This window comes from Malus domestica, chromosome 03 (assembly GCF_042453785.1).
Source record: "Malus domestica chromosome 03, GDT2T_hap1".
Classification (NCBI taxonomy): Eukaryota; Viridiplantae; Streptophyta; class Magnoliopsida; order Rosales; family Rosaceae; genus Malus; species Malus domestica.
In genome coordinates, this window is record NC_091663.1 from 3,413,739 (window position 1) to 3,485,235 (window position 71,497).

The window sequence follows — 71,497 nt, forward strand, 5'->3', positions numbered from 1 at the left end:
ACTTCTATCGACACCGGCTAGAAATTAATACAAAAGATTAACAAAAAAATTCCTTTGAAGATTCAACACCTTTCCACCACTATGGTAAATGACCACTTGCGAATTTCCTTTGATCATTTGTTAGTATGAAATAAAGATGTTAATTACAGTTGAGCATCCTTAAATATTAAGGAAAAGGGCATGGAGAGTTTATTGCAGCCACCAGTCACTTTGTAAGCATTATCCTCCGAGGTTAAGCATCACCGTCGGCGTCGGCGTCGGCGTCGTATGCCTTTCATGCATGCTTTGCATGGCTTCACCCTATTTTGTTCGACGTGGGGGCACGTGACCATGGAAATGTGATATTTGAAGAAGATATGAAGAGTATTGCAGCAAGAGAGCACAATGTGGCTTGTCCCTTGTTACCATCTGAAGCTGAAAAAAATTGTTGGAAATAAGTCCTAAAAATTATTTTATGAATATTTTATATATCAAACTTTATTTAGTTTACTAATATTATATTAGAAAAAACAGCATGACAAATAAAAAATTTCATGGAAGCACTTCAAGGACTTAATTGAATTAGGTTAATTGTTATCATGGTGTTTGTTTTTACCTTTGTGTTTAGCATGCGGAAAAGAATTCATGAGAAATAATTTTCTATGGTTTTTCCTAGGGTATGGGAAATGCATTTTTCCATTCCCAAGTTTGGTGAAGTTGGGAAATAAAATAGGAAGAGAGGGACAATTTTGGTATTTTAGTTTAATGATGAAGATAAAGTGGGAAAATAAAATTTGATATGAAGAGTTATTATGAGTATAATTGAGTTTTCAATATTAAATAAGGGTATTATTGTCCTAAAATTTTACAATTAACATTAAATGGTTGCAAAAAGAATGGGAAAGAGAAAACACGTTGTGCGGAAGTTTTGCTTTTCCTCTCTAAAGGAGGACATAAAAAGTCCACATGAGCAATAACAATAAAATTTTGCAATTAACATGAACTTATCAAACATGGGAAAGGAAGTGATTTTCCATCCCCAAATCTCTTTTGTTGCTAACCAAACGCGCTTTTTTTAGTGAAAGAAATTCCATTAAAAATAGTAAAAAAAACATTCATACGACATACATATTAAGGCCATCTCCAACTGAAGAATGGCTAAAGGGCTATGTTTAGCCCTATAACCCAGCAAGAAATTATATTTTAATAAACAATGTCATACCATATTTTATATCATCTTCAACCGAGGGGACCAAAGGGCCATAGGCCAAACATAGCCCTTTGACAAAAAATCATCTTCAATAGAGAATGCCAAAGGGCCATAGGCCAAACATAATTTATTATTTTAATTAAATTAATATGGTTAATTAAATTAAACTATCATATTAAAATAATATTTTTGGACATATTGGAAGATTATTAAAAGAGGTGGCCATTTGAAAATTATTGAAAAAAATTAAAGGAAAGATTATTGGAAGGGAATAGAATGTGAAAAATGCAAATAAAATGAGGTAAGATAATATGCAATGGTGAAAAGTATGTGAGAAATTGTGTGGAAAAAAAATTAGAATTTTTAAAAATAAAAAAAATTGTCCAAAAAAAAAGGTTGGGCTTATCGGGCTGGTTGGCTGGTTGGAAATGGCTAGTATGTTGGCCTGATCCGATGGTTTTGGCCTGGTGGGGTCCATAACCCTTTGGCCTAACCCTCGGTTGGAGAAGGTTTTTGTGTCATTTCAAGCTATTTTTAGCCCTATGGCCCTTTGGCCGGGTAGGTTGGAGATGGCCTAAACATGCCTTTTAAAAGTTAGAACAACTCAAGAGACTACACATGTCAAAAGAACATCACAACCTTACAATTACAAACACATAAATATACAATATGATTCGTCAACCATGGAGAACCCTTAGTCCTACGCCCTAAACCTAGTCACGCGAACTAGAACATTACGAGCCCAAGAACTATTGTAGAGGCTCTAGGATGAAATGACTATACCAATTTCTAATGATTTTGCAATCATTGGGAAAGAAGCTTCGCTATGAGCCCCCCTCCAATAAGCGTTGAGTTCTCTTATGTTAGTCTTTTGCTAAGTGCAAAAACTACAAAGTGAAAACTAAAGGACAATTTTGAAAACTCAAGAAAGAAAGTCGTTTTTCAGTTTTCATTATTTTTTTTAATTACCAATAGGATTAGATAGGGTTGGAGGCATTTGCATCCAACTAATAAATCATGCATGTCCGTGATCTATCAACTACAAATACCTATTGATGTCTGAATTAGAATCTTTTAATATTTGTATGTGGTCTAATATTCTAGTGAATAGGCTTGGTTGTTTCGATTCATGCATCTCGAGTTCAAAATTGTAACATCCCACATTGACCAACAGAGAGGAGGTGATGTGCCTTATATGTACATGCCCACCCCCATAGCATGAGGTATTTTGGGGACTCACTAGCTTCGGATTCTATTGGAACTCCGAAGTTAAGCGAGTTCGAGCGAGAGCATTCCCAGGATGATAGACCTATTGGCAAGTTCTCGTGTGAGTTCCTAGAAACAAAACCACTGTGAGGGCATGATCGGAGCCCAAAGCGGACAATATCGTGCTACGGTGGAGTCGAGCCTGGGATGTGACAAAATGGTATCAGAGCCACTCTGTCATGTGGTGCGAGTGTGCCGACGATGACGTCGGGCCCCTAAGGGGGGTGGATTGTAACATCCCACATTGACCAACGTAGAGGAGGTGATGTGCCTTATATATACATGCCCACCCCCTATAGCATGAGGCATTTTGGAGACTCACTAACTTCGGATTCCATTGGAACTCTGAAGTTAAGCGAGTTCGGACGAGAACATTCCCAGGATGGGTGATCTACTGGGAAGTTCTTGTGTGAGTTTCCAGAAACAAAACCGTGAGGGAATAGTCGGGGCTCAAAGCGGACAATATCGTGCTACGGCGGAACTGGGACTAGGATGTGTCAAAAACTCTCTAATCTACATTATTGTAATAGTTTCGAACTCTCCCTCTCTTCTTAATAATAATAAATTTTTTAAAAGACTCTTTTAATATTCACTAAGAAGAAATATTAAAATTAGATACTACTCAAACAATGTGTAAAAAAAAAAAAAAAAAGTTGGCACTATACACACTCATTTTTACCTTTCACACACCATTTTTAATTTATGTCATTTAGTCATCTTCAATTCATTCGATTCAACAACCGAAAATTAAGAAGGGTATATATAGAAGGTAAAAATGATTGCGTGAATTGCACTGCTACAAAAAACAAGAAGACTTCATATGAACAAACACATCAAAAACTTATAAAAACTCTATTTACTTGACCCCCAACTCGTCCTTGTATTCCAATTAATCTGGGGGTGTGCTATCCACAATCTTTTTATTTCTCACTCACCTCTTATTAATTTATGTCATTTGATCTTCTTCAATTCACCCGATCTAACATCCAAAAATTAAAAAACTGTGTAAAAAATAAAAATGAGTGTGTAGATATCACACCCCTTAATCTCTGTACCCACCGGACAACCCCCCCTCTCTCTCTCTCCCCGAGATTAATTAAATATCTTCCATTTGCATCAAATTAGGTGGAAGAGCAATTGCAACTAACTAGGACCAAATTAAAGACCAACTCATTTAATTACTTTGTTTAGTTACTTGTACTTTTCACTACTTGGCCTTATTTCGGTGACTTCACCCAGTCTTTGTGAAATAGAGTAATCTTGTTGGCTTGAAAAAAACAGATAATTGGAAACCATCTATATATGTAGCTAAAGCTATGGAGCTCATCCTATCCGATTGCTCGAATGCTTTTTCCTCAACAGGTAAAGCAATTACTAGAAAAAGGAATAGACTATATCAATTGTCATCTTTATTTAAGGCTAAGGTAAGGGATAAGCTTGTTTGTATAGATCAAGGGGGTGAGTCATTGATCATAAAGCCTAGCTGAGTGGTTTTTAAGGCTGAGCCAAATATTAGGTCAGATGGTTACTAAGCTTTGTCTTGATTTGAGGGGTTTGCTTTTAGTTTCAATTCAAAAGAAAAAGTTCTTATCAATGCCTTTTTTTTTTACACATCAAGCTGGGGCAGAAATATCGGGAAAAAAAAACTTACATGCACTCGTTGTGTGCAACATGTATGCTAAATGTAACATCATATGAGTTAGACTTGACTTAAATGTGCGACACAAGTTGCTAACAATCCATGCATACAAGTTTTTCTCTTCATTTTCACAATTACCTTCTTCTTATTCCTTTAAAATAGATGGTTAATCAAAATTAGTTGAATCTAGCTTCTTATGTATTATTCCCTGTATTCAAACACAAAGCAGCAAAATGAAAGTAGGTGGCTTTGTGATGGAGGAAGTCGAGTTGCAGCAGGGACGCATGTAGGTCAAGGAAGTTCAGCCGAAAGGAGAGAGAATGCAAATGTGAAAGCTAGTTTTCATACATGACAAAACCCTAAAAACGAGTACACTCCAATCTAGGTTGAAGGTAAACATTTTCTCACTGATTCACTGTAGATATATATGTTGTCCTATATAATTCAAGCCATTGTTAAATTTCATCAGCTTTGTACCTAAAAACTTGGTACAATTGTTACATATACACTTATAGCTAAGCTATAGGTTGGCACTTGTTGTCGACATTAACCAGATTTAGTTTCTAATTTTCTTTTACAAGCACTCACTGTCACAGTTAGGTCAGCCAGCACGCCCCATAATCCGTTTCGGTGATGTCGGCAAAGTAATCCTCCGGCAAGAATGTAAGATGTAAAAGTTTAGAAGAAAATAAATTGACAAGAACTAATTTTAACGCACCATTTTTTCACATGCACACGCCTTATAATTACTTTTAACCGTTTAAATCAAATGGTGAGTATAAAAAATCAATACAACAACAACAACAAAGTCTTTTCCCACTAAGTGGGGTCGGCTATATGAATCCTAGAACGTCATTGCGCTCGATCATGTGTCATGTCCTCCGTTAAATTCAAGTATTCTAAGTTTTTTCTTAGAGTCTCTTCCAAAGTTTTCCTAGGTCTTCCTCTACCCCTTCGGTCCTGAACCTCTGTCCTGTAGTCGCATCTTCTAACCGGAGCATCAGTAGGCCTTCTTTGCACATGCCCAAACCACCGTAACCGATTTTCTCTCAGCTTTCCTTCAATTTCGGTTACTCTTACTTTACCTCGGATATTCTCATTCCTAATCTTATCATTTCTCGTGTGCCTACACATCTAACGAAGCATCCTCATCTCCGCTACACCCATTTTATGTATGTGTTGATGCTTCACCGCCCAACATTCTGTGTCATACAGCATCGTCGGCCTTATTGTCGTCCTATAAAAAATCAATGAACAAAAATAAACAAAATGTATAGAAATCATTTCCGATCAATTAAAGGCAATATTATTTCAATATTATTTCAAACCCTCCCACATGACGATTGTTTATAAGCTGTATCACAAGAAGGAAATCATGATAGAAAGGAATAAGACACCTGTTTAATATGATTTTAGGCCTGCCCAATTAAACATTTCTGATTAATTTATAAAAATCTTTAACGAAAAAGTTTATAGTACTGTTCAATTTAACGAAAAATTTTATTTTTACACTAAAAGTCAATCTTGTTATTATTCATTTTACCCTTTATTTTATCTTTATCGTTAAAACTCAAAGTTTTCAAATTATTTTTATTAATTTTTCTTAATTTATACCTATTAAGTTATTTAAAAGAAGAGACAAACAATATTTACTGTTTTACGGTAAAACAAGAACAACAAATGACTAAGAAGTAAAATCACGAAATCAAAAAGAAACCGCGAAAGCGATGGAACGGTTTAGATGTCTGGTGTTAATTCCAATCCAGTGGGTCCCACAGCAACGTAACACACACACCGAAGAGATCTAATTATATTTTTTTTATAATTTTTTTAACGTTATAAAATAGGGCCACGTGGACTTTGTTTAACGCTGCCTCTCCGTCGGACGACTCTTGCAACCTCTCTCACACGATCCAGTGTAACCCCCAACGACGTCGTATCTCCTCTGCTTCTTCTATTCCTTTTGCTTTGAAAGTAAAATGCTATTGCCATGATATGGTCCAGTCCATATGGACCAGCTTTAATATCTAGAACCAAAGTCAGCTAACTGATAATTAATAAACAAATAATTGAGCAAAGGGAAAGACAAATTATTCTAAATTATGTAATTTATGGGGTGGGGGTTTGAAATAGAGTATAAATGTGCGTTTGTTGCATCGAACAAATTCGGACTGGACTAGCTTCAGAAGTTAAGCTGAACTGACTTAAAATAGACTAACATAGACTTATTTAATGAAGTGTTTGATGCGTTTGAGATATGATCTAGGTTATGTAATTTGTTGCGTGGTGGATTTGAACTAGTGTAAATGGATTAACAATCAACTAACCTAGCTAAGTCACATTGATTATAAGACCCATCTCCTAAGGAGATGTCAAATGCAAAAGGCTAAATCAAATTAATGGTCCCCGTGTCTTTGTCTGTGTAATTGAATCTCCTCTCAGATCTCTATCAAGGCTTTCACACATTTATTATCTTTGTTCGCCTTCTCACGTATTTGGAGGCTAGGCGTCAATTTTACATAAGAATTGAAAGTTGGGCAGAACTACAGGACTATCTTTTGAATACCCTATCAATACGGGGACCATTAATCCGATTTGGAAATGCCAAATAAGCATTTGGAGGTTGGACATCAAATTCACGTAAGAAATGAAGCATCGGTGGAGAAAGTTTTGTTGTTTCTTTTTACCGTTGCCTGTCTCCAACACTACTTTGAATCAAACGAGAGATTCAAACTAAAATACAAAATAACGAACACATAGTCTTTTCGACAAATTTTCGTTTATCAAACATTAAATAATAATAATGTCATTATCAAAAGTTGTGTTTTTACGTAATCATGCAAAATTTTCTCCTCTTCATGACAAGAAACAGTTGAAACCACGCCTGGCATTGCAAAGTTTGACAAGGACATGCAACATTATGCCCTCTTTATGATTTTATCCATCTCCAACACCACAAAATATTAACCCTATTTTTTCTCCCCCTCTCTTAATAATTCGGATAATTCTAAATTGAATTATGAGAGAGTGCCAACAAATTTACAACATATAAAACGTCACCACATATCAATATTCGTACTCTGGTTTTTAGTTCATGCCGAGGATGTATGAATCGAGAGACACGCAGTTTCAACAAGTCTTTCTACTAGATATTATTGGGAGAGGTCCTGCTTGACTGATATGAGCTCAAAGTTTTCTTCGTAACTCTCAGAATTTCTTTGTAGTGGCTTCGCTTTATGCAACGTTTCATAGGGTACCTCAAAACAGTTCCATTTCATTATATTCCTTTTTTTACGTCCCCACGTCGCCAGCATGTCCAACAACCGGATTAACTATATTACGCGAATATTTTGACCCGAAATTTATAAACTCAATGCTATAACAAACCTACTAATATCTAGGTTCATGTACAATTTTTATTTGTGCTTGTTTTTTACTAAGAAGGCACAAAATAATGCAGTCACATATAAGTGATAAGTTCACTATATAATCGTTTACACTGGTGAACAGTCGTTCAACAAATTTGCCGAGAAGGTTAGTATAAAGCAAAATCCTTTTGGGTGTAAGCAGGTCATGTTTTAAATATACAAGGTTAGTAAAAGTGGCTAATATTTGTAGGATAACGTTCGAAATTAGATGCAAAAAACTTACGACTGAAGGTTTAATATTGTTGTTAAAATATAAAGGGATGTTGAAAAATTAATTTGGAATGGAACAAAAAATGAAACTAAAGATGAAAAGTTCTTTTATATGTAAGAAAAAAGGGTTAACTACGTTGTTTTCACTTTCATATTTTCAAATTTTATTTAACACATTCATATTCATTTCTCTCTTCTCTTTCAAATTATAACCCTAGCACAAAAAATAAAGGTTAAAAACTAATAATATAAAAGTTATCAGGCGGTGTTTAATTTTGCTAATTTTATATCGAATTTTCTAAGCCGGGTACTAAAATTACCTAACTACTTACATATGTTAACTTATTCTTGTTACATACAAATTACAGTTGAAAACACATAAATAAACTGTACTTTTCTTCGCAAGGAGCAATGACTCCTTAGCTACCTATAAATATGATAGATATTTTGTTAAATTTTCCTAAGCTATTGCGTTCATTTATTGTAATCCAAAGCCAATGCCATACATATTGCTGGAACCAAGTATTATACATCAACTACGATGATCAAAGGATATGGAGGGTGCATACTTGGAGAGATTTTTTAATGTACCGAGAACATATAGCGGTACCCTATATATTATTATACAAAGAAATTTATTTTTCAAGTATTCCTTCACTTGTATAATATTACATGACATATGTACATGTGGCCGAACACAAAAATTTCTCGCGTCTTTTGCTACACCACATTCTCTTGAGTTCTAATCTTCTGCATTCAAAAACCTTTTGTGGTCTCTACTGCATATCTACTTGAGTGACATCCGTCTCCTATCTAATTCTAGTTATTGTATTTTTTATTTTTCAGATGCAAGTGACGAGCTAAAATATATATATATATATATATATATATAATTAATTAATTAATTAGTATGACAAGTGACAAACCATAAAACGAAACATTGTCAATTTTTTGTCCAGTTGCAAGTTAGTTTTTGAATATTCAATAGAGATTTTTTTTTTTTTTTGGGTCAAATTTCAATAGAGTTGATTATTATTAAAAGTAAAAATCACAAATTGAAATCCAAGTGTTCCATATCAAGATGACAGAGAGAGCTGTTTTTCCAAAGAAGTTGTGGGAAACCGTCCACTCAAGGACAAGACACAACATGTTCGGTTGAACAGGTCTGAGGTTTGCAACTTCTCTAGAGAACAAAATGAAATCGGTGGAAATATGCGTAATCAGAACTGGTGACAAACTTTTGATACAAAAATAAAACTGAACGGTGACGAAACAGGCTAGAGAACAAAGGTTCCCTAAACCATGATTCGTATACGACTTATTGTCTGTTTGCTGCCCCCAGTTCTGCTTTTCATTAGAAGTTTGTAAGTGGTTCGCTTTCTGCATGTTTTTTTCTATGAAATTTGGGTTCTTGGAACAACCAGAGGAAATGAAAGCATAACACTTTTCCTTACTGCTACCGCAAGCCAAAATGTTGTGCAAAACAGTTGAATGACAAAGGGTCAAAATCCATGCTACAATATGTTCATAATCATAGCTATAGGGTTTATCAAACACCGATACGATACCAGAGGCCATTCCATCGGAGCTCAAAACAAGTCGTGCAATGTATTAAAACACGAACATATATCATTGGAATAGCTATATCATCACAACCATAGATCATTCATCTTCAATATATAATACATTATTACTGCGTATTAATACCTAATACATAACTTGTTAAGAGTCGATAGATGATTAGTCAGCAAGAAAATTGGCGGATGGTTCTTCTACCATGTTTGACAATCAACACTATTAACACTTTCCATGTAAGAACAAGGTGTAACATCCATCTGTTAAGCCAATGGGGAATAACAAATGGGGTCTTCAACCATTACCGCCAAATGCGAATCAACATGGTTAAAATGTTTCATGTTAAAAGCAAGGTTTAACAGAAAATCAAAAGTATTCAACGTCCTTAAACTTCCTACTAGAGGAAGAGATTTACTTGCACCCTTAACAAACTAAAAAAAAAAAAAAAGTAAACATCAATCAAAGCAAGGATTGTCACTTATATAGAGCTAATTGTGGGACAAAAGAACTCCAAATGATCTAAGCATACCGAATTATACATCCGAGCAATATTATGAATGGCGGGATCAAAAGGGCTTTTCGTATTCCTGCGGGGTTGGCTGCTCCCAGGGTCTCAAAAAGGCTGCATAGGTAATTTAAGAAGTATTAGATATGAAAATTAAACGAATGGAGAAGTATTTTTAAATGAGGAACAAAGTTTTGACATATAAAATAAAAAACTGCTGGCGCGTTCTTGTCACAAGACTCATAACAATACAATTAAAGGTAAATGCATAACAAAACAAAAATGAAATAAGCTGCACTTCCTAGATTTCGGAGGAAACTGAAAACCCACAAGTTAGTATTTGTTCCAGTCCTAGTTGCAAAATATGCTGATCAACCCAAGACTTTAACACTTCCATTAACAACCCTCACCTCTCAGTTATTATATAATCAGAACATATTATCCATTTTTCTCTTCTCTCCTATCTTATAACATAATAACCCTTCAGGTCGTAATTCCCAAACCATATAATGATTCTTAGGTCTCTGAATTTTTTACAGGAAATTAATGAACATGTGTTTTCTTAACTTAGTTATCGGTATTACTTTTAAATTTCAAACGGCTTTTAAATGGAACTCAAATAACTTTTTCAAGGTTTATATGTCACACCTGCACCGCCCATCCCTATCTCATATTCAAATGTACATGCAACACATTCAAACGGATAAGCAGTTAAAAGGAAAGGAAAAATCTCCCTCAAGACTTTCAACCACCATCACCGTAGTGAAACAGTTTTAAAAGCCTGAGAAAGAAAACTACTTATTCCACTCATTGTAAGATTCTGCAGACAAATGCTGTCAGAATTGATTAAATATCGGGACATTTGTGTACCAACTTGTAGGTAGGTGGTACAAGGCATGTAACCTTATACATGTTCTAACACACACACACAATATCCAACACCATCCTTGCAGAACTTGACAGGTATTTGAGATTCATTAGAAAACAAACCAGTGAATTAAAAAGGTGGCATACTTAATGGTATTTCTCCCAGTGCCATGTATATCGAATCATCGTCAGCAAGAGCTTCCTGAAACAATCAGTAAAAAAAAAAACACAGAAATATCAGCTGTGTACTGTATGCTAAATTACATAGCACTGCATTTCCATTAAGCAGCCAAGGACAAAAGACCACATGGGAACAATTATGCAATACAAGCATGTGTGCAGTTGTATAAGTTCAAGTAATCCATGCATATGCTTTTGAGACCAAATAACCGCCAGTACAATGGATTCATGCATAAGTTTCATATCTGCTGAACTAACAACTTTATCGAGCAACAAATGTCAGTACCTCTCCGTTATGAAGGCCAATTTCGTTATGCAATGGATTAAGATCCCCTGGTACCGTTGAACAACTTGGGAAATCAGTTCCCAGCAACTCCGAAATCATAAGCCCATAACCATCTTGAGCATCGGGGATATCATTAGGATTCTGCGCATGGTTGGAAAAGCCCTCCAGAGGAGTAAATTCAGTCTCTGTCCTGTATATTTGAACAACATGAAATCAGAAACATAAATATATGTCAAAGAAATTAAGAAAGATGTATAAAAGTACAAACTACTATCAGCTTTACTTGACACACTCAGAAAGAACTTCAACTAAATGGAGACCTAAATCAATACTCACGCAGCGGAATGCAACTAGGAAAAACTTACTTTCTTTCGGCATTGTTGAAGGTCTTATCTTCTTGGATGGAGTCACTTTCTAAATCTATGATTTCAATCTCTTTAACATCGGTAGTGCATCTACTGTTTTCACCAGACACGTTGGAGTTACTCATTGACAAATCAATATCAACAGGTTCAGCTTCTCTCTTTATTCCAGAAACAGCCGGATAATCTATTGCATGATCACTGTCACGATTCTCATGTGCATCCATGAGATTAAGGTCGCAAATCTTGAATGAATTTGGAAAAAGCTGCTTTTCTTGCACATACTCGATACAGGCTTCACGTCTATCTTTTTGGAAATGGGAATCATTCATTACCGAGCTTTCATGATCAAAAGCTATAATTACCTGCTCACCAGGAGAACCGTTTTCTTCCTGTGAACTTTCTTTCTTTTCACTCAAGTTAGAAAGTTCGAAACACTCATCTGTGTCCGCAACCATGTAAGGAAGCCATTTTCTCGGTGTTTTTGCTCCCTCCAGCTTATCGTGTTCTTCTAAAGCCCTTTTGTCACCTCTTTCCTTAGCTACAAAGCTGGAACTCCTAAACCCTACTGGTCCCTGACTTGATTCCTGCTCATTTTCACAAGCAAAATCTCTACCTGGCAAAGACTGGGATCTTCCATATTTATTTTGCTCCATACTGTATGCAGGATCTAATTCTACCAAAATTTCAGCAGTCTGACTGGACTGAGGTTTACAAGTTTCAGGGTTGAGACCATTATCCTGAGGAGTTTTGTGTGATAGAGTGGCACCCACGGAAACATCAACGGAACAACTTTCAACTAAAACTTGAGACTCTGCCGGTTGGACAGCATTGGCAGAGGTGCTCCCCTCCTGGATATTTGCAACTGGATCAACCTTTGGACCCCTAGAAGTCAACGACGAGCGTATTCTGGTGGGCACCTTGGCAAATTTGCAGAGTGTCAGCAAATTAGTATCATTCTTTCCTGAAGAATCACCCTCATCCTCAGCCTCCAAAATGCTAAGCTGAATTGGTAAGTTCTCCGATACATTATTTTTCTCGGTTTCATCATTGGTGGTTTGATCCTTCATCTCTATATCAGATACCTTGGTGGTTTCCTGACCAACTTCATCTGTTTCAGTTGGACCATCTTTCCAAGCTCCAGAAATTGGCTTTGAACTCATATCCTCATCAGGGTTTTGACCCTTGTCCAATTTAGATTCTGAATCCACTGCATCCTCGCTCTTCGGTCCCAACTCGCTTGGACTAGAATTCTGTTGCAATCCATTATTACCAACATCTTTACTGACCTTCTCCTCCTCATGCTGTCCAGATACCGAACCTTCATCACCCTCCATATAAAAGGAAGCCATACTGTGCCTATCAGTGAAGGAACCACTCCTGCCAGACTCTCGACCCCAATCAGAGCCATAACTGCCCCTATTCGATCCAGCTGCACTTCTCCTCCTTCCCTTGAACTGATTCCTTGCATTGCTGCTGAATTCATCAACACCAAACCTTCCCCTTCTTGACCCTCCATCCGAACCCGAATTCCCCAACCGGGCAAGAGCTGAAGTCCGGCCCTCTTCAGCAATTTGCAACTGATCAGCCTCCTGAAACTCCCCCACTTGCTTCTTGGAGTTCTGCCATTTAGCAGACAGCACATTCGGAGGCAGCAGTCCCTTAGCTACCAAATACTCCGCCGCGAGGCGCCCCGCCTCCATAAAGATATCGCCTTTGCGAGGTGGAGGAGGTGGTGGTGGTGGAGGAGCTGGTGCGGGTTGGAAAGACTTCGGGCGGCCAAAACCCCGATTGAAGTTGCGGTGTTCCGAGTTGTAAAAGCCATGCCCCCTCATAGAACCCTCTGGGGAGATTCGAGAGTTGGGAGCCATGCCCATCCCCATCCCCATGGAATTGGACCTGTACCCATTTCCAGGATTCCGATTCCGGGCATGCATATTTTTATTGTGTTTACACAAATCAAATACAAGTTACTTCTACAAATTAACCTACAGAGATTCAGCGCATCGCTGAATTAGGGTTCTTGGAAGTTCCAGTACCTTGCAAATTCACAGAATTGAGCTTAAATGGCGGTTACCCACCAACCACCAGCTGTTCATACAAATCGAAACACCCAAAAATCACCTCCCTTTGTTCTGATCCTCCCAAATTTCTCACACCCCAAGATTCAGAGATTCAAAATTTACAAAAAAAAACAGATTCGGTCTTTTGGGGAAGAACAGCTGAAATTCTGACCTTTACTTTCTGGAATTTGGGACTTTCGAATTCGATTCATTCCAACCCAGCTCCCAATTTGTGTAATCGGATTTTCAATTTTATTTGAGAACCCTAGCTCCTTCCATTTTTCCTCCCCCTTCTACCAAGAAATGGTGGCCGAGCTTGTTTTTCAGTCAATTTTTTGTGATCAGCAGCTCTGTAATTTTTTTTTGTTTTTTGGAACTCAGAAGATTTGATTTTTTTGGTATTTACTTTTGGGGAAGAAGAGGAATAAATAAAGACATGAAAATGAAATTATATAAAATCAGTAATGGCGTATACGTCACCTCCGCACTACATTCATTTTAAATAATTTTCAACTCGGAATTTTATAAAATCTTGAGTTTGGTAAAACAAAAATGGCAAAACTGCAATTTATAGAGTTAGGATCATCTTAGGGCGATCATTTTGTGAAGAATGTGAACCATCGTAGTAAGGAGGCCTAATTGGATTATTAGTTCCGTGCTGATAGAGTTGTTAGAAGATAGTCTAAAGTTTATTAGGATTTAGGTTCAAAATTAAAAATTCTATCAAGAGAAATTTTATTTGAACTCATCTAACATTTTTCTACACTTAACTTACTCTCTTCACCCATATTGTTTTTTATTAAAGAATTAATATCTCTTTAAACCTAAATTTATTACCTAAACTATCCTCTCAAATCCAATTCAAAATGTAAAATTATTTTTACACTCATTCCCTTTTTAAAATAACATTTCTAATTGATTTTTTTTTTCTTTTTAAAGAGGCGTCCTTTGCTCCCCTATAATTGTATATGCCGTATAGGACTAGCATTTCCATGGCTACTTTTTTTCTTTTGGCTACCACAACCCATCCATGGACTTGGGATCCAAGAGAACATTCCATAGACTTGAATTTGCCAAGAGAATGTTATGCAAGCTCCAATTCAGTCCTTTTAAATTAAGCATTTTCATGTACTTTTTAAGAAACTTTAAAGTGACATAGGGCTGGATGTTTTGCTACTATGTTAATAAACAAATAAACAAATTGGAGCTATTTCGAATAAAAAATGTGCAAGACATGCCACCCACTAGTTCATGATTAAGGTTGAGCAATCTTTATTTGCACGAAGAATCAAGTTTTACATCTTTGCAGTACTAATCAAAAGTCCTTGCACTGGTGTTTTGGGGAGCGACGGCAGAGAAAAACAAATACAATATAATATAAAAAGTATGAAATTTAATCCAAAAAAGAAGCAAACAAACAAAATATCTATAAATCGAGTCATACCTTAGTTAGAGGATTAAAAATTTCAAAAGCACCATCCATCAATAGAAAAGCTTGTTTTTCTCTATCAGAGCTATTAAGGTTTTAGTCGGAATGAGCGTAGTATAAACATAGGGTGATGCTAGGGTTTAATTATAATATGTGGGTCTATTGATAAATTTGATTTTCATTATTAATTTCATTTTGTACTTAATATTAATTATGCAATATGATAAAATAGACAATTAACATTTAAAACTTAAGTTGGGTGTAAAAAAAGGTTAGGTGGGTTTAAATAAAATTTCCCTTCCATCAACTCTCTATTAACTACATCAACTAGGATCTACACCTTAACAATTAATGGGGAGTTCTGTTTTAGTCTAAAATGTGTATCTCATGTGCTAACAATTAACGGAGTCACACATATTAATCTAAAACAGAACTCTCCATTAATTGTTAGGGTTTAGATCATAGTTGACGCAATTAACGAAGAGTTGACATAATTTTCAATTTTGAGCTTAACAGATTTCACCACATGGGCTTAAATCATAGTTTTAATTAGGCATAGTATTTATATCGAGAATTTAGGTATTGTAATTATTAATTTTAGTAATTAAAAGGACAGTGGAATCATCTGTATTATAATATTGTGTTAAAAACATAAGACGACGAATAATCTACAGTGTCTCAAGTCTTCTTAGCATTTTTCTAATATTAAGCAATATTATTTTATGTCTTTGCGGTAATAAGATAAAAAGTAGATCTGTTCATGCAATATACAGTTAAAAATTTTAAAAGTCCATATTCATTCTCGAGCACTGGTCATGATTCGACGCATTAAGTAAAAACAAAATAAAAAATCAAATTACAAAAAAACAGAAGTGAAAGTATTTTGTTCTGCAAAACATAATCTACTGATAATCCTTGAGCCAAATTCCACCCACCAACAGCAGATACATAAACCAACCCCCGTGCAATCTTCCACGCAAGATGCCCCAGTGAGATTGTAGTTTTTACTTTTAGCACCCAGAAAATAAGCTCCTCGCAGATTCGCTCCAACAAAAGTAGATTCAAGCAAATCTGCATTGTCAAATGCAGCACCTTCAGCATCCACATGGTTGAAACTAGCACGTTGAAGATTTGCACCTGAGAAACACACGTTTCTCAGACATACATTGCTGAAGTCAACTACTGACAGATCGAGTTTAGAAAGATTAAGGCCACAAAGATTAACCCCTTGAAAATAATGCTTGTTAGTGTTGGAATTAAATAGAATTCAGTTTTGTTCAAGTGGTTAAGAAGGAAGAAACCAATAGAAAAGTGTATGTCTAGTCTCATAAGACAAGTGTATACTTTAGATCTTTGTTTGTGAATCAAGGGCTGAGATTGCTCTAGATTAGCTTGTAAGGAAATATCCTATGAGTTGATATTTAATGAAATATCTGTGGTTACTTCACAGATAAGAAACCTTTCACATTCTCCTGATTTTGCTCTCTGTTTCTTTACTCCTGTCTGCCTCCATAAATACACCATCCGGGATCCAATTAACTCACCGGAATTCAACATGGCCTCAGAGCTTAGGTTCTGATCAAATTCAGGACTGGGCGTTTTGTGTGTGTGCTTCGTATCTCTGAAAAGGAAAGGGGGAAAAACATACCCAGATCGTGAAAATCTCATCTGTTCTTACAAAGCCTCACATGGTTACTTCGGGCAGTGGGGGAGATCTGAGGGCTCCTATTTTCAATGGGATCAACTACGATTTTTGGTCCATCAAGATGAAGACCATATTCAAATCACATGATCTCTGGAATTTGGTGGACAAGGGTTACGAAACTGCAGAAACTGAAGATGATTCTAGCAATGAAGATCAACAGTCTGTGAGGAAGATAGCAATGAAAGTTAATAAAACCAGAGATGCAAAAGCTCTTGGTATCATTCAAGGGGCAGTGTCTGATGAGATTTTTCCTCGAATCTCAAACTTTGAAACCTCCAAGACTGCATGGGATGTTCTTCAACAAGAATTTCGTGGTGATAAAAAGGTTAGGTCTATCAAACTACAATGTTTAAGAAGAGATTTTGAGTACACTAGGATGAATGATGGTGAAGCTCTATCTGTTTATTTAACAAGATTGACTGATATTGTAAATCAAATGAAAACTCTTGGTGAAGAACTGACAAACCAAAGATTACTACAAAAGATACTTATTAGCTTGCCTAAATCCTATGATTCCATCGCATCTATTATAGAAGAAACTAAGGACCTTGACTCCATTGAGGTTCAGGAGGTGATTGGTACATTGAAAGGCTATGAGCAGAGGTTAAATAGGCACTCTGAAAACTTAGCTGAAAAGGCTTTTACTAGCCTAAGTGTGACTGAGAGAGATAGCAGTTACAGGGCTCAGGGGAGCAACTCAAATCAAAAGAAATTATGGAAATGAAAAGGGAAGAAATGGGACAACAACCATACTTCACAATCAAAATCAGAATCTAGCAGTGAATCTACCAAAACCAAGTGTAAAATTTGTGACAAATTACACTATGGTGTTTGCTGGTTCAAGGGAAAACCCAAATGCACCAAGTGTGACAGATTTGGCCATCTAGCAAAAGATTGTAATCCAAGAAGGAACCAAGCTGTCAACTATGCACATAGAGCAGAAGAAGAGGAAGTAAATGTCTTTTATGCTTGTAGTGTTGCAAAAACTGAAAACAAGAGAGGAATCTGGTATATTGACAGTGGATGCAGTAATCACATGACTGCATATGAATCCTTGTTAATCAACATTGACAGAAGCTTCAATTACAGAGTTAAAATGGGGAATGGACAACTAGTGGAAGCTACTGGAAAAGGAACTCTTGTTCTAGAGACAAAGGGTGGAAGAAGATTCATCAAGGATGTAATACTTGTACCAGGTCTTGATGAGAATCTCCTTAGTGTGGGACAGATGATTGCTCACGGTTACTTCTTACTTTTTGGAGACAATATGGTGGAGATCTTTGATGACAAAAGCCTCCAAAACTTGGTAACTCAAGTTGGCATGACAGAAAACAAAAGCTTTCCACTTATGCTAAATTACAATGATTCAATTGCTCTAAAAGCAAGTGTTGCGGAAAACTCTTGGTTATGGCATAAGAGGTTTGGACATCTCAACTTTCACAGTTTAAAGAGATTGGAGAAACTACAAATGATGACTGGTCTTCTTGAGTTACAAGAGACTAAAGAACCGTGTGAAGGTTGCATATTGGGGAAGCATCACAGGGACTCTTTTGAAACTGGAAGTGCATGGAGAGCAAGTCAACCTCTAGAACTCATACACACAGATGTGTGTGGTCCAATGAAGACACCTACACTCAGTGGGAACAGATATTTTCTGCTATTCATTGATGACTGCACCAGGATGGTTTGGGTATATCTTATGAGAAACAAGAGTGAAGTCTTTTCAATCTTCAAGAAATTCAAAATGATGGTTGAACTTCAGAGTGGTCTCAAGATCAAAAGACTAAGAAGCGACAGAAGTGGTGAATTCACTTCACTTGAGTTCCAAGAATTCTGTGAAGGAGCAGGATTACAGAAGCAATTGACAATGGCCTACACACCACAGCAGAATGGTGTGGCTGAGATGAAGAACAGGACCGTGGTTGAAATGACCAAGTCAATGCTCCATGATAAGAAAATGCCACTTTCTTTTTGGGGTGAAGCTGTCAATACATCTGTGTATCTCCTAAACAGGTGTCCAACTAAAGCACTTGAGAAGAAAACACCGTTTGAGGCATTTAGTGGCAGAAAACCAAGTGTGAAGCACTTAAAGGTGTTCGGATCAATCTGCTATGCACAGATACCATCTCAATTAAGACACAAGCTTGAGATCAATAGTGTCAAGTGTGTCCTTTTAGGTTATGGAAACTGTGAAAAGGGCTATAGGCTCTACAATATTGAGTCACATAAAGTGATTCTCTCAAGGGATGTGGTGTTCAAGGAGAATGAAGCATGGAATTGGGAAACCAATAACATAGACACTATCTCATTTCCACTAGCAATGGAAGAAGCACAATCGGAAGTGCAAAATGTGAATGAACCTGTTATACAAGATGGGAGTCAAACTGACTTTTCAACTCCAACACAAGGATCTCAGTCCTCTACTTCAAATGCAGAAGGACAAGAATTTCAAGATTCCTCCCCTGAAACAACTCCATTGAGAATGAGGAGTTTAAATGAGATCTATGCAGTGTGTAACTATTTTGTTGAACCAGAGAGTTTTGAAGAAGCTGAGAAGGATCAATCCTGGCAGAAAGCAATGAGTGAAGAAATTGCCATGATTGAGAAAAACTCTACTTGGAAATTGGTAAATAGACCGAGTGATAAACCTGTGATAGGTGTGAAATGGATCTACAAGACCAAACTGAATTTGGATGGATCAATACTGAAGAACAAAGCAAGATTAGTTGCCAAAGGCTACTCACAACAACCTGGGGTAGATTTCAATGAAACCTTTGCCCCAGTGGCAAGGTTAGATACCATTAGAATCTTGATTGCTCTTGCTGCCCAAAAGGGATGGAAACTTCACCAGTTAGATGTTAAATCAGCTTTTCTAAATGGCATTCTGGAGGAAGAAGTGTATGTGGATCAACCACAAGGATTTGAAGTGCCAAATAAAGAGGAGAAGGTTTATAAGTTAAACAAAGCACTGTATGGACTCAAACAAGCCCTCAGGGCTTGGTACAGTGAGATAGACTCATATTTCAACAAGAGTGGATTTAACAAAAGTCCTAGTGAAACTACATTATATACAAAAACTGGTGAGAACTCTGAGATGCTTATTGTGTCTATATATGTTGATGATGTGGTCTTTACTGGAAATTGTGAAGAAATGATTGAAGAATTCAGAAGGGACATGATGAGACAATATGAGATGTCGGATCTTGGGCTATTGCATCACTTCTTGGGAATTGGAGTAATACAAGAAACTACTGGGATTTTCATACATCAACAGAATTATGCACAATCATTGCTTGAAAGATTCAATCTGAAAGGATGCAAATCTGTGGCAACACCATTGATCACGAATGAGAAACTTTGTAAAGTGGATGGTTTTGAATCTGCTGATGAATGCTTATACCGAAGAATGGTTAGAAGTCTGCTTTACTTGACTGCTACAAGACCTGACATTATGTATGCAGCCAGTCTCTTATCAAGGTTCATGCATAATCCCACAAGAATTCACATGGGAACTGCTAAGAGAGTACTAAGGTATATCTCAGGGACCTTGGACTATGGAATCAAATATGAAAAGGGAGAAAAAGCAATTCTGGTAGGCTTCTGTGACAGCGATTGGGGTGGCAGTGAAGATGACATGAGAAGTACCTCAGGATATGCATTTACATTTGGTTCTGGGATATTTTCTTGGGCCTCTGTCAAGCAACAAAGTGTTGCATTGTCTACGGCTGAAGCAGAGTATGTGAGTGCTGCAATGGCTACCTCCCAAGCTATATGGTTGAGGTTTGTGTTAAAGGATTTTGGTGAAATGCAAGTGGATGCTTCACCACTTATGTGTGACAACACATCAACAATAGCTATGACCAAGAATCCTATTTTTCATCAGAAAACCAAGCATATCAAAAGGAAGTTTCACTTCATAAGGGAAGCCTTACAGGAGAATACCATTGAATTGATCTACTGCAAGTCCCAGGATCAAATGGCCGACATCTTTACCAAAGCTCTACCAAGGGAAAGATTTGTCTACCTCAGAGGAATGCTTGGGATCAAAACCAGAATTCATTTAAAGGGGAGTGTTGGAATTAAATAGAATTCAGTTTTGTTCAAGTGGTTAAGAAGGAAGAAACCAATAGAAAAGTGTATGTCTAGTCTCATAAGACAAGTGTATACTTTAGATCTTTGTTTGTGAATCAAGGGCTGAGATTGCTCTAGATTAGCTTGTAAGGAAATATCCTATGAGTTGATATTTAATGAAATATCTGTGGTTACTTCACAGATAAGAAACCTTTCACATTCTCCTGATTTTGCTCTCTGTTTCTTTACTCCTGTCTGCCTCCAGAAATACACCATCCGGGATCCAATTAACTCACCGGAATTCAACAGTTAGCCGAGTGTCGATACCGCTTCTTTGAATGTGCCGGAAATGTTCGCCATCCCTATCGATGAAAATATATCCCTTCTCATCCTGGCGCAAAGTCTGTTGACTGCTAAACATTCCAGCAAGCATGGATTCGGGTTTACGCTGTGTTAGTGTTCCAACGGTGGTGGAAAATGTTCTTCCTCCCACATTGAGGTGAACCAAGGTTGAAGAATCTTAGATTTCTGACATCGCTTCGAAACTTTGAGGGATTAATTGGATTAATTGATACAGGAGATTAAGAGTAAGAATTAGAATGTCAAAATCCCGTACAAAAAATTAAAATATAAATTCGACAAAAGTATGACTTGAAACCTTCTACGCTACAAAGAACAGCAACAAAAGAAAAGAACCCTTATGCAGCAAAACTAATAAGAAATATCAGTACTAAGGATCTCTTACAAAACTAAACCTTAATACAGCACGCACTTGTATTTATACCAAGAACAGGATAATTAAAGACGATTTTATTAAGTAACGCACAAAGAAGCTCAGGGTTAGTGAACATATTAAATACTAGAGCGAAATGCGAAGAGTCGAAAACCGTATGCATTCTCTTGGTTATTGTCAGTAACAACACATGCAAGGGAATGTCAAAGGCCTCAGTAATACTCATTACCATAATTACCATCGTTAGATGAGTTTAAATATCCATACATGTATAATGAATAGACAAAAATCTTAAAATTTAAACTTAATTAATAATAATAAGTAGAATGGTGAGTACTACCACCGCTTACGCCCTATTTTTGCAATCGTTCACCCCAGTTCGGATTGTGTAGTTCATCTTCAAATGTAAGGTTGCCACGCACCAAATGCCTTTTCATTGATTTTTATTTGTTTTGATCAGTTCTATTCAGATTTCTATCTATCGTTGGATCCTTTGCCAAAAATGTGTTGTCTGCGTCCGAGCCCGCCACGTCATGTTCTGCAATATATCATTCTTTCGTAATGAATATTGTCACTTAACAGAAAAATATCCGAAAACGTTCCCGAAATCCTTACCGCGCTCGACAATCATGTTTAATGAAAATTATAAAAAAAATAATAATTGAAACTTGCAGTTGAGATACAAGCTCTTATTCTCTTGACAGCATTATTGATCAGTGACAAATTTATGGCACACAATAGCTAAATGCGAGTTAGTGCACATCTATCAAGAAAATAACATAGTAGCAAATGACATTGCTAATTGAAGTTATACTATGGATCTTGGGTACTATTATTTTAAGGATCTCCTAATTGAAATGGAACTCGATTATTTGATGATATATTGGAAGTTCTTACGACTCGAACTATTTGTAGTAACTCATAAATTGAAAATTAGGTGAAAAGGAAAATCAGAAATCTAAAACTGGAGAGAGAGAGAGAGAGAGAGAGAGAGAGAGAGAGAGAGAGAGAGAGAGAGATGGGTTCGCCAACTAGGGTTTCACTTAACCAGACTCTACGCAAAACTCTTTGTAGCATTCTAATCTCATCTGTGCATGTTTGATATGACAGTGAAATTATATGGCTCACCTAAGCAGCGCACTAGGCCTAGCGCACAAGAGCATTTGCGAAATAAAATAAGAAAGAAAAATGCTGACTTTGGGCCGGGGCTTAAACTTTCAAATCATCTTGATTAGGAGGTCCAACTAAGTAGCATTCATATCGAGAGTTAAGGTTTTGTATTTGTCGTTTTTTAAGTATAGTGATAGCGTTAGTGAGTTAATTAGTTAGTTGTTAGGAGAAAAGAGAAATGAGGATGAACCTACCATGATGCGTAAACACAATTACCTTCTGTCACTGTAATAAAGCATCATATGCAGTATTATATACGTCATTAGTAAGATCATTTCAAAGAACTACTTGTAATAACGAACTTGCAAAATAGAGACCAATGCATTGGAGGTACACCTATGCGGTCGATCACAAATATAGGACATAAATAGATCATACATTAGCTCAGGCCTCCAAATCTCAAAAACAACCCTACCAAAGAACTACCTTGTAATAACAAACTTGCAATATATAGATAAATGCATTGGAGGTACACCAATGTGGTCGATCACAAATATAGGACATAAATAGATCATACATTAGCACAAGCCCTGAAATCTCATAGACAGCCCTAGCAAAGAACTACTTGTAATAGCGAACTTGCAAAATAGAGACCAATGTGGTTGGTCTCAAATACAGGACATAAGTCATACATTAACCACAAAATGACTAGGGAGCTATTGAGAAATCAAATCTTGTAGAACCTGAAAGATGAAGTTGGCTTACGCCCTTGCATAATCCATCGGTCTCATTTGTATGAAATTTAAGGAGATTCCCAAAACCATTTCTAACATGATCAACACTGTCGAGGATAACGTTCAGAAGCTACAATATTCGACGCCAGATGCCCCAGAGAGATCGTAGAGACCGAAGTTTTTTGCACCCACTAAAGACGCTCCTCGTAGATTTGCACCCACAAAAGACGCTCCTCGTAGATTTGCACCATAAAAAGTAGAACCACACAAATTGGCATCGTCAAAAGTAGCACCTTCGGCATCCACATGCTTGAAATTAGCAGACTGAAGATTTGCATCTGAAAAACTCACATTTCTCAAACATGCAGAGCTGAAGTTAACTTCTGACAGGTCCAATTTTGAAATATTAAGGCCAGAAAGATTAACCCCTTGAAGATAATTCTTATTAGACGAGCATCTACACGACTTCTGTGAATGTATGTACTTGATAACGTCGGTGCGTGTAAAATCTGCATCCGACGCAGTATCTTCCTTACTATCAAGGACATCAAGTATTCCATCAACTAAATCAAATAGTAGATAGTATTTTGCCTCCTTAACAAGTTCTGCATATTGAGAATCTTCTAATTTAGGAATCTCGCCGTCTCTTAACCAATTAAGAATGTGCCGGAAATGTTCTCCATCCTTATCGATGAATACGTATCCCTTCTTATCTTTGCACTAAGTGTGTCGACCGCTAAACATTGCAGCAAGCATGGAGTCGGGTTGACGCTGAGTTAGAGTACCGACGGTGGTGCAAAACTTCTTTCCTCCCACATTGAGGTGAACCAAGGATGAAGAATCATAGACCTCTGGCATTGCTTCAAAACTTTGACAGATGAACTGAAACTGATGCAGGAAATTAAGAGTGAGAATTACAATATCAAAATCGCATACGAAAAATTATAAAAAAATAAAAAAAATTCGCCCAAGGGTATAACTTGAAACCTTCTCCGCTGCAAAGAATAACAACAACAAAAAAAATGAAAATTTATCCAGCAACAACTAACGGAGAAATATCTGTAGTGGAAAAGGATCTCTTACAAATCTAAACGTACTTATAAGTCGAAAATCGAAGATCATATGGTTAGTGATTCAATACAAGGGTGAAATACGAAGAGTCGAAAATCTTATGTATTCCCTCTTGATATGAACCTTTAATTATTTTAATTATTTTTGCACTCGTTCACCACTTTGATATGAACATTTAAATAACACGACTTTATTTGGAAAATAAATGAAAAGAATACCTACGATTGAAAATATTTTTACCTTATAGCATCTCCGACAGAGATTCAGTCACATTACTATAAAAATCAGTCACGAAGAATGGTTAACATTAAATGACACACTCTGATCCGATGTCAAGATAGACACCGAAATCGAGATGTGTTGGCCGTTACTCAGAAGGTGACATAACCATAACGTGCATGCATATACATAAGGGGGTAGTCCTGCTCGATCAGGGCCGGCCCAGGCCCGGTGCAGGCAGGGCGACTGTCCGGGACCCAAAATAATTGGGGGCACCAAAATTATTAGGGTGGTATATTTATATATGTTTTCATAAGAGTATAAATTTATAAAATTTGGTTCAATGACAAAGAAATTTAACTAGAAATGGTGGTTTTGTTGTTTGAAATTAATAAGGAGGTCTTGGGTTCAAAACACCTTATGTGCTTATTTACTTTTCAATTTTTACGAATTTTTGTTTGTTTGTTAATTTATTTTTAATTAGTAGCTAGTAGCTATGTGGGTTGTTATTTTTAAAACATTTGTTCCAATTCAAGTCTAATCTTCAATAAAGAGTAATGCGTTGACCAAATTTGCAAATCATATGACGTGTCATCAAAAAATTTAATTTAGTACCCATTTATTACTTATACATATCAATTAAAGACTCAAAAGCATCATTATTTTTTTAGTCTCATATTGATAAGGTTAGTAAATAAGAAAAAACACCTCACAATTCATACAAAAACACTTTAAAAGTTCAGATGGAAAACAAAACTCATATTTATCTACTTGTAAACCCAGAGTTTTTTTGTTTCCTTCTCACGATACAAAATAAATTAGTTTTTCGATGTTTCTAAATGATTAAGTTTGAAGTGTTTTTCTAAGTATAATTTTATCGATACCTTACGTGTGAAAACAAATAATTTTCTTATATTAAATGAGGGCACATTTTGTGGCGTTGCTCTGGGCCTCAAAAATCTCTAGACCAGCCCTGTGCTCGATGGCAACTAATCATAGCTGTCGCAAGTTTGCCTCAACGTCAATATGATCTCTGCCACTTAAGTACTGAGGGGCAAAAAAAAATGTAACTATAACGAAAAGCTCCCGATACGGTTTACTTTAATGAAAAACCACATTTTTACACTAAAAAGTCAATCCTGTTACTATTCACTTGCCTTTTATTTTGTCTTTATCGTTAAAACTCAGAGTTTTCAAGTCATTTTCATTAGTTTTCTTGAAAGAAAAAAAAAAGATGTGTATGGACGAAGAATAAAGTTTTTTCAAACATTTTGTTTTTTGAACCTACTAACCTTCCTGTTTTGAAAACTAAGCATGTCATAGAAACTGAAAAATCGATACATGTATATATACTAAATTGATACTTAGTGGTGGTATAACACATAATTCCATATACTAGTGGTAACCAGGGTATGCTGAAAATGTAGTCATACACTAGTCGTAGCTAATGTAAGCTGAATAATACAGTCATACACTAGCAGTAACTAGTGTAACCAATCATGTCATTATCCTTGGTGGACCAGTGTTCCCATAACACTGAAACATCTAAACGAATTCAATTATTTTCCACTCTTCCAAACTAGAAGAAAGACAATCCTTCATAGTTTTTGTTAAACCCACCACAAATCTGCCCCTACTTCGAAAGTTAACCAAACACCTCCAATTCCAATTACTTTTCACATGATCTTCAACGAAAACAGTTCACACAAATAACATAGCCTCATAAATTAGACGAGTCGGATTAAAAACAAGAATCTAAATTTAACCCAAATCTGTAATTGACATATTTAAGGAACCATTACGTAGAAATGAAGCCGAGAAGAGGATTAAACTTCTCTCTTGGCTTAAGGTCGAGTTCCGATGAGTTTGGCCGGACTTGAAGTTTTCTGGCGAGATTTGCTCCCTTTCTCGCCTTTCTTCTGCCTTGTTTGGTATTTTTTTGGGGGAAATCGAGGTCACAAAACGTGTTGGGCTCGACGAGGGCTAAGACTTTGATATAAGACTTGTCGAAAACGGTGACCAAATGAAGGAGATGTGAAGATTTGAGTTTGGGAAAGCAAAACGGAGAAGGAAATGAAGAAACATCGGCTGTACTTCTGGGTAAAGCTGGTTCTACACGCATGGAGGACGAAGATGCAAGTTGATAGGATTTAGAAGGTTTCTTCGAAATTACTAAATTACCCTTTGATTTGGAAAGTTTAAAAATTTCTCTTTCGGACTCCAAATTTTAATCCGTTTACGCTCACGCATTCGTGATAAATACTACAAGTACAAGTTTACATAATAAGTTATAAGTGTCAAGCCACGATGATCAAAGAAAGTCAACATTCACCCAATCAGGGGCATTTTGTCATTTACCACATTTGGGGATTAAAATACCCTAAAATTAGGGATGGCTCGCAACACTAAATGCTTATTTGTCATTATATGGGATGACACAAAAGATAGATGCGTTATATCAAAAATGATGTTGTGACTAAAAGTTTGAATTTCGTTTAATATTCTAGTAATAAGGTATATTAAAATCAAACCAGCATTATAATACGCATGCATGATTACATTTTGGCCACTCCATTAAAGCGTCATTTGCAGTATTGTATACGTTGATAGTAAAATCCTTTCAAAGACCTACTTGTAATAACAAACTTGCAAAATAGAGAGCAATGAATTAGAGGTACACCATTGTGGTAGGTCACAAAAAGCCAAACATAGGACAAGTAATATTATACATACATCAACCCTTTGCAAGTGGTTTAAATTAAAGAAATAAAAATTAGATTCATATAGCATCCCAAAAGCACTTCTAACATGATCAACATTGTCAAAGATAACTTTCAGTACCTACAATCTTCCACGCAAGATGCCCCAGCGAGATTGTATTTTTCAGCACCCACAAAAGAAGCTCCTCGAAGATTTGCTTCAGAAAAAGTAGAACCATCCAAATACGCATTGTCAAAGGTAGCACCTTCAGCATCAGCGTAGTTGAAATTAGAAGATTGAATATTTGCACCTGAGAAACACACGTGTCTCAGACATGCATAGCTGAAGTTGACATTTGACAGGTCCAGTTTTGAAAGATTAAGGCCAGAAAGATTAACCCCTCGAAAATAAAGCCTAAATATGCCATCATCCAAGCGTGTAGACCACTTCGTTTTTGAATATATGTGGTTGATAACCTCGGCACGGGTAAAATCTGCATCCAACTTCTTATCTTCCTTACTGTTCAGGACACCAAGTATTCCATCAACGAACCCTAGCAGTTGATAGTACTTTGCCTCCTTAACAAGTTCTGCATATTGGGAAGCTTCTAATTTAGGAATCTCACCGTCCCTTAACCAGTTAAGAATGTGCCGAAAATGTTTGCCATCCCTATCGATAAAAACATATCCCTTCTTATCTTGGCACAAAGTGTGTCGACCGCTAAACATTGCAGCAAGCATGGAGTCGGGTTGACGCTGAGTTAGAGTACCGACGGTCGTGGAAAACTTCTTTCCTCCCACATTGAGGTGAACCAAGGATGAAGAATCACAGTCCTCTGCCATTGCTTGGAAACTTTGAGAGATGAACTGATACAGGAAATCAAGAGTATAACTGGAAAACTTCTCCACTGCAAAGAATAACAACGAAAGAGAAAGAACCATTACGAAGCAACAACTAACAGAGAAATATCAGGACTGGAAAAGGATCTCTTATAAAACTAAACCCATTTATAAGAGTTGAAAATCGAAGTTCATAGGGTTGGTGAACATATTCAATACAAGGGCGAAATACGAAGAGTCGAAAATCGTATGTATTCTCTCTTAGTTATGTCATAACATAATTGGTGAGAAGTTTAAATGTTTAAGCGTCCAACCGATTCTGTCATGACACTTGGTGTACCGGGCCGTGTTTCCAGTGCACTAAAAAATCTCTCCTTCTACACCTCACTTCTAAACCAATTCAATTATCTTCCACTCTTTCAAACTAAAAGAAAGCCACTCCTTCATATATTTACTCACGTAACTTCCAAATAAAATCTCATTTAGTTTCTATTAAACCCAACAAGTATAATAAGAACGAAAAAATTCACCATTTCAAAACCAACCCACCACAAATCTGCCCCTACTTCGAAAAATAACCAAAAAAACAGTTCACACAAATAGCATAGCCTCATAAAATCAAGAGGGAGTTAAATCAAGGCTAGGGTTTTCAGATTTTTACCCCAATAGCTCCAAAACTGGTCTTCGACGCCTAAAATTTACTGCCACGATCTCAGTTCGACGCCTAAAATTTACTGCCACGATCTCGACATATATTACACGAATCGGATTACAAACAAGAATATAAAGTTAACCCAAATCTGTATGTGACGAATTCAAGGAACCACTTACATAGAAATGAAGCCCATGAGAAAAGGATTAAACTTATCTCTTGGCTTAAGGTTGAATTCCGATGAGTTTGGCCGGAATTTGGAGTTTTTCGGCGAGATTTGCTCTCCTTCTCGCCTCTCTTCTGCCTTGTGTGGTGATTTTTGGGGGAAATCGAGGTGACAAACGTGTTGGGCTCGACGATGGTTTAGATTTTGAAATAAGAATTGTCGGAAACGGTGACCAAATGAAGGTGATATGAAGATTTGAGTTTAGGAGAGGAAAAGAGAGAGAAATGAACAACAGCAGCTGTACTGCTGGTTCTACATGCAGGAAGAAAGAATACTAGAAAGTATTACCAAATTGCCTTTTTATTTGGAAGGTTCATAAATTTCTCGTTTGAACTTTAAATTAAATTCCTTTCGCGCTCGCTCGTTCGTGAAAACGAGTATGGATTAGGGGTGGGTTGGAAAACCGAAAATCAAACCGAGATAAAAAAAACCGAATAAAAAAAAATATCGAATTGAATATGTTGAATCAAATCGAACCGAATCTGGTTGGTTTGATTTCAGTTTTTGTGGTTTGAAAACCTAACCGAACCGGGTCGAAATCAAACCAAACCAAACCCAAATCGACAGAAAACCAAACCAAACCGAATAGTAATTTCGATTTGGTTTCCGGTTTTGACAAAAAACCGAATCGAACCGAACCGAACCCACCCCTAGTATGTATATGCTTAGATCATGAATTTGGATTTCATCCGAGTTTAAATTATGAGGATCCTAGAAATGTAGTTAGAAATTATTTTAAATTTATTTATTTAAAATTAAATATATATATTATATAATAAAAACTGATCGCATAATTTATTATAAATGATTATAATTTAACAGGAGTGTGCTATCCACACACCTCTTTTTATTTCTCACACACCCCTTGTTAATTTCTACCCTTTAATATTCTTCAATTCACCTAATCCAACGATCAAAACTTAAAATGATGTGTAAGAAGTAAAAAATTGTATGTCGATATCACATCTCTATAAAAATCATTAGAATTCCCATAATAAAAAATGGAACAGAATGCCCATCCTCAAATCATCTTTAATTCATAAAATAAAGCTTTAAATTCCGCCCTCAGCCTCAGGAAGACCAAATCATTTGTGCGAGTGGACTGGTGCGAGTGAAGGCCAAAACCCCCTCTACCCACTCTCCCACGCGCTTGTTTGAAAAGCCACACCTGTCTGTGCCGGCGGGGGTCCACACATCATTTCTTTTTCTTTTTCTCCTGTCCACCCTGCCATCATTTATGTTGGAAAAGATCCTCTCCGAATTCTTTCTTTAAGGATCCAGTGGATTTCATGATCGTGTCATTTATATTTATATTTAAATTTTAAATTTTAAAATAATTTAAATTTATGAGATCAATTTTCATTAGATATTATTTATATTTAATTTAAATTTTAAAATAATTTTTTATCGCATAATATACGATGAACGGACACGATTACGAAATCTTCCTGAACTCCAAGAAAAGAATCTGACGATAATGCTTTTTCATTTTTGTCTGCCACTTGATTGCAACAGTTTTAATTGCAACGGTCGGATTTATGTGACCGTTGGTGATCCAATGGTTATCTTTCAATTTTTTTCTTATAATCCCACAGATGGGATTAAATGACATCAAATTTAACAATAAAAAAAATTAACAATTGAAGCAATAGTTCATCAACTAAAAATTCATTACCATTGGTCCCTCAACTCATCAAAACGTGCAGCTACGGTCCCTCAACTAAAAATCTATTACCAATGGTCCTTCAACTTTAATCCAACTAGAGAAATGGTCCATCAACTTTAACTCAATTAGAGAAATGGTCCCTCAATTTTAATCCAATTGTAGCAATGATCATTTCCAACATAACTCATTTTGACAAAATTTTGACGAAGTTGACGAAAATGACCATAGCTACACGTATTTATGAGTTGAGGGACAAATGGTAATAGAATTTTAGTTGAGGGACCATTGCTCCAATTTGATTAAAGTTGAGGGACCATTGCTACAATTTACTCGATGAATGAATGTTTCTCCCAAACACAAATAAAATCACCATGGGCAGAATCTGCCCTTTTTCTTTCCACTTTCCTTTCCTTCATCGTAAACCATAACTCCAATTCTGTCATTACACTTGGTGTACGCCGTATTCCCAGTATACTGAAAAATCACTCCTTGTGAACCTCACTTCTAAACCAATTCAATCGTCTTCCACTCTTTCAAACTAAAAGAAAGCCACTCATTCATATACTTACTCACGTAAGTTCCAAATAAAATCCCATTTAGTTTCCGTTAAACCCAACAAGCATAATATTCACTTTAAGAACGAAAAAAATCAACATTTCAAAACTAACCCACCACAAATGTGCCCCTACTTCAAAAATTAACCAAACACCTTCAATTCCAATTACTTTTCACTTCCTCTTCAACGAAAACAGTTCACGCAAATAACATAGCCTCATAAAATCAAGAGGGATTTAAATCAAGGCCAGGGTTTTCAGATTTTTACCCCAATATCTCCAAAATTGGTCTTCGAAGCCTAAACTTTACTGCCACGATCTCAGTTCGACGCCATCACCTTGAAACCTCAACGTATATAAGTGACGAATCGGATTAAAAACAAGAATCTAAAATTAACCCAAATATTAAGTGACGAATTCAAGGCACACTTACATAGAAATGAAGCCGAAGAGAAGAGGGTTAAACTTCTCTCTTGGCTTAAGGTCGAGTTCCGATGAGTTTGGCTGGATTTGAAGGGCTTGTTTGGTATTCTATTTGAATTTTTTTATAATTTTTCAAAATATTTCTTAAGAATTTTTCTTGAAAACAATTTTCTTTAAGACTTAAAAATTTGTTTGGTATGTGATTTAAAAATTCTAAATTTTACAACTTAAACTTAAATTGGACAAAGATGTCCAAAAAGAGGGGGTTGAGAGAGAAAGGATAGATGAGGAAAGAAAGTAAAAGATGATTGGAGGAAAGAGAAAGAAGTGAAAGGATCATAGGAGATAAAGAGGAAGAGGAGTGAGAGAATGAACTGAGAGAATGAAGAGAACGGATTGGAGGAGAGACGAAAAAGGTAAAAAAAGAAAAAAAGAAAAAAAAGAAGGGCGAGAGAGAAAGAAGAAAAGAGAGATAAATTTAGAATGAGAAGGGAGGAGGGAGAAAAAAGAAAGAAGTGAGTTTAAGTTTAAAAACTCACTTTTTGTGTTTTTAGATAATAGACTATATTTTTTAGTTAATCTTGAATTCAGTTTTTGAAAATAGTACTACCAAACAAGTTTTTAAGAGGCCTAAAATTTGAAAATTGTTTTTGAGTTTAAAAAGTTGGATTCAAATAGAGTACCAAATAGGCTTGAAGTTTTCTGGCGAGATTTGCTCCATTTCTCGCCTTTCTTCTACCTTGTGTGGTGGTTTTTTCTTCTTTTTTTTTTTGGGGGGGGGGGGGTCGAGGTTAAAAACATGGTGGGCTCGACGAGGGGGGGGGGGGGTGGGGGATCGAGGTTAAAAAACATGTTGGGCTCGACGAGGGCTTAGACTTTGATATAAGATTTGTCGGAAACGGTGACCAAATGAGGGAGATATGAAGATTTTAGTTTGGGAGAGAAAAACGGAGAAGGAAATGAAGAAACAGCAGCCGTACTTCTGGGTACAGCTGGTTCTACATGCAGGCACAGGGAAGACGAAGATGTAAGTTGTTTAGCTTTAGAAAATTTTGAAATTACTAAATTACCCTTGATTTAGAAAATTCATAAATTTCTTATTCCCAACTCCAAATTTTAATTTGTTTACACTTACGCGTTCGTGACGAGGATTACTACAATAATCTGTTTAGAGAATAAGTCATACGTGTCACATTCCGTCAATGAAAGTCAACATTCACCCAACAAGGACATTTTGGTCATTTAACACATTTGAAGATTAAAATACTTTAAGATTAAGAACGAGTCGTAACACTAAATGCTTATTAGTCATTGTAGGACTGACACATAAGATATATACTAAAAGAATAATGTGACTTAAAGTTAGGATTTGGTTTGATATTCTAGTAACAAGGTTTATTGGTTTTTTTTTTTTTACCTTTCTCGAAGTAACAAGGTTTAGTGTGATAAATACAATTTTCATCAATCAATGTATTTTTTCGATAACTAAATCAATTAGTCACAGGATTTTCAATCACTAATCAACTTCAAATCTTTTTCTTGACTAATGTTTTAGTCACATACTTTTAGTCATGACAAACTCTTATTTTTTGCTAACTCAATGAATCATAGTTGTAGACAATGTTGTCTGAACCACTATAAAGTATTGTATTTTTATACCGACGTTGCATGTGATATGATTGATCATCGTCAAATCATAAAACATATGAAGTCCACCAAAAAAGGAGAATCTCTCGGGTTTTATTAACAATATGGATCAGATTATAAACCATTGAAAACCTTCGAGGTCTCACAAGATTACCAAACTTCAATAACAAGAAATGTTCTTGAGTAAAACGTTTGTCTCTCGTACTAGAAAATAATAAAATTTCTCTCCCACAGTGAAAGCCTTTCTCTCCATCCCCGTGAGAGTTTTTTTTAGCCTGTGTGCTGAGCCATATTCAAACTTCGTCTCCTCTACCGCCGGCCCTTGTCAAGGCCCGGGTCGGTGGCTCTTGGGTTTAGTTTCCCTGCAATTTTTCCGTTGATCATCTCCAATATGTGCTTAAATTATCAAAATCCTATGCCATCAATTCCATTTTCTATTCATCATCTTTCCTATCCTCCACCTCCTTGGCTTTCCTCAAACCCATATGATTTCAGATATGTAGCCACTTACCTCAAACACGTTTTGACACTATTATCTCAGGATGTGCGTAGAGCTCTAGTGCAAGTGTTCACACCACCACTTCTCATGGATCGGGTTGTACATTTTGTTCCGGCGCTAGTGTTTACACCACCACCTCCCATGGATTTGTCTTCGACGACTTTGTTGCCTTCAATGACTTTGTCGTTGATGAGTTCTCTCACTAGCTTCATTTGGTTTGTTACTGGTCTGTCATCTATGATGCTTTGTGAAGGTTGTTGGAGTTGTCTTTCTGTCATTTTTTAGGAATTGTTTGGCTAGATTTTGACTTTTGTTAGACGGGAGTTTTTCAGCGATGCATCGACGACAGTCTCAAGGAATTTAGGGTTTTATGTTTCTTTTGTTGTTTATGGTCTCAAACTTTTGTTTTGGGGGGTCCAAGCTTTTTTTTGGGGCTTTTCTTGTAATTGGACCTCAACCATTTTGTATTTGGTAATAACTCTACCGCTTTTACCAAAAAAAGGAAAGAAAAAAAAGTTCAATAACAAGAAATAATAGAAAAGCTTAACCTAAATTAAATAAATAGATGGGAAGCAAGTTATGTAAGAATATGGTTGAGAATTAGACAGAAAAATGACTTTGAGGCACGTTAATACGTTTTCCTTAAAATAATATTTGCCCCCACTCTAATATGAGTTTGCTAACAAGTCTAAAGCAAATCACTTCTAGAATACAACAAAGTTTGGGAATTTAGTTTAGCAAGAACTTAAAATCTTCTAAAAGGAAACTGTATGATTTTGATGGAGAGAAAAAGGATAAGAAACTATTGTTTGAAAAATTGTATATCTGATCATGCAGCCAACTTGGGCTATATATAGTTTATATGGTACCTGTTGGACTTATTCCAAAGTGTGCATAGAAAAATCACATCCTTCAACTGAAAGTGTGTGAAGATCAAATAAATCTTTCAAGCATCCTTTCATTTCTACCGAATGGATGAAAGCATGCTGCCTTTTCATATATGTGCCTTTCACCAAAAAGGCGTAACCTTCTGATTGAATGATCCAAGGGACATAACCCTTGTTGTCCTTCTTCAATCCAAGAGATACGACAATTAGGTTTAATTGCCACTCTCATTTTCTATACACGCAACACCATATATATATATATATATATATATATATATATATATATTTATTTATAAATACACAACAAGTTATCACATCGCCAGTCTGCCAAAAATGGCTAGAACCTACTAGTACAAGGCCTTTTTTGGGAGCTTTCTCAAAAAGTCCAAAACATTAATTTTCAAGAAATGCCACAAACAAGTAGTGTATAGGATGTGTTTTTTTCTTGAACAAACGATATTTTTACATTAAAGAGAATGAGATGAGCTTAGTTCCACAGTGAATTGGCAATAAAGTGATTAAAATTCGTCTTTGATGAGAATCGAATACAAGACCTCTCACTTATGAGTGAAGAGGATAAGAAGAATGTGTTGTCTACACACGTTTTTCTACTTATACACGTAAAATTTTAAATCAGAATAACTTGAAAATTTCAAATAAAGTTTAATAAAAAATTTAGAATTTTTCGAAATCTCAAACATCCTAATTTTATTCCTTTTTTTTTTTTTTTACAATTACTCGACTTCGGTAATTTTTTGAATTTAGAAAACCAATATACCATTAATGCATGTATCGAACGACAAAGTTTAAAAAAAAAAATTCAGTCAAGAATAATAATATGATACTCGTATCACATTTTTTATATCATATTGGTGCTGCTTCTCTAATAAAAATGATATTTACATATAATGGTGAGCTCTATCTCGATTAGAAAGATGATACAAAAGTAGTAAGTGTAACATTACTTTAAGAATGAAAAATAATTCTTTAGTTGAAATCGAATTTACCATTCCAACTTGCAATTAGTAAGACATAATAGATTTTTCTGTGTGTCCAGAACACGGTCACATATATCATATGAAGAAACATTTAAAAGAAAATTCATATAGTATACTACCCGTGTTAAGGCACTTAGAAAACCAACAGGATCCGAGGATCCCGGATATCTGGAAATCATGTTCATTAATCATATATTGTATGATCAATTTTTATCAAGTATTATTTAGGTTCAATTAAAAAAGTTAAAAAAAAATTCTAATTCAAGTACAATGAATGATAACGATTGATAAATCTTCGAAATCCTCACAAAGAGGATCCGATTCATAGAAAAATATATCCAGAGGCATAACCACAGGTGTTTTTGGTGACTCGAACGGTTGAAAAAAGTAAAAAAGCGTAGTACTAACGCATGGCAAAAAACAAGAATGACAAATGAGAAGGGTAAAACTGAGATTGCAAGCTTTTGAAGCAAACAAGGAATGCGTGTAATTACACAGTGAATCAGAACAGGGAGAAGATGGAGAGGAACCAGAGGACTGTTGATTTTGCAGAATTGTAGAGCGAGAAAGAGGGGAGAGAGAGAGGGGGGATTGGGGTTTTAAGTTGTGGTGGTGGTGTTGGGGAAGAAGATGTCAGGCGAGGAATACAGCGATGAGACTCGTCTGCTGCGATCCTCCAGCGACATTATCAAAGACGACAACGCCGGCGTTTCGGCAGAGAAAGACAGCGACTTGGAAGCTCAAGAGGGATTAATAAGCTGCAGGAGAAGCAGTATTAGTCCGACCAGTAGAAGAGGCGGAGTCGGAGGCTTCAAAGATCTGCTGATCAAGCATTTGGACGGCGTAGGGGGGCTTTCCGGCCGCCGTCTCAGTATCAAGCGCGGCCGAGATAATTCCCCAAATCACGGCGGCAGAGAGGTTAGAGGTCAGCTTTCCGCTGTAGATCACCACCACCATCATAACCAGCATCATCAGATTCAGCAGCAGCATCATGAGTCTCCGGCCGGAAGCGACGGTAATGACGAGCTTGCCGATAGTGCCCCACCGGAGTGGGCGTTGCTTCTCCTTGGTTGCCTTCTTGGCCTCGCCACGGGTCTCTTTGTTGCCGCATTTAACAAAGGGGTAAGTTTTCGATCCTTCGGAGCCTCCGATCGTGTAATACCATTGATGTTTTGATGATCCAATTGTTGCCCATCATGACAAAACTTGTAAATTTTGTAAAGTTATGCAAAAGATGTGAACTTGTTGCTTAGGTTTTCGATACTAGTTACGGTTCTAAGAATGCTTCAAAACCTCCAATGTTTAATCCCAGTAATGTTTTGGGAGATCCAGTTGTACCCATCATGAAAAAAACTTGTAATTTTTATGAAATTATGCAAAAGATGTGAACTTGTTGCTTAGCTTTTCAGCAGTGTATTTTGTGTTCGATTTGTTACGTTTCTTAGAATGCTTTATAACCTCCAATGCCTGAATCCATTGATGTTTCGGATATCCAATTGCTACCCATCATGAAAAAGCTTCTAATATTTGTAAATTTATGAAAATATATGAACTTGCTGCCTAGTTTTACAGCATTGGTTTTTGTGCTTGACACTTATTGCGGTTCTTAGAACGCTGATTCTGCACCATTTCCAACCTCTATTCTCAGTTAGAATGTATTATGTTAGATCAAAAGTTGTTTTTATTTGGAAACAATGTCAATGGTTTTGATGGGCTTGGTTCTTATGGTTGGCAATAAGGTATAAAAATGGTGTGCTTCTCTGCATGGTTTTTGGCTTGTAGAGTCTGTAAAAGTATATGTGTCAGTTTCGGTTAATTCTATTGTTTAGCTTCTAGAATCTGCCCTTTGTGATTAAACTTACAGTGTTTCTAAGTTAAGAAAAAAAGAATGTGTGAACTTGTTGCTTGTTTCTGTGCCAGTGTATGTATGATGCTCGGTGTGATTGAAAATGGTCTACATTTGGAAATGATACCAATAACAGATAAAAGATGGTGCTTCTTGGTATGGTTGCTTAGCTTGTAGTCTATATAACAGTATGTTTGTTTTAGTTTATTCTTTCACATTGATTGACGCCCTAGTGCTCATCTAGGTACATGTTATACATGAATGGGCCTGGGCTGGTACTCCAAGTGAAGGTGCTGCATGGCTCCGTCTGCAGAGACTGGGCGATACTTGGCATCGAATTCTCCTAATACCGGTCACGGGTGGGGTTATTGTTGGCATGATGCATGGTTTACTTGAAATATTGGACCAGATAAGGCAGTCCAGTTCCTCTCAAAGACAAGGATTTGATTTACTTGCTGCAGTCTTTCCCTCAATAAAGGCTGTCCAAGCTGCTGTCACTTTAGGTACCGGTTGTTCTTTGGGTCCTGAAGGCCCTAGTGTAGATATTGGAAAATCTTGTGCCAATGGATTCTCATTAATGATGGAAAACAACAGAGAAAGGAAGATTGCCCTTGTTGCAGCAGGTGCAGCGGCCGGAATTTCTTCAGGTACTACCTATATTTTCTTGTCCACAATTTGTTTGTATTTGGTTTTTCAGTTTTTCTTTTTTCGTTTCCTTTGTCTACGTGCTTTACGATAGTTTACGGGATCTTTTGTTTTGCAACATCCAGCTGTCTTTGAGATCATGAAATACAAATTATGTTGGTAACGAGTGTGCTATTTATTGATGTTAATCTTGGAATTTGTTTGCAAATTAGAGTAACATTTCTGAGAAACTTTACCTTCGATATGAGATGCACTCATATTTTTTTCATTCACAGTATGTTCATTTGTGTCCCTTAATCACAAATATGAACAAATTTAGTTTGTACTCCTAGAACAGTGAGGAACTTTATGAATTTCTGTTTTTACCAGTGAACAAGTCTGGTAGTAAACTTTTAGGATTTTTTCTCTTCAGGTTTCAACGCGGCAGTTGCTGGTTGTTTCTTCGCTATTGAAACGGTGTTAAGGCCTCTTCGAGCAGAAAACTCACCTCCATTCACAACTGCAATGATTATTTTGGCTTCTGTTATATCATCTACTGTATCTAATGTTTTACAAGGGACTCAATCAGCGTTTACAGTGCCTACATACGATCTAAAATCTGCTGCTGGTACTTGATATTCTCCTCTCTTTCTTTCTTTTTTCTCAAATTACAATTTTTTTTTTCGTTTTCTTCAATAAATATAATTGGTAATATTAATTAATTATATGTATGTATAATGTATGTACGTGTTTACTATGTTTTCAATTTATTTAGGCATATAGGTATATATACATTATCTGATTTTATGTGCACTCATGTGAAGTGTTCCTCAAACAACTATGGTAAAAGTTGTGTGCTTGAGTGTTTGGTGAGATCCTTGTTGGAACACTTTTGATCTGTTACTAACTTGATGGTGGGGAACAGTCACATTTCATATGATTTGTACCACATTTTCATTCCATCAGTTCCTTTTTTCTATTAATCAATTGTTCAAAGTGCAACTTGGTATGAAAATTTCCTAGGACATCTAAACTGCTGAATTTCTCTCTTGCATGCAATTTTCAATTTTAAGATAAATGATTTCGGTGCATCTGTTCTGAGACTTCTTTTTATATGTTTTGATGTTGCCTTGTAGAACTTCCTCTATACCTGATATTGGGAATGCTATGTGGTGCTGTAAGTGTAGCCTTGACTCGATTGGTTGCTTGGTTCGCAAAGTTCTTTGATTTTATCAAGGAAAGATTTGGTCTTCCAGCTGTTGCCTGCCCAGCTTTAGGTGGTTTAGGAGCTGGGATTATTGCTCTTAAGTATCCTGGAATTCTGTACTGGGGTTTTACAAATGTTGAAGAAATTTTGCATACTGGGAATGCTTCAGCTCCTGGAATCTGGCTGTTAACTCAGTTAGCAGCAGCTAAAGTTGTGGCAACAGCTTTATGCAAGGGTTCTGGGTTGGTAGGTGGCCTATACGCACCAAGCTTGATGATTGGTGCTGCTGTTGGTGCTGTATTTGGGGGTTCAGCTGCAGAACTGATAAACTCAGCGATTCCAGGAAATGCTGCTGTTGCCCAGCCACAGGCTTATGCACTGGTACAGTTCTTTATAAGGGGCTCGTTTTGATTTCTGCAGTGGTAAATATATACTTTAGTCCATACGATATGACTGAAATAGTTTTAAACTTTGGTAGGTTGGAATGGCTGCTACACTAGCTTCAGTTTGTTCTGTACCATTGACGTCAGTTCTGCTTCTGTTTGAGCTCACAAAAGATTACCGGATATTGCTCCCTCTCATGGTATTCTTCTGCTGATATAATTTCTTAATTCTTGTATTTGGTGCACAAGTTTTTAATGCTTTGTGTTAATTTTTTGTTTCGTGCAAGTAGGGGGCTGTTGGATTGGCGATATGGGTGCCCTCTGTGGTAAACCAGGAAAAGGAGACTGAACCATCTGAAACACGGAATTCAGCAAGAGTTTATTCTTATGTTTCGGCTGATGAAGAAAAAGACGAATCTAATTGGAGACAACATGATGATGGAGATGATTTGGAACTCTCTGTTATTGGAAACAATTCTGACTCCGAATTAGTTAGTGAAGAATTGCTTCTGGAAGATCTAAAGGTTTCACATTTCTTCTTTAAAGTTGTTTATCAAGAGTTATTTTTCTCACTCACTCACATGAACCGGCCCTCAATAAGTAATTTAAATTGTTATCGATTAATTTGATTTTGTTTCATTTTCTTTTGTAACTGCAGCATCTCTATTCATTTTTTGCTTTCATTCTACCTGACTTGCTCACTTGTTTATCCCATCTTATATCAGGTTTCGCGAGCCATGTCAAAGAAATATGTGAAGGTTCCTGTGAGCTTGACTCTGAAAGAGGCTATAAAATGCATGCATGAGAGTCACCAGAATTGTCTGTTGGTGGTTGATGATGAAGATTTTCTGGAGGGAATATTAACATATGGTGCTGTTAGACGGTTTCAATCAAAGAAGTCTAGCGATGCATCAAAGAGCGAATCTAGATTTTTGGATGTATGTGATAATGTGCACACGTGTTTTGTCTTCCATAAAAGTCGTACCCAGTGCACAAGGCTCCCGCTTTACGCAAGGTCTGGGAGAGGTGAATGTTGGCTAGCCTTACCCCCATTTATGGAGAGGCTGCTCTCAAGTCTCGAACCCGAGACCTATCGCTCATGGGCGAAGGCACTTGCCATCGCACCAAGTGTTTTGTCTTCCATAAGTTCTATTATTAGTTAATCCCTAGTTTCTTTATTTCATAATGTGTTGGTGTGATTTCTACTATAAAAGTTTGTAATCTTCTAATTATATCTGAATTTGGAATCTTTGCAGGCAAATACATGTCTTGTTTCATCTGTTTGTACTCGAGGAATTCGCTATAGAGGACGAGCGCGTGGTTTATTTACCTGTTATCCGGACACAGATTTAGCAATGGCCAAGGAGCTAATGGAGGCCAAGGATGTAAGGCAGTTGCCTGTGGTTAAGCGTGTCAGAGAACCACCAAAAGAAATAAAGCGAAGAATCGTTGCTATTCTTCATTACGATTCAATCTTGAACTGCCTCAGGTTTTCATTACATTCTCACTTTACGGTTATATGATATAATACCTTGTTTCCTCTCCTATATTAGATGCCTGTGCTTAAACTACACCAACACTAACAACCTTACCCTTCACCTCATATATTTTAATCTGATTGTTCTCTTTTACTTTCCACTCTTTCGTCCAAACCGCAAAATACATACCTTAATGGCTGTATTCGAATCCCGCTTCCCCTTTTTTTCTTTATCTCCGCTTCGGTGTAACCAGAAATGTGAAATTGCCTATTCATTAGTTACAATTTATGCTTGCACTTGACTAAATTTTGATGCCACAATTTGTCTCCTCTGGATGATATCGTGTTTATGCAGAGAGGAGATAAATCACAGGAAAACAGTTCAACATAGAAAAGAGAATCTCCACGAGATTACCAATGGCCTTTAGCTTTTAGTAACAGAGCCGATGCCAGACCTCAGTGTGAGACAGCCAACGTGAAAGAGAAGCTCAAAGCTCCGAGCAAAGTGAGGGAGACCAAAAGTTGATATGTCAGACTGGTTTTTCCTTCGCTTTTGTGGAATTTGGCTTCGGAACGAAGTATGTATTTCCGGTTCCTTCGTTTGAGGCTTGAAATTTTGTACGGGGTATTTTTGATACCACATATTCTTTTTATGCAACCTACTACTTTGTTCATTGTACATGGAAAACACAAACCTTATAAATGAAATTCATAATGCAAGCTGAATGGTTGGATATGGTACTCCTTTTCTTTGGTAAAAGACCAAAAACACCCTCGATGCGCAACGGCCATCGGTTGTTTTTATATAAACTAGCATACGGGCATACACAGAGTGAGAATTTTTTATTTTGTTTTTGAAATAGGAGAGGAAGAGAGTGATAGAGAATGTGGGAGTGGAAAGTTTTTTTTTTTTTTTTTTTTAATTTTTAATTTTTTTTTTAAATTAGAGGTATGTTAAGATTACATGTAGGTGAGGCTTTGGAAAAAAAAACAGCAAAATTTAGTTGTGTGAAATTACATTTCTGCCCCATATTTCTAATTTATGTTCTATTTTAATTAGAGGGTTAAACTGATAATTTCATAAGATTTTGGTTGATAATGAGTGTTTTATTAATTAGTAAAGATTAATTAGTAGAAATAACGCTTTCTCAAAAGTGATTTTTCTTTGGTAAAAGACCAAAAACACCCTCAATGCGCAACGCCCATCGGTTGTTTTTATATAAACTAGCATATGGGCATACACAGAGTGAGAAATTTTTTTATTTTGTTTTTGAAATAGGAGAGAGGAAGAGAGTGATAGAGAATGTGGGATATGGTACTCCTTTTCTTTGGGATATGGTACTCCTTTTCTTTGAGAAAATTTTTTATTTTGTTTTTTATTCATAATGCAAGCTGAATGGTTGGATATGGTACTCCTTTTCTTTGGGAAAAGACCAAAACACCCTCGATGCGCAACTGCCGTCGGTGGTTTTTATATAAACTAGCATATGGGCACACACAAAGTGTGAAATTTTTTTTTTGTTTTGTTTTTGAAATAGAAGGAGAGTGATAGAGAATGTAGGAGTGGGAAGTTTTTTTTTTTTTTTTTAATTAGAAATATGTTAGGATTACATGTAGGTGAGGTTTTGAAAAAAAAAACAGCAAAATTTGATTGTGTGAAATGACATTTCTACCCCATAGTTCTAATTCATGTTATGTTTTAATTAGAGAGTTAAACTGATAATTTCATAAGGTTTTGATTGACAATAAGTGTTTTATTAATTAGTAAAGATAACACTTTTCTCAAAAATGATTTTTCTTCATTTTGTTGAAAGACGCCTCAAGTTTGAAACAATCCACGACACTTGCGAATGCATACTATCACCATGTTTCGACTAGATAGGCTGTAATAACGTGTAAAGAGTGCATGTGATTGTTTGAGGAGGATAATACAAAGTACTTGTAAGTAGTGTCCCTAATAGTTGTGTTGTGCACAATATAACCCCAGTGCCCTTGCCCACCTTTTGCAAGGGCACCATCGACACGCTTGTGAGATTAGGAGGCTTCTTAAAGACTTGATAGGGAAATTTTGTGGTCTCAAATTCAAAAGGAAATTACCCAAAACCAAAAGAAAATAATCAAAACAAAATATCTATAGTCTTCTGGTACTTCTCTTCCCAGTGCTAAAACGATCCTGAGTTCAAATTACCCTATCCCGATTGATCAAAAATTAAAATGATAAATAAATGAGTCGAGCTAAAATGGATCATAACCAACATTATATATATGTGTATATGAATATAGAGAAAATTAAAGACTTCTTTCCTCAAAAGATTAGAGTAAAACAAAAGGGGAAATTCTACATCTGTGGTCCAAGAGGAAGCCTACTCATAAGCTGTTGGTATACTGATGAGCCATTGGACATGATTAGTCCTGGTTCTGACATTGGCTCCACTTTTGGTTCTCCTTTCGGTAACATGAATGCCATTTCATTGACCTGATGGCGCTGTTGTGCAAAGTAAGGATGGTGAGAAGGCAGAACCGAGAGTTTCGGTTGGCCAGGACCTAACCCGGCCATTGACAGATTGGCGAAGCCAGGCTGGTTCATCCCGAAAGAGAAAGCGTGGGACGGGCCCATCTGCTGCCTTCCAGGTAGGTTGAATGAACCCATTGATGATGGCCTTTCGAATCTCCCCATGCCGTTGTGAACTTGTGGCTCTGGCCTGTGTGGGTGGGTTTGGATAGTGGAAGCTTGGCCAGGCATGTTGCTGGAAGGGCCGGAATTGACATGGCTACTGTTTCGAGCAGCGGGAACATCATGATTGTGCTTTCCCTCGTAGGTGGTGATCACGGACTTGAGGTCATGGGATGCTCTCTCCACATGCTTTCTCACAGTGCAGCCAGCATTTGTGCACTTGTAGTAACTCCTGCAACAAAAAAAAGAAAAGAAAAAGGAATTTTGTTTCATCCTCAGGCATGGTAACACAGAACAAACAAAGAAGAATTCAACCGTGATAACAAGGAACAAACCTTGGATTTGGATTTCCTTTCACGACCTTCTGCCCGTACTTGCGCCAACGATATCCATCGTCAAGGATGTCTACTTCACTGGTTGTCTGGACCACGACTCTAGGCTCGCGAATGGCTCTGGTAGCTCCACTCATTTCCGTTGCATAGGCTTCAATTTTCCTGAAACATCATAAATGCAAAGATACTTTTATGGTGACCCCAATGTCTGATACCTTAGATCGTTCACCAAAAGCTAGAAAGAGGTGAGCAGTAACCTTCTTTTCGATTCAGATTCATCTCCTTCACCATCATAGGCCAATGAAACGCTGCCATGTGTCCCCCGATCATCTTCCTCTTCATCATTAGAAAAGGTAGATGATGCGTCCACCACATCACCTGATTTGTGGTGCGTACCATTCTGCGCCTGCATAGAGGATTGGTTGCAGTAGTCAGGGCCCACGGATGCTGACGAAGTCACCTCAAGGTTGTCATGCTTCCAATCGGGACCTCCGACATTCCCCTTTTGTGTATTTGCCCAAATTGAATCACCATCAGCACCACCTTGTTCGGGGATGTCTGTTCGCATGTCAACAAGTGGGTTGGATGATCCCATGGCAGCTGATCGACGATTGGGAGGAGGTTTAGGGTGGTTATGGGCCCCTTTGTAGATGATCTCTGTTACATGACCCTCTTGAGATCGTTCAACCTTTTTCTTAACCTGACAATTTGGATGTGTGCACTTGTAATAACTCCGTGGATACTCACTACCTTTTACTTGTTTCTGTCCATATTTTCTCCAATTATATCCATCTTCAGACGCTGCACCACCACCACCACCAGCCGCCATGGAATCACCACTGCCTCTTTCTTCGTCTGGTTGCTCATCAAGGGGTGGAGAATGTTCAGTACTGCCACCCACCGTATCGAAAGCCCTAGGGTCTGCAGAGATAGTGTAAGCTCCATTGTCTTTTTCAGTAGACGTGTGAGAGAAGTCTGCCTGGTGCTGAAGATTGTTTGTATTCTGGCTTTGAACTTTGGTTGGTTCTATACTTTGAGAAGAATTTTCGGACTGGACTGAAACCTCCATGCTGGGAAAGGATTGCTGCTGAAAAGTACCCGAACCCATCTGTATATGGCAGAAAATTACTTATTAACTCATGAGGGAGACGATGAAGAACATAATGCAATTTTGTCTTAAACAGAATACACTAGGACTCTCCAATAAACACATAAAATAACTCGCATGTGTGCATGCACGAATACTTGTGTCTTTTAAATTGGGGATAAGAATCGAGAGTAAAATTACTTTTCCGGTCAGACCGAGAAAGAAGGAGCCTGATTCTGCAACAGGCTTGAAAGCGAAGGAAGCATTTATGTCCTCAAAGAAATTATTTTTGTCAGGGCTCTCTGGCATTAATGTGGAACTCCTGCCATGGCCATTTGAGGCAAATGGAAATTTTCCGGTTGTTGGAGATGGCTGTGCCTGCAATGAAATCCAGAAGAAAAATAAATAAATTCAACATACGTTGGGATGAACGTCGACAAGACTAAAACTTACTTTTACATTTAATTACGAGTGGAAGAAAACTTTAGAGTAAAGTAGAGATACTAGCAAATTATCTCTCTAATAACTTCCATCTACACGCCCTATTTTAAAGGAAAGCAACCCCGTAGTCAAACCACTTGATACGATGCGTTACAAGAATATGAAGTTCAACTTTTACACTATTTCTGTACACATGTAAATCATAAACTATCTTATAATTCAAAATTGGACCCAAAAAAAGCAAATATTGGTTTTACGACATTTGTCCGTGTTCTTACCATCTCATAAACAAATAATATTTCGACAGTTCAATATGCATGCCTAGAACTTCAAATCAATTTTCCGTTTTAGCCCATTAGATGCCGAGGACTTTACCAACTAAACTACAATTAAGCACTACAGATATTTCCAAAGTTGCATCTTACCAATGAATTTGAAAGGAAAACAGGAGAATCTAGCAGTGTGGTTGGACTGAGACCAGGAGGTATTGTCAGATAAGGAGACCGAATGTCAGAAGTATGTGAAAGATCAGAAGATCTAATGCTTTCAGTATTCAGCCGCGGAGCATTAAACCCAGCTCTGGCTGCAATCCTTTCCACAAGCCCTCCGCGTGAGTTTGACTTGTACTCCGGAAATGAGCCCACTTCAGTTATATCCTCACCAGAAACATTGCCTTGTGACCAATTTTTTCCGTTGTTATCTCCTTCTCGAGCTCCCAGGAAGAAATCCTCTGTTCTATTGTTGCTGTGAGGTTCCAAGATTGATCTTGAACCAATGTCGTCAACTAACATTGACGAGAAGAAGGCTCTTGGGCTTGGACTTGGAGGCACCCAATCTCCAATTATGGCAATGTTATCATCAATGCCGGCCATCTAGCTTAAGCCGGTTCACTATTATCAGGACACAATAGGGACCACTAACAATCAAGGCGTTGCACCAAGATCTAACTCCTGAAAGCTTAGCAGTGAATGCACAAGAAAGGAAATCCATTTCAGAGCTACATAATACATAAATAGCAGATGAACAATTTTCTTGGGAAAATTCGTTATATCATAAATGCACATTGTTACATGAAGTTCTGTTAGCTTGCACAGAAATATCAGAGGAAAGAAAAAAGCTTCGAGTTTTAGCTTTTTAAACCATACAGCCATCTTGTTTGGTTAAAAAAAGCACCAAATTTTTTTTTTTTTTTTGGAGGTGGTGGAGGGACCAGAGAGGAAATCTAACAACCTGAAAACACAAACCAAGTTCCTTAAAAAACCAATAATTAAACATACAACCTTGTTTTGTTTTTACTTTTAATCAGCTGGGTGTTCCCAGAAGCAAAATCGAAGAAACAAGTCCCCCGGGCTTCATATCAATTAAGATGTCATCACAAATAATTATCATTATAGTTATGATTGGAAGACATTAACACAATATTTTTGTTATGATTAGATGATTTTTCAAAAGAAAAAGGAAAGAAATTTAGACAACCATATCCATAAAATTTCCAATCCAGAGTGCAGGTTCAGGTTGTAGCAGAACAAAAACGTTACAAAGTTATAAGCATACATTTCAAATTTGAAGAATTATGAATACAACCAGTTTGCTAGATCCTGAAATCCATTGAAGATCTAAGCTTCAGAACACTGAAAACTAAACAACCCAGATTGCAGAATTCAGAGAAAAAATGGAAAAAGATAGTGAATTTTGGTAAATTGTGATGAAGCAAAACAAACCCATGTTGCAGAATTCAGAGAAAAAGGGAAAAAAAAGATATGAATTATGGTAATTTTTTATGAAGCAAAACAAACCCATGTTACAATATTCAGAGATATATGGGGTCACTATTAATATCATTACCATTATTGATAGAGAACATAAAAAAGGTGAGGTACCTTATGTTTTGCAGGGAAGGCATTGATGTCAGAGATACATTAAGAATTTCTCAAAATTAAGAGACACAACACGGAAACAGTAATAAAAAGCAAACTGGATGTGGAAGGAGAGAGAGAGAGAGAGAGAGAGAGAGAGAGAGAGAGAGAGAGAATGATTAAAGATGATTACCTGAGTGATTAAGAGTCAAGGCCCAGATGATGTTGAATAAGAGACCAAAGACCAAAAACTCCTCCTTTGACCACCACCACCACTACCCACTAACTCCCAACCACCCCTACCCCTCCAAACCCAAAATCTGTCAAAAATCCTTCCTTTCTCTTCAATTCAGAAGAAACCCAGAAAGCAAAACCCAATTCCAAAAAACACCAAAACAACAACCCTTCTTCCTTCCCTATCAAAAATCCTCAAAGCTTCTATCTTTACCTCTCTCTGGGCTACCCCAAATTGCTATAGATATTGATATGATGATGTTCTTTGACAAAATTACAAAAAGCAAAACCAATACTTTATTGTTTTAATTTTTCACATTAAAAAAAGGAGGGATTTAAAAAAAAGGAGATGGGGGTGAAGTTTTTGCAATGGTGGTGGACCAGAAAATGGATGGAATCTTTGAAGAAAGAGAGAGAAAACAACAACAGCAAAAAAAAAAAGTGAACACCACAATCAACAGACACAGAGAAAAAGAAGCTCAAAATCTCAAACCTTTTTTTTTTAATTTTAATTTTTACATTTACAATATAATTTTTTTTGACCTTTTGGTTCTCCTTGTTTTACTGTTCTGGTTTTTAAAGATACCTAATTACCCTGCTTATTATTCTCTTTTTTGTACTGGTACTCCCCAAGGACCTCTTTGTCCCCTTGCAACTGTCCAATCACAGGCTGCCACCTGGAATTTGTCACGACATGCAAGGGCATTTTCGTCCTGTTAAAAAATTCATGATTAGAGCATGATGGAAGTAGGGTTAGAGTTGGTGGCAGGCGATTGCAGCCTGCTGGTAATTATTGGGGATTTTATTTATTTATTTATATTTATTTTAGTTAAAAATTAATTATTAGAAAATATGTGTAACGCTGGGGTGTCCAGAATGTTTAGCTGCCTAACACCTGTTTAAGTATCCTTCAAATGTGAAAGGATGTTGTAACTGCCTGTTGCAGATTTGCACTTCAGCTTTTTTCGTAGTAATTAATGTATAATTAATATATTATTGCTATAATTAATAATATAATTATCATTACCTGCTAATATTAGCTTCAATATAAACCAAAAGTAAAAGCATCATGGTTATAACTTATACGTTCAACATAGGTATTTTTTTGTCACTCGTTATTTTTTTGTCACTCGCTGTGTTAATATAAGACATTTATGTTGTCGGCCTATAAATTTACACATTAACCAATATTCTTAAAACAAGTTTAGGAGGTTTATTCAATCTAGAATACAAGCATGGTTTTATGTCGAATATGCATAAGCATATTCGTTTGTCGCACTCAACTCTAGTTAACATAAATGATCTTGCAAGAGATTTTGATGTTTAATTCAATTTGTAAGCGTGATTACATGTCGAATATAGGCATCTTCTCTCATTACACTTGTGTTTTTAGATTATGAATCTAAACCGCAATATGATGGAGATTGTCTTACTTAGAGAGATTTATTACAACTATGAGCACAAAACTTGTGTTTATTGGACCACGAGACCACAAGACAAGGTTTGATGTTTATTAAACAAGATAGAAATGTAGTTGTGAACTTCTTAGGAAGAGACAAGCAGTTAAAAGACAATTGCATAGAGATGGTCGGAGCTCTCAAGGATGAAGAATGGTAAATAACATTTGACCCCCAACCCTATCTAACTTTTTGAGAACTAATCAACAACTTACGCAATATAAGTAAAACTGGTAAACGAGTTTTGTTTATCGTGTTCATGTCATATTTGTTGTCTTAACAGTCATATCGTGTCAAATTAGTTATCTTAACGGATCGTGTTGTGTTCAACGTGTTATTCTAACAAGTCGAGTCATGTTAAACCCATTATCTTAACGGGTTCTTAATAAGTTACCGAATAACGACCCGATTCTTAACGAGTCGCGGCGTTTTGTATCGAGTTAACTGGGTCATGTAAGAAATTACCATGTCTAATGTATACATTAATATCAGGTTCTTAATCCTGACTCGTTAACGGATGATCCGATAACGATCCGACTCGTTAACAGGTTTTTAACGAACCCGATGACAAGCCAACTCGTTAATAGATGACCTGAAACTTGTTATTTTTGTGTCGTTTTATGTAGAGTTAATAGGTCGTGCAAAAAAAAAAAAAAATATATATATATATATATATATACATAGGGGCTTTTAGATCGAGGTCCAAAAATATAGATGGTTTTTAGGAGTGAGTCCAGTTATCTAATTATATGTTTTTATTTCTTTTATACTCATTTTATATTTTTTTTAAATATTAAAAATCAATTAAAATCTTCTAATATTATGCATTTTTCAACTCCAAAAAATCTAATTAATATCTTATAACAAAAATAAAAACTAATATACTAACATAAAAATAATTAACATGTGATATAGGTTGATTATAAAAATTAAAAATAAAATCTGTAAATGGGGTTTAAAGCATGAGGAAGAACAAGAAATAACAAAAATAAATAAAAAGAAATAATCAAAGAGATAATTAGGAAGAAATTTGATTTGTATAATAAATCTTATCATTGAATAGATAATTATTGATAACAAAATAATTAAATTTAAGGAATTGGACTTATTTTAATAAATTGGACTATTTCTACTATTGGCTAAAAAAAATTGAACTTATATCAAATTTTCCTTTTTTTTATTGAAATGAAATATAAGACCTTTAAGCTAACTTATAGTATTTTCAGGCCAAAAAGGACAAGTTTAGAGTTTTTTCAAATATACAATTTACTCCCCACATGCTTAGGCAATACATATCCATTATAAAATAAGTAGAAACTTAAAACAAAAACCAGATTTTCACTCTCAATACTTTAATAATCCCAACAATAATTTGGTTGTGAACCAAGGCAAAACAATGAAATAATAAACAGTTGGAATTATCAATGACATATTATCTTTCTGTTAACAAAGGAGGGAATGGAATATTAAGTCTATTCGGCTATCGTTTTTTTTTTTTAAATTTTTAAGTTAAAGTTTCTATTATACTCTAAAATTTAACGGAAAAAAGGGCGTTAGTGAAAATGAGAAATAGTGCAACACATTGCTAAGATTAAGTTAAACTATGGGTAAAGTTCATAAATCATTGTTATAATTAAGCCAATCTATTTTAATTATAATATTCACTCATGACTTTATCATCCCTCGCCACTCGATGAATCATAAGAACTTTAGCTTTTAAGTGATATTGCTAAGAATATTTTGGCAATAAAATTTTAACTAATTGATTACTTAAGTGGGAGTGAGGGGGGGAGGGGGGACATAGACTAGTATATCAAGTGTCGTAATACAATTGATCGATTTTTTTGTTTAAGTTTTCAATCAATTGTATTATGATATTTGGTATACTGAGTCTTATTTCCAGTATATTGAAAAATCTCTTGACATGAGGATTGGAAATGTCTAAGCACACAGGAAATAGTGGTGAAAAGGTTGGGACCAATATTTAGGGTTGGATTCTATCTACAAAAATAATGATTGGTTTATAACTAAGTATTGTTGCTAATTTGATTCTAATTTTTGTTGTGCTTATATAGAATAATGATATATTATGAAGAATCTAATTCTAAATCTAATCTGACCATGCAATTTGTTATGTGTTCAATATTTAAGGTACGGTTTTTGAGTTGTCCACTTTGCACAAAGTTATTCCAATCACTATAGTTTAATCATTTCACTAATACTCATGACTCATGATTGTTCAAAAGACTATGGGGAATTACAAAAGAAAATACCAAAAGCTTAATAAACAACAAAAGTAGCAAGGCCATACCATCAAATCCATTAAAAAAAATTCTCTAAATCCACACATCTCAAATGAAATATGAATAGTGGATCATATTTTGCACGATTATCTCACCAAAATCATGAATAAAATCTTACGCGTTTTCCTTTTCTCAAATAATGAAATAATACGAGGTTTGGTCTGGTTTGATTTGGTTCGGTTCGGTTCTGTTATAAAATATACATCAAATTAACAATTATCAGTTATTTACCATTTAGAGCTAATTGTTTGTTTCATACTCTTTTGCCTATCATACAAAATCAAATGAGAGAGAATTTGAACCATGTGAACTAATGGAAGATTAAAATAAAAAGTAATATGGGAAGAAAGTTGAAATTTTATCATAAAATCAATTAGTAATACGAAGAGTAGTTTAATATCTTCTAAGCCTTTGCAAGGTTTCTCCTTTCACTGATGTGAGACTTTGTTACTTTACATCCTTACACGCTCACTCACGTGTAAAATTTTTTCAAGCCAATTACGTTGACAACACAAATTGAGTGACATGGAGCACGTGTGACTGTTGGGCTCACATGATGTGAGACTCTTTCACCTTCACTTCCTCAAACGCCCCCTCACGTGTAACGAATTTTCAAGTCAAACACGTAAACAACACAAATTGAGTGACGTGAAACACATATGACCATTGAGCTTCATACATGGGTATAGAGGTGGCAAATCAATCAATTGAGTTGTTAATGGGTACCCGTTAAGTCTCGTTTAATTTGATATCACCATTATATAAAGGTGAGATTGGTAGTGATGATAATAGTGTAAGGTGAAATCAAACTAAATGGGTCTTAATGGGTACCCGTTAATAACTCAATAAGTTGATTTGCATCACTACGTGGCCCAACCTGCTTTGATACTATGAAGAAAATTAAGATTTTACTATAAGACCAATTGACAATGTGAGGAGTAATCCAATCTTTTATAAATCCTTGCAAAAAATTTCTTTCGCGGATGTGTTACCCATACATCGACCCTCACAATTAATGATAAGTAGATATGAGAAAATATGATTGAGCCAAAAATTGGCACCAATGGGTCTTAAGAGGAGATTTGGATATATTTTGTTGGGATGTGGTAAGCATATGCCAAATGGAAGGATGAGAATTGACTCCAAACCTCCAACAAGACATGCAACACAAAATTGCCAACACAACACGTAAAGAAAATTTAGAAAATTGAGTCTTACAAAAAACAATACATCAATTTTTAAAGGGATATTTTGGATGCGGTCCCTAATCCTTAACATTCTTTGATTAAAACCTTAATAGTATTCAAAGTTTGATTAAGGTCCCTTGACTTTGTACACTTCATTATATTACTATTAATATTTATATTTTTATAGTTTTGACATTAATTGTTTGATATTTTATGAGATTTATAATCCTATAAATTTAAAATCCCTCATTATAATACTATTAGAAACGGTTACAATAAAAAAATTCAAATATTTTGATTGAATAAATGGATAAAAACTATATAAAAATAAGAAATAATAAATGGCAAAAGAATGTATCCATAGTGTTAAAAAAATTGGTAGATTTCACATATAACAAAGTGGTACATTAATAAAGAATAATGGGTACATTAGAAATAAATTAGAGTACAGATAAAAGATTAAAAATTATGAATACAAATGAATTTTTAAAAATATAGGCGCTAAAAGAAATTAATACATGGGTACAAAATAAAACTAAAAAGAAAATACTACAAATTTAAAAAAAAATGTTGCAAATTAAAAGTGGGTACAAACTAAAAATATATATGATACAAAGTTTAGGCATAAAACATAAATATACCATATGTAATTTTTCTATCATTGATTAAATATACAATATCACGTGACTGTATACACATGGGTACAAACACAAATAAAACTTTAAAAAATATGGGGACAAAAAAAAACCTAATATATGGGTCCAAATTAAAAATGAAAAGAAAATTGGTACAAATTAAAAAATATTTACAAATTAAAAATAGGTACAAACTAAAAATAAAAATATATGATAAAAAAATTTAGCCATAAATATAAATATACTAATTGTAACATTTTTAACATTAAAGGAATATATTTAAAAATAAAAATATTTTATTATTCAAATAATTAATGATGTTATTAATACCCAAGGACCTTGATCAAAAATTGAAAATGAATAGGATTTTAATTAATGGAGTAACAAAAAGAAGGATGTGAACCTAATTTTCCCATTTTTAAATAGCTAACAAACAGCACCTTGTCGATCCTCATCCTCCTCCAATCTTCCTCCCCTTCATGTGACAACATACAGTATATTTATTTATTTACAAACAAAATTAAATATGTTACATAAAACTTTAAGGACGTGTCCCTATTTTCCCATTTCTACTGAGTCAAAAAGATACTTTGACTGAGTCCTTTTCTCATCAAACTCTCTCTCTCTCTCTCTCTATCTCTCTCTCATCACACTGCAGTTACCAATGTTTTTATTTCGACATCAAACTCTCTTTAGTCCTCCCATGTGGCTTCTCATGGCAACTCCCTCTATCTCGTCATACTTTGACTCAGTATTTTTTCTCATTTCAACTGTTTGCAGATACACAACCAGATTATGAATTATGTTAGGTCTCTTAATGTATCAACGGTCCAAGAGATATATATATATATATTTTTTTATGTAAGTGGTGAGATGAGATCTCTTAATCACCTTTTGTAAAGTAGAAGTGATGAAGATCACATATGGATATCTTAAGGTTTCTTTTCATTGAGGTATTATACAAGTATGTGATGCTCATCACGCTGGATTAGGGATTCTCTCCGGATCCTCTTTGTGAGGATCTTGGAGATCCTTTAATCACATTTGTTCATCATATATAGTGCAGTCAATTTTTATCAGGTACTATTTATATTTAACTTTAAATAACAAGATTTACAATGATTTCTGACAACACGATATACGATAAACATATGTGATTGGAAGATCCCGGAATCCTCACAAAGAGGATATGGAGAGGATCCTCATTCGGTCACACTTGAGTTATTTTTCCATTGAATTAAAATCGCATACACATATCTGATCGATTGAGCTTAATATTTGTCAAGAACGAAGATCTTGCATGGGCTTATTAGAAAGTAGAGCTACTTCCCATTACTAATTGGTTTTATGATGGAACCTCAACTTTTTATTATATGAAAGCAATTTATCTCACGTATGAAACCCAACAACCACACGTCACCACAAATGCGTTGAGCTATTTCTTATATTGTCAATTTGTAATCTCAACTTTTTTCGCAGTACGTAATCGTAAGTTTCGGAATGATTAACTATGAAGTTAGGTTTGTAATGGTGATTGCACAATTTGGATTATTCAGTCGATATACGCTACAGTTAATAGTCTTTGAGTGAATAAGAGAGGTGGACCCATAAGGGGATTCACATCAACCAATCATGAAAATTACGACTTTTTTGGTGAGGAATTTTGGAGTCTCAAGAAATTGAGGTGAAGTATTTGAAAATTTATCACACAAAGTTAGATATGAAGCATTAGAAATGTTGTTCATCAACATTGCAAAAGCAAGCGAGACGGATTTGCACATTCTGAGAAATTTTGTTTTTTGTTTTTTTTTCAGCTAAAGATTGTTATCATCTGGTATGAAAGCTCAGCTTGTAAGGATATAGTAACGCTACAATCTTTTAGATCTATGGTCGCTAATATCATTACTCCACTAATGCATACGATTGTCAAACATCACAAAATAGAACCTCTAAACATGAATGTTTGGAAGATGAGAATGCAGCTGCTTCTCAAAAAACAAGATTTTTTTTTCGTTCTTGAAAAAAGAGAGCAAATTCCTATTTAGAATGGATCATTTAAAAATATCTCTCATCTAATCTGTCATTCTACATTGTGCGACAAATTCCTTAGTAATTTGATTTGACCTCAATCACTTATGACTTGAAAATTCTTCAAACATAACCTACAAATCCAAGTTGACCGACTGTGAATTGTACTTAAATCCTAATCAATTAACCATATTAAGAACTTAAAAGTTCTCTAAAATGCGGTGGGTGGGTGGCTTGGCTTGCATTGGAGTGGAAGGACATGCAAATAAAAAAGACAAGAGTCATACATAAAGAGTTGCATTTGATAAACAAATTGAGTGAAATCTTAGGTAACAAACTTGAGTCAGAAGTCGGTATTTATTATTGGAGGAAAACCTGTCACAACGCCAGTCTTTTTTGTGTACTCACTCACTCAGTAGCCCAGTGGACAGTTGGGAGGCGTGGGGGGACCTCTATTTTGTAAGGATTGAGATCGTCTTCGGATCTCACACTTTGAAATCTACGAATCGAGTAATTTGGATCGTTTAAGAGAGAAATATTTGGACGTTGGAGAGAGAGATTGTGTATGAGATAGACCAATGTGATGAACTAATGAGAATTGCATGATTAAAATTGCTCGATCTACGGGCTCCGGAGCGTGAGATCTGGAGAGGATACCAATCCACTTTGTAATTCAGTTCCTCCTGCCTAGCAGTGGGCTGGTTGGAAGTTGCAATGTCTAGCTTTCTAACTCAGACTATCATGAGATGGGCCTCACTGATGCTTATTGGCACAGCTTCTTTCGTTTGGCTTTGCCACTGCTAGACCTTCTGAAATGGGAAGAGAAAGGGGGAGAGAAACTTCCACTCACTTTACATGAGGGGATGAAAGTGGGAGAGAAACTACTCTGCCGTTGCTGCCCGGCCAAAACATAACGGGTGGGATGAAGAGAAGGGTGTGTCATGTGTGTGTGTGTGTGGTGCCCCGGGGATGGTTAGGCGGGCGGTCCGGATGCTAGACCCCAATTTTTTCCAAAAGGGCGAAGGTTCAAAATGTAGTTATTGAGAAAATCTTGTGTCTATTTCTCGTTGTGTGAGTAATGTGAGCAAAGAGCCGTGCATATAGTTAGAAGTGGTGGACTCATGAACTTGTGATGATTGACAGAGCAGAAAGAGATTATTATACAAAAAATTGTATAAGATATTTCGTCAAACACCCTTAACTCATAATGTTACGCCCAAATTAAATATCTAACTCAAGTGTATACGATTTTCTCTTGACGTTCAGGATATTTGAAGCTTGTTTTGTGGACTTAAAAACACTATAAAGCTCTTAGCTTTATCCCACTAGAAGAAAAATCTTAAAAATTAAAGGCTTAAAGCACTTGAAGATAAAAGGATGGAATCATATATAATACAAGAGGACTAGTTGTTGAGACTAGAGAATTCCCCTTTCAACTTATCCTGCAAGAAAAACAAGCAAGACTCAATGGAAGAGAATCATAACCTTGAGTTTGTTTTTCGGTGGTCCAGTCTATTGAGTAGTCTGATTTTTTAAATAATTTTCATCATTCAATTATTAGAGTCAATCTTCTCCGATTGATTTCCCGAACTACTCAGTAATCCCATACTATTGACGAAAATTACATAGTCTGATGATCAAAGTCCATGTTTGTAAGTCCATATTTCTCATACTCTTAAGCAATTGCTACTCTTGAAAAATAAAAGGAAAATAAATACATTAAAGATAGACAAAGTCACTTAACATGAGCGCGTGCCACAAAGCTAATGTTTATAACACTACTTATATGTTATGTCAACATCACTTATGGACTAATTGTGAGAAACTCTCTTTGGACTAATTGGTAAAGAACCATTTAAATGGTTGAATTCATGGAACGATAACCATTCATCTGCAGAAAAAAATTCAAAACATCCCCATTGGGCCAATAGGAAAAACTTCCATGTGCCCTTCACTTTCGGATGTGGGGCGACTCTCATATCTACTGTCATGAGAAAAGTTTGGATTCTACCTCAAAATTAATTGTCGGAGTGGACTAACTTAACAACTTCTTATAAGCCTATGCAAAGTTTTCTAGCTTTTCGATACGATACAGCTCTCCACTTCCTCACATGTAGAAATCACAATGGGAATAAGGTTTGATAAGAGAGAATAAATTTAAAACATCAGGCAACAACTTACCATCATAAAGCAGAGAACCCTGTTTGAGGTCACCATTTTCTAAGACATGTAATAAAAAACCAAAAGAAATTTCAACTTGGTCATTTTCAAATGTGCAGTACCGACAAGAAAATCTGCACATAATCCTCAAGAAAATCCAACATTACCGAAAGAAAATGCAGATATTATGGAGGTAATGCAAAAAGCTCCATAAAGTAATCCAAATTCAGCCCTACGATTATTAGCCGAATTAATGATTTGTGTTCATAATTTCAACAGAAGAAAATGAGTCCACATGCTTTGTCATCATCATATAAGACAAATTATTACTAAAAACTTCAAAATCACGAGCAGAGCATCTCCAACATTACTAGCTAATTTTTTGTTATTGTAACTAATCGGATAATCCAAATGTTAATTTGGCTGAACATCATTTCCAACAATACTAGATATTTTAAGTTAAGTTAAAATATTTTAATATTATATTTTCTAAACTTAACAACTTAAGCCTTTTTTATGCTCTTGAAGCCCACAAACAGTGCATTTTATAGTTTGTAATGTTTAGAAGGAGGTAACTTTTTTTCTCATCTGAGCTAAATTTAGCTGGTTAATAATTTAGCTAGTCTGTTGAAACTTGAATTTTCTCCTTTTTATTTATTTATTAAAGTAGGAAAAAATCTCATTTAATTAGGCTGTTGGAAGTCCTTTTAATAGGTTTACATTTAAGTTTACTTGCTGACTAAATTTGACATACACCAATAATGGTCGGCTAAACTTAAATTAGTCCAAACCCCAATTGATAATCTTTCTTCCGAAGATTGTCTTGTGTGCGACCGGATACGGCATTTTTTCTACGGGGTGGGTGGGACCATATGTCGCTCGGGGTGTCGAGAAAATATATTGTAGTTCCGATTTATATGTGTAACGGTATGAACACGTGATTTGACTGTTGTTTACCGAATTTAAATGAAAAGAATTTGAACTTGATAATACTAAAATTGCAACAAAAATTAAGGAACATTATATTAAATGATGTCAAATAATCAAAATCTTATCATATAACGTCATCTAATTCCTGGATTTGAAATCATTTCATCCGAATGGAGTCCATGGTAGGCCTCAATATCTCATCATCATGAACTGCTTTTCAGGATTAATCACCAATAAAACTAGAAAATATGTGACAAAAGCTTTTTTTTTAAATTTCTTCTCCTAGTTAAGTTTAGTCAGCCCACCTACTCAGCCAACATTTCTGTTGAGAGCCGAGACCATTCGGCAGCAGGAGAAATTCTAGCATGCGGCTACCATATGCGGCAACACTCTCACAAAGGGTGGGATCAACGTGAATATGCTGCCGCAGCCGCACTCTAGAGTTCATGCTGCTGTAGGTTTTGTAAACTCAACATGGGAAATGTTTTGGGCACAACAGACTGCTTTTTACCAGTAGTAATGCAGTAATTTGATGCTTTGTCTTGATAGTTGGTGCATACGAAACCATGCATATCTTTCGAATTCAAGGTAAAATTGAAACACGAATTGCTTGCCTTAAAAGTAAATTTTATCCAAAAACATGTTAAACCAATCCATCAGGAGGATTTGAAAGTACATATTCAGGAGTTGAACAATAACAGTGTTTTCTGAGGCGAAGGTGTCGAGCAAAGCGTTTAGAGCCTCGCAAGGTGAGGCGTAAGCCTTCGGGTTTCTTATTTTTTTCTCTAGTTATAATACCACAGAGGCAAAGGATGAGAGGATGAGAGGATGAGAGGATGAGAGACTACACTAGTACAATATCAACCTTTTGTAGTCTGCTGTAGTGAGCTCAAAGAATGGTAGTTTAACTCGCAGTTTCGAGGGCCGAAGCAAGACGATAAATGATGAACAATGTATGAATTTTTGCCTCAAAAGTCCTGAAACAAATACAGAAACCTATTTAGAAAACCGCAAATGGTTTGAAATTTTGAATTACTCAAAAGACCGCTACTAAAACTTTACAAAATCACAGAAACCAATTGTGATGGACAATGGTAAAACAGTAGTTAACAAAACTGTGAGAGAGGAAGGAACACAAGCCAAATAGAAAGAAACGAAGTCCTTTTCGAAGCCTTGGTTATACACACGATTTTTCAAATGAACGAATATACAACTTTGAGCTAACAAAAGACTTCATCATTTACTTAGTTCTCCCTATGCATTTCTTCTACATCTCACTCTGATTCACAGTTCTATTATATACAGCGCGCGCATTGGGAAGGATAGAACCCCCGTCTTCGATTTGGGAAAATTTGATCCTTGGAACCACATCCGGATGCCATATGCTATGAATTAAGTATTTCTTTCATGGTTCTTCAACAACAGTCTCTTTCAGCGAAAAGTCATCAAGGACGTCATTCTGTGAATCAACCTGAAGCTCTTTAAACATAGCCATAACCTGAATCATGGTTGGCCTATGGAATGGCCTGTGATCAAGACATTCAAAGGCAATCCGCAGATACTGGTATAGTTCAGCCTCACCGGATATTTGTGTCAACAACTCGGTGTCCAGTATCTCACTCCATCTCTTCTCTCTCTGAAGCAGCTTTGCCCATCCAACCAGATTGTTGTCATCACCAAACGCTGATGGGTCTATAGGCCTTTTACCAGAGAGAAGCTCTAGCAAAATAACGCCATAACTGTAGACATCCCCTTTTGTTGTGCATCGAAAACTCTGGTAGTACTCAGGAGGAACATAACCTGGAGTGCCTGCAAGGGTGCTCACACTGAGATGAGTGTCGAGGGCATTGACCAATCTTGCCATGCCAAAATCAGATACTCTGGCCTCAAAATTTTCATCCAGAAGAACATTGCTAGACTTCATGTCACGGTGGATAATATGAGGTGAGCAACTATGGTGAAGGAATGCTAGACCTCTCGCAGACCCTATGGCAATCTTCTTTCTTGCTGCCCAATCAAGCCTCAAAACCCCTGCCTTAGACTTGTCATGAAGAACAGCCTCCAGACTTCCCCATTTCATGTACTCATACACAAGAAGTCTCTCCTCGCCGATCTTGCAGTACCCCAACAAAGGAACCAGGTTCCGGTGCTTGATTTTCCCAATAGTTTCCATTTCTGCCATAAACTCCCTGTCGCCTTGCCCTGTGACTTGAATAAGCTTCTTAATTGCAACAACACAGCCATCTCCCAGTTTTGCCTTGTAGACCTCGCCAAACCCTCCAGTGCCAATCAAGCTGTCTACACTGAAACCGTTGGTGGCTTCGAGCAGATGGGCGAATGTCAGTTTCCTCAAAGGTTTCTCGAATGTGGCTACGTTGATGCTCAGAGGCTCAGGAACACCGCAAAGTTTCCAGCTGCTGCTGCCGGAAGTTGGAAGGCTTTCGATATATTTCTCTCTCTTTTCCTCCTTCTGCTGGCACTTCTTCACCCGATACAGCACTAGCGCTAGTATAAGGATACAGAAGAAAAAGACTGTGGTACCAATTACCATTACTGAGGTCAAAGAATTCTTTTTCCCTCCATCTTTGGAATCTGATGAGTGCCTTTGAGAGCTACATGCCGCCAAGGGTACCCCACAAAGGCCGGAGTTGTTCTCATATCTGGATGCTGGGAAAGTGGTCAGCTGACCTCCGGAAGGGATGACGCCAGTGAGGTTGTTGTTGGACACATCAAGGTCATTCAGAAAAGAGAGTGTCCCCAACGATCCCGGGACATAACCCTGAAGATTGTTGTGAGAGAGATCAAGGACTCCAACTGCTTTCAATCCTCCAAAGCTATCAGGAATGTTTCCGCCTAGCATGTTGTGTCCTATGTTTAGGACCTGCAAGTAGGACAGCGTACCTAAGTTTTCAGGAATGGTTCCGGACAAGGAATTGTAAGACAGATCAAGGAAGATCATGCTGCCATTGCTGGTGAATGTGTAAACTGTCAATCCAGAGTAAATTCTAGTTGACGAGCACGAGTGAACCATAGGAAACTTTTCTAGTGTCTCTGCCCGGATGCCCTCAAACTCAACTAGTCCTCCTGCACCCCTGCAAGATGTCCCCCCCTCATTTCTTACGAATGCAAAATGCTTCCCGGAAACAATCCCGGGAAGGACTAGGCCGGCTTGGTTGGAAAGCTCCGGAGGGATAGAACCGCTTAATTCATTGCTATTTAAATCAAGCCAAATGAGGTTCTCACACTTGCCAAGCTCAGCTGGAATCTGTCCCGAGAGTGAATTGTTGCCCAACTGGAGTATAGCAAGCTTATGGAGATTCCCAATTCCAGACGGGATATCTCCACTGAGGCGGTTGCTAGATAGTGACACCCAAATCATATTGGTGCAGTTGACAATCGACCGCGGAATGGTTCCAGAGATGAGATTGTTGTTGAGAATCAGAGTTTCCAGGTTTCCTCCGTTGATGCAAATGCCTTCTGGGATTTCGCCGGTGAGATTGTTTGCCCACATAACCAAGTCAGAGAGCTTCGGCAAGCTCCAAATTTCTGAAGGAATTGGACCACTCAAATGGTTGAAACTCAGATCAATGGCCTTCAGGTTCTTGCAGTTTCCAAGCTCCGAGGGCACATTCCCGGACAGATCATTGTTGGCTAGAAGCACCTTTTCTAAAACTGATGCAGCATTGGAGGAGCAAAACTCTGAAGGAATGTTCCCAGTGAAGGCGTTCGAACTGAGATCTAGCACTTGAAGTCGCGTGCCATTTGTAAGAGACAGCGGCACAGGACCAGTTATGTTGTTGAATGGCACATAGAGATATCTCAAGCTAGGAAGACTACTTACAACGGTATTGAGGAAATTCCCTGAGAGCTGATTGTGACTGAGATTGAGGCTAACCAATGAAGTGCAGGACAAAAAACTCGAGGGCAACTCTCCAGAGAGAGTGTTATCAGAGATATCGAGTTCCTCAAGAGTCCCACAAGCTTTTCCTAGTTCGGCAGGAATTGCACCCGAAAAACGATTATGACCAAGAAATAGTTGTCTCAATTTCTTCAGATTACCCAACAAAACACCCGGAATTTCATTCTCGAGCTTATTATTCGACAGGTCTAGCGTCTCTAGAGCCTGACAGCTTTCGAAACTCGGAGGAAACTGATCCCCAGAGAGTGCATTATGTGATAGCCTAAGCAAAGTGAGGCTGCTGCACTGCCCGAAATCAAGGGCGGAGAAATTCCCCGAAAAATTGTTGCTTGAGAGATCCAAATACTTGAGAGAAGGTGAAGCCTTTGCAATGAAGCTGTTTGGCAATTTCCCGGAAAAATTGTTGTACGAAAGGTCAAGGGTTGATACATTCTTGCAAGACAAGAAAGAATCGCTCAGCTTTCCGGTGAGCTTGTTGTGTGAAACATTGAGCAGGTTCAGATTGTTGCAAGTCAACCAGTCCGCATTCGAAATCAGATTGTGAGAGATGTCAAGCTGAAGCAGAGAAGCACCAAACCCTAGACCGCCTCCGGGGATTGAATTTCGCGACAAGTTAGCGAAAACAAGGCGGTCGCAGCCCTGAAGAAACGACCGGACTGGAAGCGGTTGGGAGATGTTGTTGGAGGACAAGTCAACAGTTTCAAGCCTGCATGATGTTAAATTGGACACAGAGAGATCAGCACCAGAGAATGAATTGCCCTGTAGGTGGAGTTGCTGGAGGTTCGGCAGGGTGGTGAGACGCGGAAGGTGGAGGTCGCCAATGAGACCGGCGTTGGAGAGGTTGAGGGAGGTGACTGCGCCGTCAGAGGAGCAGGTGATGCCTTTCCATGAGCAGAAAGGAGTGGAAGAATCAGGTTTCCAATCAGATAAGAAGCCCTGGGGATCAGATACAACAGAGGATTGTTTGAATGCATACAACAGCTCCACCACATCGCCGCCGCCGCCGCCGCCGCTTGAAGACAAAGTTCTGGCGCCTGAGGTCGAACTTAGGAGCAGGTGGAAGTGAAAAACAAACATCAACGGAAAGCAAAAGAATCCCATCATTCTTTGTTGTGATCTGAACTTCTAATCTCTCTCCAACATCATCAACCTTTCAGAATTTCATGAAAAAAAAAAAGAATCGGTTTAGCGGATTTCTGCAGATGGAGAAAAATAAAAATAAAAACTATACAATTTCAACACCTAAAACTCAACCAGTTTCTTCATTACAGATCTGAGCTGAAAATCTGAACCCTCCATTTTTTTTTCCACACATTTTCTCTAGTGGGGCTTGCTTGGAAGCTGCTTAATGAAAAAAAAATTTAATTGGAAAAATAAAATAAAACTCAAGAAGAAAAAAAAATTAAAATAAACAAAAGGGTTGGTGGGATTGGTGTTGGAAATCACTGTCAAGCATCAAACTTTGAAAGAAGAAAATCCATCAGAAAACACAACAATTAAGACATAAGAGCTCGAAAATACCATGAAAAAATAACATGAATGAATAATGATAGAGAAAGATGATGATATTAATGGAAAAAAAGAAAAGTAGGGCTTCAACTTAAGGGCAAGTGCTCAGCTATAATGGTCAGTCAGAGATTGTGAAGAAAAGAAAGGGGAGAGAGAGAGAGAGAGATACCTTGGAGCAGACAGAGTCTCTGGGTACGATGTTCAGATATGTCGGGTCTCTGATAAACATCAAACCAAAGTACAGTAGTAGTACATCCTACAGCATTTCAAATGATATAACCTTAATAATAATTTCTTCTGTTTTTTCTTTTTCTTTGGTGTTTGACTGATGATTTTTAGAACCCAGAAGAAGAAGCAGAAACACCCCAAAAATGTTTTCTGTGAATGTGACACTCAGAAGTGTCATACGATGAACAAAGGATGAATGGTTCTGTTTGGAAGGTGAGAAAAAAGAAAGAAATAGAAAGATAAATTGGTTTTGGAAAGGGGAGGGGGAGAGGGAGGAGTTTTTGATGCCTTAGAGGAAGTAAAGTGAGACAGAAAACAAGAATAGAGTACAAGACAAGTTGGTGGGCTAAAGGGGGCAGAGGAGAGAGAAAGTCTAGAGAGAGAGAGAGAGAGAGTAAATTGTGGCAGCGATGCCACCCCAGCATTTTTCTCTATTTCTGGGTCCAGTCAAACTTTGGATATGATTCCTCCTCCTCTCCTCTCTCTCTCTGGTGTCAATTTTGGGGCTCTTGGGAGAGTTGGAAAATTGGACGGATTCCCCCGCACGTACGTCTCTAAAATGTGATCGTGATTTTTTTTCCTTTTTTTAATGTAGAATTAAATTTCTATGTGCAAATATCTGAATAAATTTATTAATGTTTACAATTATGTTAATTGCCCAAAAGGAAATGTTTGCATATGTAAAGCTTTAGGATAAGAGTATTAGAGTAATGCTAGCTAGCTTTCTCTTTGTTTTACTTTTTTATTTTATTTTATTTTTTATGTTTTATTCTTATTCTTATATTGTAATGGAGTAGGTTGATTAAAAATATTTATTTTTGTACAGATGACCGAGTAGATTGAAGTCGATATGGACTAACGAAGATAAAAATGACGCAATAGGAATTCATAGATTTGACGTTCGAGCTCCGTGTTGGGTGCATAATACCTTCCCAAAAAAAGCGCGATGTCTTAGTTGAAACTCACTGCTTTGTCGTGATGTATGATAGATTAAAGTCATTCGAGATTGTTTAGACTTGTAAGACCGCATTTTAAAGTTTCTAATAAAAATCGGATTTTTCGTTTTACGTCCAATTTACTTCTTTTACATTCTGTAAGACTTCCCTGAACTTCCCAAGAGTCGACTTAAGTCTATTTAAGCTTTAAGCTACTATTATAATCACCATTCAAGAATTATTCAAATAAACCGTTTGGTTTTCCCAAAATCTGATGGATTCCAAAACCTTGTTCTTCAGGGGCTTATGTTAATATCCATACTTCACTCGTGCTGCGCCATTCAAGATTATCACTACAAAGTATGAAATACAACAAGGTTGGAAAGTGTTTAACCATTTGTTTAACGTTGTGATAACAGCAATAGTCAAAATAGTGAACAGACTTTTTATTTCATAACAGTTACATAAGTTAACCGTTTTTCAGTTGGTTGATTTGTTGGATTGATGTATTTACTTGATAACAATTAGATGAGTATATAATTTTTTTAGTTTGTCTATTTGATTTTTTTTAAATGATTAATTGAAACATTGACTTTATCTATTTATTTAGTAACAGTTAGATAATTAGATGATTTTCGAGTTTGCTTAATTTGTTTTCTTAGATGAACTTTTAAAGGGGCCTATAAAATGGGCACTTTACAATGTTTTCATGATCATATTAGGAGGAAAAAAAATATCGGAGTACATAGAAAAATGGACCTAGCGTTCATCTAATGTAATATCACACCTACCACATTTATTAAATATGACCATGTTTTTTGTACTCTTGTTACTTTTTGTCCATTAATATTTTTTAATTCATTCAATTTGACGATCGAAAATTAAGAGGGACGTGTGAGAAGTAAAAATAGGTATGTGGATAATACCACCCTTTATATATGTAGGACTCAATCTATACATAAATGAGTCTACTATGTATTTACAAGAGATGCAATGTAGTGTAATTAGTTTTGTTTCATCACTGTCACCTTTGTATGTACCATGTACTAATGTAAGCATAATAAGCACCAAGTACAAAGTAGGTTACATTCCTTGGTAGTTTTGAGAACAGAATCTTCAAATGCCAACACAAATAGATTAAAAATAAATTTGAAACACTGAATTTACTTATTAAATTTATAACAGTCAAATGACTAAATAATTTTTTATTGGGTTTTGTTTTTAGACTAATTTTAGAAAGTGACTTACAGAATAGACAATTTTGTTGATCAAATTACATTGCTAAATGAAAAAGATAAGGATGAAGATTGGTGGTTCCCTTTTCGGATTAGTTAGTTTTGTTTAATGTTTTGTGTTGCGTCGCTTTGGTGAGTGTTGTGGCCTTGTTGTTCCAGCTATGGCTGTTTTAGCAGTGGCTTATGTGTGCATATGGTGCTTGATTTGTCATGTTTATCGTCTTTTTCGACAAATTATATTGTTTGCACCTAGTTTTTGTGTGTGGGTAGCATGTAGGGGTTTTATTTAATTTGTTGATTGTGCGAATTTTTCTCCATATCAAGAAATTGATCACTGCATAATATGTATATATTTGCCACCTCTTGTAAATTTAGTTTGCCTGAAATCTTTTTATAGTTGCTTGTCAAAAAAAAGAAAAAGAAAAGAATGAAGATGGCATGAGTAAAAAAAGGAGCTAGCATTCATCACTGTCATTTTTGTATGTGCTGTTGTAAGCATATTAGATACCAAATACAAAGTGAGATATATTCCTTGGTAGTTTTGGAAACACAATCTTCAAATCCCAACACAAATAGATTAAAAATAAAATTTAGATCGACCCAAAATATAGCAACAAGGTTATACATTTACCAAATCAAAAGACAATTGAGATGTATTAGTTAATGTTGCATAAAGAGGATTTGTCTGTTGTACCTCTCTTTATATTGTTATAGCTTATTACAAGTTTTTTTTTCTTGTCTCGAACATGTATGCGAATCTAGTGTATTTAAATCTTTTTTCAATATAGAAACCTTTTAACTTTCACTTGGGAATAAAATATATATGAAACATTTCGGGTTCGTTTGGAGCTTTAAATAGCTGAAACCGTTTTTGGCGAAAATGTTTTTAGAACCAATCATTAGGAAACACTTCAAATGCTTATTATGAAATCTAAAAATATTTTTTTTCACAAAACGTTTTCAGTCATTTTAAAAGTGATTCCAAACGAACTTTTCATGATTTACTCAACTTGCGTGATTACTAAGGCCTCTTCATACATTGGCTGTCACATAAATCTAAGTTATGTTGAATAATACTCTACTATTTACGTATAAATAGAGGAGCAAGAAAATAAGCATGAAATCAAGCAAGTGTTTCATACGTAATAACATTGAATAAAATGGCCTTAAAAAAACTATTTTTAAGACTCAAAAAGTTAATAAAATACCAAGCAAGAACTTTAGGTTTAAAGTTGTGGACGTTCATTGCATGAGCGAAAGGAGGGAACTAATATATCGTTAAAATAATTTGGTGATTGAGTAAGTGAATTGGTCACCGATAAACTGCTCTCCAAATCCACAATTTATGATTAAAAACTAAATTATTGCTTTACAAGGTGCCAGCCAGTTAAGATTTTCTTGCTAGGTATCAATATTTTAATATTATTAATGGAACTGTCACTCAAATTTGAGGGTGCCATGTAGTCAAATATCCTAACGAAGGAAAATGATCCGGTGAGGATCATTTTTCTAGGGATCCTGTTATCGTGACCGTTCATTGTATATTGTGCGGTCAATTTTCGTTAGATATTATTTATATTAATTTAAAATTTAAAATTTAAAATAATTTTTGACCTCACGATATACGATGAACGGTTACGATTACGGGATCCCCAGGAAAATGATCCGAAGATTTCCACCCTGCGCTACTTCTATTTTATAAATTATTATAATAGTTTTGAACTCTTCTATTTTTTTAATAGTAATAAAATAATAAAAAAACTGATAAATACAAAACTAAAATATCATTCAAATTTATGAAAAAGGAAATACATTGATAAATATGGATGATTTTGGGTAAAACTATAAACAAAAAACATCAAACTTCTACTCCACAGACAAAATCTGCATAATGTGATACTAACTCAACTCTTTTAATGTTTAAACGTCTTTTCACATTAAAAAGAGAAAAATATCAGTTAATTTTTATAAATGTTTATGAGGAAGGATTTGCCTTACTCTCTAATAAACACAAAACGATTCGAAATAATCAAGATCTAAAATTTAACTATTAACTACAAAAGTAGGCTATTTGTATCCCGCTCATAGCAATTAGAAAATGCTAGCTTCACGATAAAATGACCCTTCTGTCCCCCATCGCCAAAATTTTATTTAAATAAAAAAACAAAGAGATGCAAACGGGAAAGAAACTAAGACCTGCAAATAAAACAAAAAAATTCAATGATAACGAAAACAAGACGAAAAATATCACTTGATTAAAAACGAATAGGGCTACTATTTTTTTATTTACGCGTCTCTCGTGCGTCCACGGCTATTTCGAGTGACTAAAATAATGTGGTGGTGGTGTTGGTTGATGGTATAAAAATAGAAAATTTTCGAAAAGCTGAGAGAAGGCGCGGGGCGCGGGACATAGGGTTTGGCGGATCTCTCTCGGTCGGGGGGTCTCTCGCTCAAAACTCCAAAAACCTAAAACTCCAAGTCTGCCAAAATATTTGTAGTTGTTGAGAGGTTGTTGCTGAGTGGGGGTGCATTTTGTCAGTATGCTTTACACACGAGTGCATCGATTTCTAAACAAAGATTAAGTATTAGTTTGGTATTGATGTAATTTTATAAAAAATAGGTATAAAAAAAAGTTGAGCTCAAAAAAAATATTTGGTAAACACTTAAAAATAACTTATTTTCATAGTTTTGGATGAAAAAAAGCTGAAAACGTAAATCAGCAAAAATGAGCTTATTCTCATAACACAGCAGAAACATTTTTTTTTTTCAAAACACAGCAATACCAAACCAGCCCCTAAGGCAAAGAAAATAGGTCCAAAACCCCATCAGCAGCTCCCGATAGATTAGCACTTTGCACCTTAATCCAACAAAATAAATACAATATTAAACGATATAATAAGGAAAATGTTAATGAGATTTTTAAAAAAGTGAAACTCTTTGCCACTTATTTTTTGGCATAATGTTTTATAATGTTGGCATGAGAATTGTGTCAAAAAGTTGAGGCGACGAAGAGTTCATAGAAAATCTCACTTTAAGAATCTCCTTAGCATTTCTTATATAATAAAGTAACTAACAGTCATGTATAAAATCTTTAGCCATCTTAATTTATTTGTTATTTATCATATGAGTTAAGTTACAAATTTACTCCCTAAATTTTAGTGGTCGTTCTACTTTGGTCCTTATGTTTGTTTTTGTTTGAAGTTGGCCTCTAAGCTTTTAGAAACCTATTAAGTGAGGATAATAGTGACGGCAATTACAAAAGTTGACAAAATTAGTAGTAGGCACATTTCAATTTGGTTGGTTTTTGGTTCGAACATACCACGTAGTTCAATCTCCTCATAATCATTTTTCTTGAGGTGAAAACTATTTTTTTTTACTCGTTAGTTTTAAGGCTGGTTTGGTATTACTGTGCTTTGAAAAAAAGCTGCTTCTGCTGTGCTGTAAGAATAAGCAGCTGTGAAATAAAGCAGCAGAATGTTTGGTAAACTTTTTTGTAAAAGTGATTTTGAAAAAAAATTACAGTATTATAGTGTTTGATAAAATTTTATGTAAAACAAATGTGAAAAAGCCGGTTTTTCAAATCTAAGTTTTGCAGCTTCTTGTTTTTGGCTTTTTTCACCAAAAACTGTGAAAAAAAGCTGAAGCTGAATGTTTACCAAACACAAAAACAACTCCCAACTTTTTTTTATACCAGCTTTTTTCAGAATCATCTCAGTACCAAACCAGACCTTAGTAGCGTTTAAACATCTCCAAACAAAACTAATCGCATTGGTTTTGACCATTTCTTAGCTTTGATGCTTCCTTCGATACAAAAGTGGTCAAGTCCTAATCTATAGAAGACATTTTGAGCAAGTAGGTAAGTTAAAATGTCCTTCAAATTGAGTTAATGTGCTATTTAGTAAACTTCTGCAACAAAAGTCACTTTCCGTCTTTATTACACATACTTTCAAATGTTTAAGAATCAATAAAGTTGGTGGACTAAAATGGAAAATTCCAATAGTTTAGGAAGCAAATATGAAATCAACCCTTATAAATCATTGGCAACATTGTCAATGTCATAACACGTATGATTGAGAAATATAACAAATAAACCAAAACAAATTTTTTGTTGCTTTAGCTAAAAACAGCGGAATCCTCGCAAAGAAAGCAGACTGATTTATGGACCGTCCCTTTTATTTATTTATTTATATAAAGTTGGTAATGAATAAAGTGCCAAAATCCACACTATGGCTTCCCTCCATGCCAAAAGCTATATAAAATTTCAGTGAGAGAATTTTACCACATAACACTTCCTAGAGTTGAGATCTTTTGGGGTTTTCACTATCCGGAATCTAATGATAAAAAAATCCGGATAGTTCAAGAGAAAGAAAGATTCGGGCTCTTGTTTTATATGAGATGAATTAGTGTAATGAGTTAATAGGATGCGTAAAATTTAATTTACGCGATTTGGATTTCTTGGTGAATCCAAACAAAATTCGGAGATGATCTCAACTCAACTTCCTAGTTCCTCTCCCCTCTCTTGGGACCAAACTCAACTGCTTTTTGACTCAAGAGCTAAGGCTATTAAGCCATACCTCCTTCCCTTTTCACGGGTTCTTCAACCTTACTCCTCCTCTATACTATTTCTGTCCATTTATGGATACCATTTATTATTTGTTAGGTAGGCATTCATTGGTGCATAAATGCCAACGTAAATATTGTTCACGCAAAGGTCGTTTTTTCCCTTCCCCTCTTGGTATGGAAATGATAAAACTCTTTGCACTATTCGTTGTTGATCCTTATATATCTCGTATAAGTTGATCTATTTATATAAGTGAATTTCACATTCATGATGATTAACAATGTGATTAGTATATAATAACAAAATCATTTTATACATATTTATTAATTACGTTGTTGATTACATATAATACAAGGCAAGACTTATGTAGAACTTAATTGTTCAAGTAGGTTTGATTTCCGTTAAAGATGTAGTTAGCAAATAAGGTACGTATAACAATACTCAATTAGTAGGTGGCATTGCTACATGTTTTGCTCGTTTGCTAGCAATTTTGTTTTCACTCTTTTTCTTAGTGAT

The 71,497-nt window shown here is 36.1% G+C and overlaps 5 protein-coding genes and 1 pseudogene across 14 annotated transcripts; 1 reads left to right on the top strand and 5 right to left on the bottom strand.

The window, feature by feature from the left end:
- Positions 1–9,631: 9,631 nt before the first annotated feature.
- On the bottom strand, positions 9,632–14,059 carry LOC103417536 (uncharacterized protein At4g26450). 2 transcript variants are annotated; one of them, XM_008355713.4, is made up of 4 exons: positions 11,511–14,059; positions 11,146–11,335; positions 10,827–10,881; positions 9,632–9,929 (listed from the first exon to the last, which is right to left on the bottom strand). In XM_008355713.4, exons 1-4 carry the CDS (start codon positions 13,442–13,444, stop codon positions 9,874–9,876), a joined length of 2,235 nt encoding a protein of 744 aa, XP_008353935.4. In that variant the 5' UTR covers positions 13,445–14,059; the 3' UTR covers positions 9,632–9,873. The 2 variants fall into 2 exon arrangements, with proteins under 2 accessions (XP_008353935.4, XP_028955342.2); XM_029099509.2 differs by having other exon boundaries at positions 10,803–10,881.
- Positions 14,060–23,231: 9,172 nt separating this feature from the next.
- LOC103407679 (FH protein interacting protein FIP2-like) lies at positions 23,232–26,661 on the bottom strand (annotated as a pseudogene).
- Positions 26,662–27,288: 627 nt separating this feature from the next.
- On the bottom strand, positions 27,289–29,434 carry LOC103417595 (FH protein interacting protein FIP2-like). 5 transcript variants are annotated; one of them, XM_070818782.1, is made up of 3 exons: positions 29,013–29,155; positions 28,843–28,925; positions 27,289–28,249 (listed from the first exon to the last, which is right to left on the bottom strand). In XM_070818782.1, exon 3 carries the CDS (start codon positions 28,182–28,184, stop codon positions 27,477–27,479), a length of 708 nt encoding a protein of 235 aa, XP_070674883.1. In that variant the 5' UTR covers positions 28,185–28,249; positions 28,843–28,925; positions 29,013–29,155; the 3' UTR covers positions 27,289–27,476. The 5 variants fall into 5 exon arrangements, with proteins under 5 accessions (XP_070674883.1, XP_070674882.1, XP_070674884.1 ...); XM_070818781.1 differs by having other exon boundaries at positions 28,843–28,915; positions 29,013–29,153; XM_070818783.1 differs by having other exon boundaries at positions 28,843–28,882; positions 29,013–29,143.
- Positions 29,435–36,067: 6,633 nt separating this feature from the next.
- LOC103407681 (chloride channel protein CLC-f) lies at positions 36,068–42,011 on the top strand. The gene is made up of 9 exons (XM_029099525.2): positions 36,068–36,855; positions 37,824–38,226; positions 38,637–38,831; positions 39,340–39,791; positions 39,889–39,993; positions 40,084–40,317; positions 40,519–40,731; positions 41,050–41,282; positions 41,626–42,011. The coding sequence occupies exons 1-9, from the start codon at positions 36,364–36,366 to the stop codon at positions 41,696–41,698; spliced, it is 2,400 nt and encodes a 799-aa protein (XP_028955358.2). The 5' UTR covers positions 36,068–36,363; the 3' UTR covers positions 41,699–42,011.
- A 1,502-nt stretch (positions 42,012–43,513) lies between these two features.
- LOC103407638 (probable WRKY transcription factor 2) lies at positions 43,514–48,465 on the bottom strand. 3 transcript variants are annotated; one of them, XM_008346536.4, is made up of 6 exons: positions 47,854–48,465; positions 46,230–46,754; positions 45,565–45,741; positions 44,534–45,384; positions 44,280–44,438; positions 43,514–44,176 (listed from the first exon to the last, which is right to left on the bottom strand). In XM_008346536.4, exons 2-6 carry the CDS (start codon positions 46,674–46,676, stop codon positions 43,609–43,611), a joined length of 2,202 nt encoding a protein of 733 aa, XP_008344758.3. In that variant the 5' UTR covers positions 46,677–46,754; positions 47,854–48,465; the 3' UTR covers positions 43,514–43,608.
- Positions 48,466–59,738: 11,273 nt separating this feature from the next.
- On the bottom strand, positions 59,739–64,573 carry LOC103417609 (receptor-like protein kinase BRI1-like 3). 3 transcript variants are annotated; one of them, XM_008355798.4, is made up of 3 exons: positions 64,192–64,567; positions 63,768–63,854; positions 59,739–63,663 (listed from the first exon to the last, which is right to left on the bottom strand). In XM_008355798.4, the coding sequence occupies exon 3, from the start codon at positions 63,615–63,617 to the stop codon at positions 60,000–60,002; it is 3,618 nt and encodes a 1,205-aa protein (XP_008354020.3). In that variant the 5' UTR covers positions 63,618–63,663; positions 63,768–63,854; positions 64,192–64,567; the 3' UTR covers positions 59,739–59,999. The 3 variants fall into 3 exon arrangements, with proteins under 3 accessions (XP_008354020.3, XP_008354012.3, XP_008354005.3); XM_008355790.4 differs by having other exon boundaries at positions 63,756–63,854; positions 64,192–64,332; XM_008355783.4 differs by lacking the exon at positions 63,768–63,854 and having other exon boundaries at positions 64,192–64,573.
- Between the last annotated feature and the right edge of the window lie 6,924 nt (positions 64,574–71,497).

What these genes read in the sequence shown, in the direction of transcription:
- LOC103417609 (XM_008355783.4), bottom strand. Translation starts at nt 63,617, where the DNA reads ATGATGGGATTCTTTTGCTTTCCGTTGATGTTTGTTTTTCACTTCCAC.
- LOC103407681 (XM_029099525.2), top strand. Translation starts at nt 36,364, where the DNA reads ATGTCAGGCGAGGAATACAGCGATGAGACTCGTCTGCTGCGATCCTCC. An exon ending in TGCTTCTGGAAGATCTAAAG is followed by an intron (nt 40,318 to 40,518) that starts GTTTCACATTTC and finishes ATCTTATATCAG; the next exon opens with GTTTCGCGAGCCATGTCAAA. An exon ending in GCGAATCTAGATTTTTGGAT is followed by an intron (nt 40,732 to 41,049) that starts GTATGTGATAAT and finishes GAATCTTTGCAG; the next exon opens with GCAAATACATGTCTTGTTTC.
- LOC103417536 (XM_008355713.4), bottom strand. Translation starts at nt 13,444, where the DNA reads ATGCATGCCCGGAATCGGAATCCTGGAAATGGGTACAGGTCCAATTCC. An exon ending in TTGGCCTTCATAACGGAGAG is followed by an intron (nt 10,882 to 11,145) that starts GTACTGACATTT and finishes TGATTGTTTCAG; the next exon opens with GAAGCTCTTGCTGACGATGA. An exon ending in ACTGGGAGAAATACCATTAA is followed by an intron (nt 9,930 to 10,826) that starts GTATGCCACCTT and finishes TTACCTATGCAG; the next exon opens with CCTTTTTGAGACCCTGGGAG.
- LOC103407638 (XM_008346536.4), bottom strand. Translation starts at nt 46,676, where the DNA reads ATGGCCGGCATTGATGATAACATTGCCATAATTGGAGATTGGGTGCCT. An exon ending in TTCTCGGTCTGACCGGAAAA is followed by an intron (nt 45,385 to 45,564) that starts GTAATTTTACTC and finishes TGCCATATACAG; the next exon opens with ATGGGTTCGGGTACTTTTCA. An exon ending in AAAGGAAATCCAAATCCAAG is followed by an intron (nt 44,177 to 44,279) that starts GTTTGTTCCTTG and finishes TTTTTGTTGCAG; the next exon opens with GAGTTACTACAAGTGCACAA.
- LOC103417595 (XM_070818785.1), bottom strand. Translation starts at nt 28,184, where the DNA reads ATGGCAGAGGACTGTGATTCTTCATCCTTGGTTCACCTCAATGTGGGA.